The sequence below is a fragment of the Varroa jacobsoni genome, unplaced genomic scaffold (assembly GCF_002532875.2).
Source record: "Varroa jacobsoni isolate VJ856 unplaced genomic scaffold, vjacob_1.0 scaffold_1348, whole genome shotgun sequence".
Classification (NCBI taxonomy): Eukaryota; Metazoa; Arthropoda; class Arachnida; order Mesostigmata; family Varroidae; genus Varroa; species Varroa jacobsoni.
Window position 1 is genome coordinate 80,794 of NW_019214250.1, and position 72,089 is coordinate 152,882.

At 40.2% G+C, this 72,089-nt stretch overlaps 3 protein-coding genes and 2 long non-coding RNA genes across 11 annotated transcripts in view; 2 read left to right on the plus strand and 3 right to left on the minus strand.

The window, feature by feature from the left end:
- The window catches only part of LOC111269056 (uncharacterized), a 77,244-nt gene extending 65,460 nt beyond the window's left edge, over window positions 1-11,784 (plus strand). The window contains exons 7-12 of the mRNA XM_022848376.2: window positions 1,638-1,736; window positions 2,156-2,354; window positions 4,327-4,486; window positions 6,456-7,231; window positions 8,342-9,027; window positions 9,709-11,784. Of these exons, the coding sequence (XP_022704111.2) occupies window positions 1,638-1,736; window positions 2,156-2,354; window positions 4,327-4,486; window positions 6,456-7,231; window positions 8,342-8,640 (1,533 nt within the window). The 3' untranslated portion in view covers window positions 8,641-9,027; window positions 9,709-11,784. The remainder of the gene's footprint in view (window positions 1-1,637; window positions 1,737-2,155; window positions 2,355-4,326; window positions 4,487-6,455; window positions 7,232-8,341; window positions 9,028-9,708) is intronic.
- Window positions 11,785-16,708: 4,924 nt separating this feature from the next.
- LOC111269050 (uncharacterized) lies at window positions 16,709-20,715 on the minus strand. The gene is made up of 2 exons (XM_022848381.2): window positions 20,177-20,715; window positions 16,709-18,753 (listed from the first exon to the last, which is right to left on the minus strand). Exons 1-2 carry the CDS (start codon window positions 20,189-20,191, stop codon window positions 18,313-18,315), a joined length of 456 nt encoding a protein of 151 aa, XP_022704116.1. The 5' UTR covers window positions 20,192-20,715; the 3' UTR covers window positions 16,709-18,312.
- Window positions 20,716-37,626: 16,911 nt separating this feature from the next.
- On the minus strand, window positions 37,627-42,250 carry LOC111269054 (uncharacterized). Its single transcript, XR_002685543.2, has 2 exons — window positions 41,979-42,250; window positions 37,627-40,870 (listed from the first exon to the last, which is right to left on the minus strand). It is a non-coding gene; the product is annotated as an uncharacterized LOC111269054 (long non-coding RNA).
- A 5,268-nt stretch (window positions 42,251-47,518) lies between these two features.
- LOC111269051 (uncharacterized) lies at window positions 47,519-55,368 on the minus strand. Of its 5 annotated transcripts, none has more exons than XR_002685542.1 (4): window positions 55,327-55,368; window positions 54,450-54,566; window positions 48,462-48,648; window positions 47,519-47,937 (listed from the first exon to the last, which is right to left on the minus strand). It is a non-coding gene; the product is annotated as an uncharacterized LOC111269051 (long non-coding RNA). The 5 variants fall into 5 exon arrangements; XR_002685541.2 differs by lacking the exon at window positions 55,327-55,368 and adding an exon at window positions 55,223-55,308; XR_002685539.2 differs by lacking the exon at window positions 55,327-55,368 and adding an exon at window positions 55,223-55,308 and having other exon boundaries at window positions 54,450-54,841.
- A 6,441-nt stretch (window positions 55,369-61,809) lies between these two features.
- Window positions 61,810-72,089, plus strand: part of LOC111269052 (uncharacterized) — a 66,453-nt gene continuing 56,173 nt past the window's right edge. For 2 of the 3 annotated variants that reach the window (XM_022848383.2, XM_022848384.2), the window contains exon 1: window positions 61,810-62,154. The gene's annotated coding sequence lies outside the window, so the exon portion shown is untranslated. Of the gene's footprint in view, window positions 62,155-62,207; window positions 62,402-72,089 lie in introns of those variants that run through there. The other variant, XM_086971930.1, reaches the window with a different exon arrangement.

Sequence of the window (72,089 nt, forward strand, 5' to 3'; positions counted from 1 at the left end):
TATCCCCTTATCGTAATATACGGGGCTTTGTATCGTAGATTACAATGGAGCTCAGTGGACATGCCTGCTGGTCGACGTAGCCTTTAGTGGGCATTTGTCTCTAAATAGGTAGAGCCTTGTGAATAGGTAGAGTCTCCGAAACTTGTGTAGGGTTCGCATGGGTCGGACTTGTCGGATACACTATCGTACAAGGTTGTCTGATGAATGTTCGTCTAAAACGAATTGCAGTTTAGATTATTTTGAACCTGGGCAGTTGAAAGCCCAGGCATGTGGCTTAGTCGCAGACAATAGGATCATTAACACGATGTACTTGCGGGAGCGAACTATGAGACCTGAGTCGTTTTCTTATCTTACATTTTGACAGCTGCTTTAACATCAATTTGGATTACCTCTGTTCGAGGTATCGATCCCTGAACTATTGCATCAGGTACAACGTATTTAGTCACATTCATTGTTGGTCCTGGCCTTTATCCAAATAATCCAGTGTTAACTGCCCCAACTACCTACTCCATCATCGACAAAAGAACCCGCCTTTCATACGTCTCTGTTCTTGGTTTCCCCTTTCATTTCCCTTCATTTCCCCTTTCCAAAACAATGCAATCTATGTAAACTATAGTATGGAGTACTGTGGAAAATTTAAACTCTGCTTTCGGATATTATAAACGGGGGGATATTAAATTCCAGACAGCACCCCTGCACAATTATTTACGGTCATCCCGTAAAAACAGGGTAAAGAGAGCGGGAAACTCGAGCAAGCAGCAAGAGACGAATTAAGAACAGAACATGAACCTCCTCAGAAAGGAGAAAGCAATAAATATCGGGGACCTTTTTTTCTTAACAAGTAATTTAACCGACGGGAATGTTGCTTCAAACTCTCGGCACTTTCCTATAGCCATCCTGCTAACTTAGAATTTCAAATATTTCAGTAACTGAGTGCTTATCCGATGACAGGTTAAGGCGACTAAGTTGAATGAGATATGTCACCAAAGCAAGATCGCGTTACCGGTATTAGAAGGAAGAATATTCTGGTAAAAGTGCCGTCGATGTATGACTAGCTTATATCATAGCTTAAAATTTAAAATGTCAGCGGTATTCAATGCAAACTGATTATATTTTATATATGTCCATTCTGATGTAAGCGAGCCTGTCTAATAGAAATAGGAGCCTAAGTGAAGCAACTTTTAGGCGTAGGAAGGTGCCTATCGCTACGTGTAGACTTGCTAATCGGCGAGTATATTTGCTATTGAACCGGCGAAAGTTTTAACTTCCTATTTAGGGCCATGGTTTTTGTTTTAACGAAAGGCTGAATCAACCAGAGCTTATATTTTAATGATTTATTCCAGATTCTTCAGAGATTTCATTCTGATACAACAATATCGCAATGCCTGAACTAATTTTTCGCCGTTCTTTTTCCAATATCAGTGAATTCCTCCCAGACCTTTAATTTGACTTAACAACTTTTCCGATACAATTGCGCATTGAGATAACTTTCCGTTTAGGGAAAAATCCGCAAGTACTTTGAATTAGCAACTCCGTCATACAGAACTGCCTTATTCATTAGTGGTAAGAGGACAAAGATTTCTAGCTTCGGCAATCTGTTTGCTGAAATAAACAACACATCAATGTTTCTTCTACAGGTTCGTCTTAATCGTTTCAAGGTCCGTCTGACTTCCCGTTACGAGGATCAAACGGCATTGCCTTCGGAGGTTGAACATTTGAACGCGTTTGATTCACAGGTCTGTATGTTACAGCTTAAACAAATAACCACTGAGGCATTTTCCCTTAAAACCTTGTCTGGATGTCACAAACCTGAAGAGGTTTTCGGCACAAGTACCTGCTACAAGGCTGAAGTATCTAACTGGAAAAATTGCCTAAAAAATTATGTGGCCTAGTCCATTCATCAAGTGAATTGTTTTGCCCTCTTATATGCCTGGAGTCAGAAATAATTTTCAAATCAACCATCGTCCGTTGGCAAGTCGATCGCGCCGCACAAAGTTAAATCATATCACATGATGTTGCAATTAGGTCACACACACACATCATGATCAAACGATATACTGATAAAAGTTATTAATATTACAAAGAACTAACAGAAGTAGCAGCCTGATAATTGTACCTGATAGTGAGCGGCGTCGCTACTTTCAACACTTTCCAGGTGAAAGCTCTCGATCTTGATGACCCTCTTCTAAACATTGATCCCGCTCGAATAACCTGGCTGCCTACGACCTTCACGTCGTTGGTGACTCTTCGCGCTGGTCAGCGCAAATCCGTCATTCGAACCCTAACAATAACCACTTCTTTTCCGACGACGATTGAGCCCAGCGAAGTTCTCTCTAATGGCATCAGCGACAATGGTACAAAACTAACGTATCAAAAATTAAATCTAACTCTGTATAGACCATTCGGCAGGAGGTTAAAGCCACATTTGGCCATTTAGCGCCTAGTAATACGACTTCAGGTCATTCTCGCGCACTTTGGATACCTAGAGTCTATATCGATTCCAATAATTTTGACGCCTCAGTCTTTGGGTTTGTTGCTCTTCCTCTTTCTGCGGTAAGACCTCCATGCGAAATTTATGTAATTTCTACTAACATATATATATATATATATATATATTTCTAACGTATAGAGTTCAAGCAGACAGTGTTTTACAGGCTGATGCTTCTATTATAGAATAGTCTTCTACGAGATCCTATAAACATTCCTTAGAAAGTTTTTATTACAGATGAATTTGAAATACCAATAATACAGGGTCTTCGACCATAGAATATTTTACTAGGTAGAGCAACCCATCTGATCCTGATTAATCAGTGTTAGGGCGACTTGCTTTTCCTGAATGATCTTCGATTGCTTCCAGCTTGCTGCAGCTATTCGTGGCTCTACTCCGGCCAGATAAATGATTAGGGGTGTAAGAGTGAAAATTTTTTCCAGACCTACATTCATTACAATCCAAACCTGAATGCCGATCGACTGTTCTGCATGTTCCCCCCGGCGTTGAGCATGGCATTTCCGATGCATGAGTACCTCGCCTGCAGCATTACTTTTTCAACATAACTTAGCACAGCATTTTTCATGCCTTTTCACTTCTTGAAGCATTCATTTGTCTTTACGAGTCAGAAGTCGTTTCAAACGTGTTCAAAGGCAAGACAGCCTTTGATATTACCTTCGTGTCTTTCGTATACCGGGTGGGGCAAAAATAGCCTTACAATGATGAAAGAGTGAAGTATGTAATTAGGAAAACAATGTGTTTACTGCCATTGCGAAGAGAGCCGGGCGAGTCAAAGCGGCACCCGTATCAGCTAGTGCTTTTGTTTTGTGACAGGAGGCCTACTTTCTCTATTTCTAGGCATATATTTTTCCCATTTCAGGCCTCCTTTTACCACATTCGATACAATTCTTTTCTAATTTGGCATCGTGTATTAGGACCTATTTAAAATTATTGTAACCGTACGCTGCTAAAAGTTTGTCGAAATTGCTATTTTCGAATTGTCTAAACTGCTAAGTTTAACGCCCCTTGACTTTGTTCCCCACCCGTCCCAGGATTATCAATACACATCTTCTCGTGTATATTCGTAGATATATCTCTTAATAGTTACGTTGAATTTAAGTCACGAACTACATTCCTGCGTGATATATCGCAGTTATGCTATATAGCGTTCAATGATAAAGCGTTACGCCCAGATTTTGTCCTGAATTTGGCGGCCGAGACTGTTCCTTGGTGTTTCCTAACCACGTTAGTGGCCCGTGGCTTATCCAGCAAAAGGTAGTATCATGTCGTATGGGATCGTGTCTCCCTCGTATCAGTGTTTTCATCAGGTCACCGTACCAAAGCGCTACTGTTATCAGGAAAATGTCCCTACAATGTTTGCAACTCTCATTAAACGACGAGAAATTCTCGACTGTATAATCGATCTGCTTACTTATATAGCACCATGGAACGTAGACAAGTTTAGCCAAAGGGTGAAGGGGAATTGCTGGAAAATTCTCGCTAACTGTACATATCAAACATTTGATCATCGGTGAATGGTACCATATCGTACAGAACAGTCTTAAATGCAAATTGTCCCATGAAAAATATCCCGGTGCAACCGTTTCGCATCGAGACGAGATGTACCGATTAACGTCTGCTATCTGTTTGATTTTTCGTTTTTAGCCGCATGTCCGCTAATTCGTCACAAGCATTACTATTGGCACCTAATTAGAGTAAAAGTCGTGTAAACAACTTGGAAGTAAGCATGCATTACAAGAGAATCTTGATTAATGTCTCCTTTTCGAAAAATTGCTTGTTGTGACCGTCTCATTCGTTTGGGAATGTTTGTATTTCAGCCATTGACCCAACACCGTCTGGGTTGGTTCATTCCCGAATTTACTCAACGGAACAGCACACGTGGCGCACGTCGCTCATCCCGGCTTCTCATGACGGCCTTACCTCGATGCAGACCATCACTGAATCCTTTGTAATCAGAAAATTCGTCACAGCGTACAGGTAAAGCCGAATAGCCAAAAGCCGGATAGGCCTGACCTGAAAGGCTTCATAGCCATTCTAAGGCCGGGCCGGACTTCGGCAGTGGAGCCCTTGTTAAAATGCTATTTGTTGCACGCAATTAAAGGTTCGCTGCTTAGCCTAAGAAAAACGCAAATCTGAAAAAACTTTCGATACAAATATATAGCAGAAGTATACCGCATGTGTAGATAATCATTGACCACGATTATTTTAGATAAATGATAAGACAAACATGTAGTTATAGATATGTCTAATACAACATATAAAGACCTAATCTTCATATTTAACTGAAGATATGTTCATCTATTCATCTAACAAAAGCTACAGTATAATTAAATCGTTTGAAGAAATACGCTTTAATCAAACGATTTAGCAAATAAGGTTCGCTCAGTCGGTTTCAGGACACTTCACCTGAAGCGGACCGCCATAGTTTCCTTTAGCACATCGATATGTTGACCGCTCTCCCAGACATTCAAAATATTTATTCATACACGGGAATTTACATTGTCCATGTCTTTATTTATGTTAAGTACTTCGATTCACTTTCGAGTGCGGCCCCTCCAAGAACGAAGTTTTTTAAATATAAGCAGAATCACCCTAAATCTTTAAAAGATAATTAATACATACGTAAACATTGCATTAATGTTTACGAACTGTGCGTTGCAACTACAAACTATGAAGCTCTATACATGTATATGATAGTGTATGTAGAACATGTGAGAATGCCAAATGGATGATACTTCCTAGTATCCTACCATATATTTCGTTAGATACGTGTAAATTGCATAGTTGGAAGTCCTCACAGTTTACGCAATAGACCTCACCCGAAGTGTAAAGAGACTCTTCATCCGGAAGCTATGGGGAATCTCAAGTCGAGGAGTGGTCAAGGCTATAAAAAACCTATTACTTACCTTTTGTAATAAAAGGAAAACTTTTTTAAACTTATGCAAAAAAGTACTTAGATACCTGCTAGCCCAATGTATAACGCAGAGACCAATTGTTCCAGAACAGACATTTATGGCGACGATAAGTGAACTCGAATAACGAGTTGGAGACATTTTCCGAAAAACCCTATATACATATATATACACAGCACTGAATCAAACACAACAGCTGTACCAACCTGGTCATTCAACCCGATTAAAAATAAAATCGCCGGATATTAAAAGCAACAAGAATCAACACATAAACTTCGAAAGTTAACAATAAAATGGCAAAACCTGGATGACAAGACAAACCCCAAAATACCAGGGACAGCAACAGCAAGGACGACAACAAAAACATTTGCGTATAATCCTTTTTACTAGAAAACAAAACATTAGGCTATATGAAAGGAGATCTGATGTCAGCTAGGATAAGTAAACAACGTTGACACAAAAAATAGTAGAACTCGACAACGTGCTATATAATTTATATACGCATGTCGCCATATTATACTGTCATTGTCTATTAACCTGCTAACAATAACATACTAAATGTATTGAAAGCTGAACGTGTAGTTACCTTTTATGAAGTAAGCTTAATCGAATTGATTAGTTAATTCATTTATACTCAATTGATTTACGTATACGGTTGATTAATGAATAATGTTATTATTCATTGCATTTTGAGGTAACCAGACGTACTTCATAGTCGCCATACGCAACCATTGACCATTTTTAGAAATGCTATACCACTGGCTGATGTATTCAATAGTTGAATAACATAGTTGAATAGTTGAATAACAATGACGTCATACTTACAAAAACAAAAGTTTCATTCGACTGCATATATGATTTAAGTTCATATTTGTTTTTAATTAATTTCTACACTTAACTGAGCCTGAAAATGAAAAATAAAGTATTTCCAATCCAGTGCACGCGTTAACTTGTTCTGCGTTTTGTTGTGGTCGTTCTACCGGAATCCGGGACGTATCGCTATTTCCTTCTGCATGTGGACGTCGTTTATGTAGGACTATGCCCTCCAGCGAGATTACTGACGAGATGACCAACGAAACGTTAAGCTTCCTCGATGAATCGGACGATTCCTACATCAAAACACTGCTGGCTGGCGACATCAACGCTACGGCGACAACTAAAACAGATGAGCCACTTACTTCGAAAAACATTCTCGACGAACTTCAAAACGCTCTCCAGAAGAACCCGCTTGCTGCACTGCTTCTGGGCCTCAACACCCAGCTTCAGCCTTCGCTACAGACCGTAACCCGAAGCAGCACCTACGTGACCACTGACACCCTCTACCACACGAAGGTCGTGAGTTTTTACGATGGTCGGCGAACTCGTTCGAAACGTCTATCGGATTCGATTGGAACGACAGAGCGCACCCTTACGACCGTTACCACCGAAGTGATCACTATTCAGCCAACACAGGCATTCCCATTTCCGTTCCTCCTGCAGCCGACACCAACAGCCAGCTATTCGACTATTACTTCGCTGTACACTACGGTAACTACGGGTACCAGCTACGCGTCCAAGATCTTCACGCTTATTTATAACGCGTTTTCAACGAGGTATCGAACGGTAACATCTAGCTCGACCTATCCGACGACAATGGTGATTACCTCAACTTCGTCGTTCCTAGTTCAGCCCACTTTAGCTTACGGAGGTTATCCAAGTCAAACGTCCCCTGGCTATCAAGCCCAAGTGCCACAACAAGCACAACTCGTACATCAACTGAGCCAGGCCGTTGTGGCTGAACCACAACCTTTGGCTACCGTCCAAGGAAATGGTGCGTTTCCATTGTAGCGAGTATAGGACATTGTAATGATACAAGTTAGTAATGTATTATTTATTCGTATATTTAATTAGTTTTCAGCATATTTGTTATGTGTCATGTATAGTTGGATAATCATTAACAAAACAATTAACGATGAAGTTCATTCTTTTTTTTCATACACTTGTAAACCATTTTCTTAGAAAACTTGCATTGCCAAGCATGCAAATGAATTCTTCTAGCTGTAAAGTGCCCGTAAAAAGCTTCAGCTGGTAAACTGTACATGCACATCAGCGTATAAATTATACCTAATATACAAAATATAGTACATAAGTGGTATTTTCGTCTGCATGTGTTTTTCGTGTTTGCGCGGGCCAGATGAAGCATCGTTGCATGGTAAATATTAGTCTTCCGTAAGCAAACGTTGCCAGGCAATTGCTTCTCCAATACTTCTACGCGATAGATATCTAGGCTGATACTTCACAGTTGTAACTGGCACGTAAAAAAACTCAACACAGGACTCTATGCTCGTACATAAATTACGTTTACACTCGGATCACATTTTACCTCCTGCTTTTCTTCGTGCTATATTATATATATATATATGATATTTCCATATGATATAATGATTATATACAGTAACAATACTACACCAGTTGGCAGTGATCAATAGTGTGGTGATGGCTATAACGGTAGAAACAGCAGCGGTGACCGTTGCTTCTTCTTTGCTCCTGCCTTGTTTATAACTTCTCTTTGTTCCAATTTCTGAGCACTCTTCTATCGTTTACGCACACAAACTCACCACCCCTAAACAAATCTTTGCTCCTAATCCCGTATTTTCCTCATTCTACCCGCTATGATCCTAAATTTGGACCCCAAAAACATTCTTCTTTTCCGTGGTTCCTTGTATGCCCCGACTGGCTGCATGTTCTCCGCGCATCCCGACGCGCATTCGCACGCGATGGCGCTCGACGATGATCTGCCTGGCGCTTGCATCTGCCTGCGGTATACCTGCCTATCTTCCTGGCTGTCTCCTGGCTAATCTCCGACCGACAATGTGTAAATGACCTCTAAACACGAATCGGTCGACCTTACCTGACATATACCTGCTGAATGCGGACACAGCACCTCAACCGACACCTGTGACTACGAACCTCCCTATGGCAATGGTCACCAAGGCAACTGTTTTTGAGCCGGTCTCCTCTGCACCTGCTATACTGGCTGCGGGTCTATCGTCTTCCGAGTCGGTTGAGTCATCCATACCATCAGCTGATTTGACTTCAGGCGCCGATGAGGCGTCAGCGGTTTCATCTTCGGAACAGGTCGCAACGCCCGTTCTAGCCATAGCAGCAAACCTTGCACCTGCCGCTCCACCTGCGCAAGCTGCCGCATCCTCGGCATTACAACCTAACCTAACAGCCTAGAACTAGTACGGACTAGGGAGTTACGTCCCGTTATAGAAAAAGAAGTACACTAAAATGCTGTGAGGGAAGCTGCATGCGTGCCAAGTTCAGCCAAGCCAATCGAACCAATCATGCTTAGGAGAATCCACCTATACCCTCATAGTTGCTCCGTCACACTCATGTACATTCACGCGCGAATACTTCAATCAACAGAATGCTACGACATCATCGTGTTGATCATTGTTATTATTGTTGTTAAAAGTGGTATAATACCGGAAAAGACATCAGCCTCATCAGCAGCAAGCACAGTAGGAAACTATGGCAATGGCTGTAGACCGCGCATAAAAATCAGCCAAGAACAATCTCACCAACAGCAGCAAGCATAAAGAAACCATCAACCGTACAGTTGTGAGTAGGCTTGATCTCGCAGGGACGCCAACACATACTAGTAATATAGGGTAAGGCAAAAATAGGCTTTTAGAAGAGAACTATTTTTATGACCAAGCAGCATCGCAGTTGAAATAGTATCTGAAAAGTTATTTTCGCTTCCGATAGGAGAACTATCTTGTTCATCTCTAGACCCATTCTTAAACCTACTTTTGCCCTGCTCAGTATAACAAATAAAACAGAGAAAGAGAGTGAAAGGGTTTGGGACCATATTTCGAAGAATAATTAACATTAGAAATTAACACGGTATATAAATGGCTGATCGCATCATCATTTCCATTACGCTTCGATAAGCTACGCATTACAGAGCAATCACCAGCACAGCTTTAAATAATGTTTTTTTAGAAGATTCCGTAGATTTCCTAGGAACGTTAAGCTAGCCGGCCGATTTCTCCATACCGATAACCCCAATGTAACTTGCCTAGGGATCCTTAAACTTACATATTGTTGCATTGATTATATTGCATGTCGTCAACATGTTTTGACAGGTACATACTCGAAATTCGTCTGACATATAAATTAGTTCTATACTATTGTATTAGTACTAAATTAATTTACTTCCTTCAATTACTGCAACGGACATTGAAATTCTGTCTTGGATTCTTGGACTAATAAGTGTTTATCTCTATGTGCATATTTCAGTGTGATTGGCTCGAAGTGATTGACCCTGTCCAAGTCTTTGCCATTATTGTATCAGGATAAGACGTTGATTGGGTTTCGTTTTAGTTGCACGAAAATGACCCATTTGTTGAGGCACGTTTCCCGTCAAGTTATTATAGTAATCTATGTTTGTATGACTGGGTGCTTTACAGTATCTTTTATACGTGATGCGCACCTTGTGTATGCCTGACAAAACCAAATAAAACAAGCTGGTCTCGACCAAACCAGCGGCGACGACGGTGGCAGAAAAGCGTTTGAGACCGCCCCTACCTTTCCTGTTATCCTAGCCTAAACCTACAAATCTGTCAACCTACAAACATAATCGAGCAACCATGTTTTTATTTTGTTACCATTGCTGCTGCTATGGGTTTGGCAAAACGGTAAAGTTTGTTCCCGCTCTGAAACGGGAAAGCGTCTGCTATTGTATTTGAACGCTCGTCGTGACCCGCTACCACAGGATGTAAGATATCGAACTGAGATCAATCCATGACAAAGTAAAAGACAGTTTCCTAGCTCGGACGCAGGAAGCTCGCACTTGTTCTTCTTTGTTAAAATTTCGAAATTTGTGTCGTCGACAAATTAGCATCGAGTTATTTATTTATTTTGAAAGTTTTCAGTGTAAAAATGATTTCGTATATAGATTTTGCGTACGGGATTGACTATCAAAGCTTCGGTAGACGCTCGATGCTTCGATGTCGGATGCACTGCCACTGACACACCCATCATTTCTGCAATGGACAGCTCACTGAAGGCCTCATAGCCTTCCCCGTAACGAAGATTAGATGTGAATTACAAGTATCTAAATGCCAATAATTTTGTAAATGGAAAAGCAATTGAAGGTTATAGTTATCACAGCATAGAGTAAAAAGTATAAATATATATATATATATATATATACAAAAATAGAGAATGCCAGAGAAAAGATACGGATGGCCCTGACAGACCATAGTAGATTGATCCTGTTTGCGAAGGCGACATAAATGCAAATATTCTCTGTAATCATTTCCATACGAGCGGGTAACTCTAGGTATACTTGTTGTGTGCCTTCGCATAGGGTAGTTGCCATAATTATATATATATATTTACTGCTGAATATCATATCAATGTGACAGGAAGCATTACAAAGTACATTCTAGTAAAATGATTCACTTTAATCAAGTGCGATTTAAATTAGCGTCTCGAATCTTCAATGTGAAGCAAAAGAAGCTTCAACGTGCATCGCAGCTTTCTGATGACATAAATTTTCGGACGATTATTCCCATGGACAACATAAATGGGCAAGATTATGTTTCAAAAGTTTAAAATCGATGACATCGAAGGTGACACATGGCACAGCTTTATTGTCATCTCGTGTTGTCTACGTGTTTTTCTTGTGTTTATATATATAGGTATGTATAAATATATATATATATATATAGGTATGTATATATATATATATATATATACATTCATGTAAATAACATTGTATATATCAGTAGTAGCACTGCATAAAACTGAAGAGTTTACCGTCGGTGAGAAAAAACGTAACGCTAACGGCTCGTGAAGTCGATTCTCACAGCAGAAACTCCGGGATATGGAAACGGAACATGACGACACGATCATACGCATGCCTCTGACATTTTCAACGTTAAAACATTAACTATCGTATGTAAGTCTTGCATAAATGCATTTTTGGAGTTAACTGTTAAACAAGTACGGCTAATCGAATCATGCAAGGCTATCATATATATATATATATATATATATATATATATATATATGGAGAGAGAGAGAGAGAGAGAGAGAGAGAAAGAGAGAATGCACCTCGATTTATGGTGATTCTAAAGTAGGTAATAAGGAATATAACTTTTTCTCTGTGAGATAATCAGAAGTCATACTTCATTTTAAAGATGACACAGTAAGTGATTAGGCTTTCAAATCGGACGAACAGAGGACCCTAAAGGAGCATGTAGTTGCATTCATCGACTCATTATTCAACCTTATATTCGCCTCATGATGTAAACGTATCGTATGTTATCAATAAAAAAAAGAATATGTTTTATACCTACACATATAAAATGAGCGGTACCTTTTTTTAGAAACTAACTTTATCAACTAATTCAAGATTTATTGTGCGCTGTTGTATGAACATGTCGAGTTTTAAGTTTGGCATTGACGAGCTATGTCCAGAACCCGAACCTGATTGTCCCTAAGTTCAGTAGGTAAACGCGTTACCATTTCACCGACACTCGCAGTATTTTCCACTCAAGTCTCTACTGCTTCAAGTTCTGTTAAGGGCACGCACTATCTACTAACCTTTGTGAAAAGAAAATGGAACCATTAAAACGTATGGTAAGCCAAAAAGAGGAGTACTAATAACAATAGCAGTGCACTCTTAATAGATTGGCTAAAGGCGTATCATAATCTATTACAAATTTAACAGATTGGAACCTATGCTCATGTCTCGCCATATACGAATTACGAATGAGTTCGAGAGCGACTGTTCCAGCAGAATTTAGCCAATAGAATCATTTTGGCTCAACCCTGTACCATAAAATGCCCATAAAATGACATACGAGGTGCATTATAGATCGATCGGAATTTGCGGAAAAATAAAGTTTACCTCGCCAACAAAAGCTGGCATAAACGGTTTGACGGGAATATTCACACCTAAGTAGCAATGCAGCTCTGAGGGGTGGCCTCCCTTTGTAGGTGAAGCACAGCAACTATGGCCAATGTGGGTTGGCTTCACCTAGGGGATACAGACAAGTGCATCGTATTGGTTACTTGCGCTCGCCTTGGTATTTGGCAGCAGTAGATGATAGATGCTTGTGAAATATAATTAGAGACGTTCGCGATTACAAGCGCACAGGGTCTTCAGAGCTGGACCACACAACACTTATAGAAATTCCATTCCATCACTGGCAGCTAGATTTTTAAATTAACTAGGCTCTATTGTATTTTAAAGATGGCTGTTGAGATACATTTATTTTGGCGATTTTTTTCAAGCTCGAAAAAAAATTTTGGTGTCTACGTAGAAAGCCTAGATACCGTCCAACGGTGTTTCGAGCAAGTAACAGGTAAAGGGACCTAATGTAATTACACAGACAGAATAGATGACCAAATTAATAGCTATTGCTTTACGAGCGGCAAGTCCTGTAGTAACCAGTGTTATAGGTGCCCCGATTGACTGCATTAATTCCTAATAATGGCCTGTGAAGTGAGAAAATGCCATTTAATTTGTTGATATTAACCAATATATCGAAATCTAAACACAACGACGGTCTGATTTGCGCCGTCGGAGGCACGGGTAGACGGTTTCAGCATTGAATCCCCGCCTCATGAAATCCGCGTTGAAAATCCGCGTTCAGTCTTCGTGTTTTCCAACGCTTGAGGTCAATCTAGCACAATCAGACACGTCACGATAACGAAACCATTAAGCATAATTGTGAGTAGGGATGCAGCTTATATTGACTTACATTCTAATAGCCACATCTTACAGTGAATGAAAATTGATTTTATAAATTTTTTCTGTTCTTCCTACCTGTTGCGAAATAGTGTAGCAGAAAAATTATAAGATGGTTAGATTCGTGTTCTGGCTCTAGAACAGAGACTCAGATTGTTTCCGGTTAGCAGGAAAAGCGTTTGCTCGGTGGGTCGCCACCTGGCTTCATTCCGTGGCGTTGAACCCCGCAGTATTCCGAGCCTCTTCATTTTGTCTATTAGCGATATGAAAGTATAGAAAACAGGTGGTGAGTATCTCCCCTGGGTACAAAAAGCGTTTCAAGCCGCAAATCGACGGGGTCCTCGTTTAAGAATTCTATACGTTCATAAAATGTACTCAAAATAATGAAATAGAATGAAGTGATTCGCGCCTTAAGGTAACTTCATAAACTTATGAACGGACTTCTCAATACAGCTGCGTTTGGTGTGCTCTCTTTTGCATTCTGGAGCCAGTATATTGGGCAGCTATTCAAACACGCTCTCCGGCTAATCAATTGCATCTTGCGGCCCATCTCCAAAAAGTGCTCCATGAACGACTTTCTGTAGTTACAGGTCCCTGTGCGAATTTTATTGCTCAATATATTTACTCAATAAGAAGTTAGCGGCTTCCGAAAATATGGAACGGACTGCTCTGCGTTGTTCGTGCCGAGGGCATCGAACTCATTACGGCAGTACTAGCTGTAGTCACGTTTTGGAAGCAGCCTAACCTAAAGTTTTAAAGAATCTATAAAAGGTCGGAAATGTTCAGTTGGTATGTAGTCATCATAGAAAACAGCTGCTACATAGAACTTGTTAAAGAATGGTTCAGTCATATCAAACTCTTTTTAGATATTGAAATAGATTACAACAAGCCAGCTAACTAGCTGCACGAGAATCTTGTTATCGAACTGAATTCAGTAAGATAGACCGCCCTCGCTAGTACATTTGGAGGACCATCGTCCTTTGCTCACACGAAGACTTACTAGCTCTTAGCTAGATATTATACACAAAGGGACTGCTTATTTCAAAACGTTTTAGAGTAGGTAGGATATCGAAAACTTTGAGTCTACCAGAATTCTCTCCAGGCTAGACGTGTCCATGTCGAACTTAATGCCTACGTGTAACGCTTTGATTGACCCGATATATTTGAGGGATTAGCCAGACATTCTGCTGACTGAACTCATCGACAAATATTCCACCTTTAGCAATGGTAACTCCGAGCCAAAACAGGAGAACGGTTAACCTATAATATATTATAACCTTCGACCCAATAGGACGCATCCTATAGCAGTATGTTGGTATCGGCGCCGCTAAACGATTTCTGTGAATGAGGACAATATACCCAGGCACTCAGGATAAACGTCAGGTAAGGATAGACTTCGAGAAAGCAATTTCTTTTAATAAGTATCCATGTGCACTAAATAAGCATATGGGATGGAGGTGGAATCACCATTGCTGCGATAATAGTGGTCGACAAACCATGGTAATATGGATTAACGAAACAGAATAACAGAACAGATTATGCGATGCACGTATAACTAATCAACAATTCAATACGCAAATTACAAGCTGCAGTGAGAACGAAAAGCGACCTTTGTATGCATAGGGCAATGCCGGACTAAACAACATTGACTAGGTTGTGAAGTACAGTTTCATCTTCAGTCAATCTACCAACCTATTACAGAGGACAAGCAAGTAACTCCCATCGAGGCTGATTTCTAACGCTAGTACATAACCAATCTCAGTACATAATCTTATATAACCAACTCCAGATGGAATCGTATGGATCTGCATCCATCTTCAGCTTAGTCAAAGCAAGCTTTTAGTCAAAGCGTCGTTAAATTTCTGACGGAAACAGCCTAATGACACCGCACCAGACTTGCAAGCGGAATTACGAAAAACTTGTTGGAAGTAGATGTATGTTAGCTAATAAGATATGGTCGAGAGTAATAATGAATCCTATAAGTAAGTTCCAGAAAATTCTATAATGGGTCACATGTTTTTTGGGCGGCATTACTCTTTCGAGCTTGTTGTATGTCTTAATAACATGCTGTTGGGCATTTTCGCTTGGTCGTTCTCGGAGCTATACAAAGAATACAGGACCTGAAAAACTTAATTTTGCCACTAGAGGTTGAATCTAGTTGTAACAGACTTCGAAAATTGACTGAATGTAACTGCGTGGAAGTAGCTTTCAGTGGACAACTGTTTTGAGTGTAAAATAAAGGAAGCCACTAAGCACATCTTTACTTAGTTTCAATAGGTAGTTAAGAGATTTTTTTTTGCACGTTTTTTAATTTTGTGCCATGACCGAATGAAACTCGTCAGACATGGCTGCACAATTTAGTAATAATCGTGATATAGGATATTCGTATACTAAGTTATTTTTCACATCATACAGAAGTTGCGGGTGTAAAAAACACGTATTTCTATTAATGCTTTTGTGTTCAATAGATATATAGTAGCATCCATGACCCTTTTGCTTCGGGTGTGCCTCTCCCTTTGGGTTACAATATCCAGGTATAAATAAATAAATTGATCAATAGATGTCACAGGTTAATGATAATAAGTCAATATTTATATGAATAATTCTGGAAAAAATATTGTTTTTTTGTATATTTAAACACATAGTGTTATGCACCAGTCAAACTTATGCTATTAGGTATAGTATCTAGGGGAGACTTTAAAGCAAATATGAACCATAGAACGCATAATTTGGTTGAAAAAGCTGCAGGTATTTCATTTATTTTCATGCTCCATTTGTTTTGTGAACTACGATTTGATACCCTTTTTAAGCGGACATTATATAAATTATAGACTGATTTGACGAGGCATCTAAACAAGTCTATATCTGAGCCCGCTTAAAACTTCCGCCACGTGACTTTGACGAATTCCATAAACAAATATAGATATACACGCAGAACAAATCCGCCGTTACATTAACAGTAAATTGTGCGTTTTCGCTTGTTATAATTAATTCCATGGAAGCTTTTTGAAACGCCTTGAATAAGAATCAACGGGTAATTGCGCGGACGACGTTCCGAACATAAGTTATCAGCCAGTGAGGCCCTATTGACACAAAAACCCATTCGCATTGAAATTATAGATAACTATACTTTCCTACATACCTAAACTAGCATTTGTATCACAGTCTGACCATTTACAAGTCCAACTCTTTCAATACAATTGAAAAAAGTGACGTTCAAGATTTTTCCTTAATAGATCCGCTCAAAGTCAGCATAACATGACGCCGATGCTAATTGACGCTCTTGTTATACACGGGCATTTCAAACGAATCACGAATCCAAGTTACCTTAGCCCTCAAAATTGAAGTTTCGAATTTTGCTTGCAGCAATGCAGATTGAACATTGAACAGATTGAGAGATCAATTGAAGTTAGCAGTAAAACCAAGCTAAAGTCTAAATGAAGATAATTTATGACAGCGAAATGTTTAACTGCTATGTGTATCACCTAGTTAGTTGATCGACATAAATAGTCTAGCTACGATTAGAAGAAGCCATCATTGTAGTACACTAATAACGTAACGTAGACATTTATTATTTGTTATATATTGTATGTACAGCTTGGCCGCCAGTCGTCCACGGATGGTAAGCGGCACCATATATGAGTTGTTCTTATTCATTGTCTTTGTACGGCATCGATTTGCTCTTAGGTATATGGGATATATATATATGTATATATATATATATAATGGTGCGTCTAACAACACTGAGGAGGCGCTGGCGGGCACAACAAGTGCCCAACAGCTCAGACAATTACGTTTGTCTGGATACACAGACCGGCAAAACGCATACAGCACGATAAGATAACAGGCTCGGCGAATATAGCATTGGACCGACCACACACTACATTACATGCATACACACAGGCACGCGATAATTCACATACAATTCGGATGATGATTACTTTATATTAGACATCAAAGGTTTGAGGTGATCTTTGATTGGCCATGGCCTTTCAATCAAATCGCTCAATAAGAGCGTTGCTTTGTATGTGCTTGAGAACGCGTAACCCAGTTGAGTTTCTGCCGGATGCGTCATGACAGCGAATTCTTTCCCGCAGTTCCATTGGACACTGGTGTGACATAGCCATTTAAGTTTTACTTGCTTTTTGTGCTTATAAACACTTAAATAACAGACACATTTTTTAACGAGGTTAAACTCGAGACGAATATTTATCAAGTCAATTAAAGTCATAGCAACATTGGCACCAGTTGAAAAATTTAGCGCATATGAAACGTCAGGACGTCACGGCCCAGGTATGTGGCACATGCGCAAAAATATACCAGGAACATGTATGGTATCGATTGGATCTGGGTCTACTTGAAGGTTCAGTTCAATCGAGATGCAGTGCGCAGGTCGCATTCTCAGTTCTCATGGTTCCTACTATTACAATTATTGTTATCGCAAAAGAGCTACGAAATGCTGACTTGTATGATTTCCTATTGATTATAACGTCAAATGTTAGCATCGGAAGTGACCGGACCATGTAAATAAAAAAAAATTAAATGTCAGCGCACTAATAGATATCCGAAATTCGTAAAGTATATACATTTGGCTTTCTCTTTCCCTCTCTTCATCCGTCTCTCTCTAAGTATATATAGATATTACTTGACTATATCCCGCAAAACCGACATTTCTGCGGTAGACCTATCTAGATCCTTTCCAGAAGGACCCTCGCCTTTTCGATCGCCGAATACAAATTAGTATTGAAAAAACTTTTGGAACACATCACGGTCCCTCCTTAGCAGATGCTAACAACGTCGACCGAAACGCTCAACGCGGAAATCCCTTGTTGATGTACGTATATGACACATCATATAGAAATTGCTGCATCTACCTGAAGAAACCATACTCCGTCCGAAATGTGTAATCTTTGCTAGCCGAACTTATTTGTAGGGTTTAACCCCTCAGTTACTTTGACTCCGATCCCATATCTATAAGGTATATCTATAAGAAGAATTTCCAGTTACTTTAGCAAACGTGTTACCACCTCTACGTCAGCTTCTGCCAACACAATCATTATCGATTTCATCACCTCGTCACCAAGTTCATCACTCCGCTGCCTGATCACTATCAGTCGATCATCATCTTTTTTTTACTCTGTCTACCATCCGTGAAGTCCGTGGGCTCGGGGAAGAGCGACGTTGACGCGGGGCAAAAGCTCGTGGATGGGCGGCAAAGCAACGTGACGGAGCAGCGGACCCACGTTAACAACGGGAGAAGGCAGGCTAGCCCAGCCAAACTCATTGTACCCATGTCCGTGACCGTGTCCGATACCGTGACTTGGTTTGCCATGGTGGCCATGACCGTAACTTCTGCCGCCTTCTCCATGGCCATGACTCTCCCATCCGTGTTCGCCATGTTGTTCGTGGTGACCATGCTGAGGTGGAGCCCACAGACCGGCGGCTACAACCGCAGGAGCGATCTGCGAGAGAGCCCCGGCTCCTATAGCTGCAATGGCGGCTCCGGCCCTTACGGCCGACTTCGTGCCGAGACCATTAACCGAGAGGACAGCGCAAGCCGCGAAAGCTATGGTCAGTGTGGTCTGAAATGGGATAAATAAAAAGGTACAAAAAAAAGAGACAGAGGAAGACAGAAAAAGGAACGAAAGGAGAGAGCTAGTTTAGCTGGTAGCAAAACGACGGCGATAGAGGTATCATTGCAGTATATGAAGCGTAAATACTAAAAAATTATTGTGGATATGAGTAGCTATACAATTATTAATTGATTTAAAATTCAGATCTATTCCTTATCAAAGGCAGTGGTTCAAACGAGAGTGGAGCAAAGGCGAGCAGAACCGAGCTAGAGAAGCAGTCCATAGAATTTTTACACGTAGTACAGTTCTCTAAGTTACTCCTATTAATAGTTATCAACTTCGATCTGCCGTAGGAAATTGCATGAGCTGGCATTGAGTTAGACTCATTGTTAGTTCAGTGGTACGAAGAGGGTACATCGGGAGATCAATGCTTCTGCACAAAAGAAACATTTTTCACATTCAGCAAACACCATTTTGTACGGCAGTTTTTTTTTCCATTGGGAACACTGAGATTCACTATTGTTCCGGTTTGAGGCCTCTGTCTATTACTTGGAAGGGCAGGTACAGCAGAAGGACAGGCCAATTGTGTTTCATTATAACGATAGTAAACATTATTGGGCGGTCAGTTGCTCGGCAGCTAATAATTACGTTGATGGCTGGGTCGAGGTTCGACCAACGGACACAAACGCAGCTCAGTGCGGAGTATTTGTCAAAAAAAATACTGTTTGTCTATTAAATAAGCTTCCCTGTTTCGGTCTTGTCAGACAAAGAGCCAGGCTAGTTTTAAGTGAAGTGAATAAAAGTAAATTTCCGCCTAAAAATCCACTACGGCGCTTATGGCATTATGTTGATAAGTAATCTGCCTGCCAATGTAACCTCACTTATGATTTAGCGGCTATAAAGTCCTGTTGTTTTGTGTACATACAAGATAATTCTAATAATTCATCGTACTGTAGTTGTCTGCGGTAATATCTGCTTGTCTTTACTCCATTGCTAACTAGCCATCGAAAACATTGAATAGACAAGGTTCAAATATACAATACATATTAACTGCGTTGTTTTTTGTTCGCTTTTTGAATAACTAAATCAATTGATAATGTGTGACAAATCCGATTCACTGATCTTCGCTTTCGTATCCATGGAACAACACAACACAATCGGGCTCTGGGAACGACCCATCCCATAGTGGATGAAACCTTGCATAAAGGATCACCCGCTAGGTATTAGCTTCACGCAACTGCTAACATCAACACGGCACTGCCCAACGCTTTACAACAAAGTACTACACTTAGCAATCGCGTTCGATATTCTTCACTTTTGTTCTTCGACTTCACGCAGTCCCGCACAATCCAAAAATAAACCAAAGCTAATATGTCTAACAATTTCAATCGATGTAACTTTCAGTGAACACCTCTAATCTCAATTGACACACCTTCATAACATGCATTTTCCTTTGCACACGTGCTCCGCCGGTTAAGAGTACTTTCTAAATCAGCAGATGTTAAACTGGTGCCTGTAGTATCGCCACTACGATGAGGCGTCTTCTGGCCGTCACCAACGTGAAGCTGGCTTTTAAACAATAACCGCGGCATGTTCCTGACGCTGGGTCCGCTACCCAACGTCCATTCAGTGTTGTTGGCCCAGTGGCCCTTGCCTTCGTCGCGTACCACAAGCGTCACAGCCGTTTTTGGGGTAGGGGGTGTGGAAGCCAGAGGGGGCGGTTTGGATGCCGGTCGGGCGCAGCGTTCGAAACTTACTATAACATATTGCAGCGGCAACAGGAGCAGCAGCGTTGTGATTCGGGGCATTTTAGAACGTTAACTGCGTGCGCTAACGGCGTTGTCGGCATTTTGCTGCTGCTGCTGCTGTTGCGACGTTTCACTGTGTCGTTCAACCACCTGGCACAGGCGGATAGCCACGGGGATACTATCCCGCGGCTATGAATAGACTTTGGCTTAAGCGTGATACTACGGGTGTTAGGTAGCCGAAGTCCACCCTAACTTGTATCTGCGACCATCATTGGCAAACGAAAGTCCGTCAAAGTCAATGCGGCGACCAGAGATGTGGATTAGTTAAATGGTAAGCGAAAACGTGCAATACGGCGGCGCGTTGCCAAAGTGACGCCATGCCAGCCTATCTGCTACTATTGCTATTGCAATATTGGTCGTGGACGTGTCAAGTCAATTTTATGCACCGCCGTTAATGATCCAATAATGTTAATGATAGCGTTAACAGACTTGCCCGCCATCCGGTGGGCAAGTCTGGTTTGCTGCTAGAGCAGCAGCTGTGGCCGTCGTCGTAAACATTTGAAAAACTGTCCAGATGCCCTGTACGCAGAGACGCGCATTGCACGTTACTTCTGCTGCTGTTGCTATCGTCAGGAGGCAGGGGTTTTTATTAGACTGACCTTGGGAAACGTTATCAAACGAACACAATGATCGCATCACGGAGCTGCTAATCAAGACCTCATCATCACAACAAGACAACAATAATAACAACAACAATGACAAAGACGATAACAGCAAGACAAAACGGCCATACGGCAAAGTAGTTAGCCATGAACCACGATCACAAACGGTGGTAGATACGGGTGGATAACTTCTACCACTACTGATACACAGATATGCGGTAGTCAATCGTTTGAGCCCTCCATAGCATAATGGTAATTACTCCCGTGATGGATCTAGCAGCGAAATGGTCCGGTCGGCAATCTGTCTTAACGGGCATTACCGTCGAGTAATAACCACTCTTCATGAGACAAACGACCGCAACTACAGATCAATGGGAGCTTTTGTTAACACAAACTGTGCTGAAGACAATGGCAGTCTAGCGATGACCGCAAACAAGAACCCGGTAGTGCCTACGACAAACGATCGTGGCTGATCCAGTCGGATGACGTTATCATCTATTGATCTGCCACTTTTGAGCGCCGCGAACGTCGCTCAGAGCCATACCGAGTTACTGCAGATAGGATAGGAGTTACTGCAGCGAACCAGAGCAGATCCTCCGTATGATGTGCTGGCGGTAGGTACAGTGATAAACGCTGCTATCGTGACTACCTCACGGCTATTCGAGTGTACAAATTGTACTAGCGATCGACGTCGAATAGTTTTTTGGCCAGAGTGACGGTATAGATACCCACCCCGAGGTGGCACACGACGGCGGAATCGGCAATCGATGAATTTATCTATCAGATATTTTCGATATAGCGGCATTTTGAACGTTGGATAGTGTTAAAACAAGACCGCTATGAACATCGGCGGCTGTTTTGGCGGGCTAGACAAGTGCGTAATGACACTAGATGCAGAACGAGCTCGCAAAACAGCTGCTACGAACACCAGTATCGATTTTGATGATAGCGGTTATATCACAGCTGTTATTATTACTATTATAAATAATGTATAGGTTGCACAACAATAATCAGCTATAGGAAAACGCATATGTTAAATGCATATGGAGACTATGCAATTATCTTCAACAGCCATTTCCCCACTGGCCATTACGTAGCAGTTATTGTTCCTCAGCTACAAACCAATGCGCATCTATTGACAACCCTACTCATGCTGTGACTTTACGACACGCTTTACTGATCGACGCCTGCATATGCTCTTCGTGTCATTTCTAACACTGGCACAGGTTAGAAAATACGCACTTGCACCATAGTGCACTTGCACCTTGGTGCCATTGTGTATGGAGCTATGGCTTATTAATGCAACTGAGATTTTCTCAGGATATCTAGCAATAGCAACTGTTTCATTTGCTATAGGTGTGGGTTAACCTAAAAACGCATCCGTTTCAAATCTATGAGCGATACTGTCGAGTATCATAACGCATATGAAAGAGAGAACCCTTTTTGGACCTATATATTTAGACACCATTTTATACTTGCTCGTAGGCTTAAACCGAATAAGAGACATTCGTTGTGCGCGCGTCGACGTTGGCGTTGCTTAAAATTGTGTAGCGTAAAAAGAGGAAAAGGCGGCACTCCGATAACTTATTCTCGTGTTTTCGCTAAATGTTGCGCATGTTTTGCTGAACTTCGAAGTTCAGAAGTTTGAGGCTTACTCAGAACGCAGGTCCAATCTGATTCGGCATAACGTTACATGCCACTGTTGCATGTAATTAACAGAAAGATTATCGTTGGCCTTTATTTAATAAAACACAAAACAATTCTTTGCCACTGACTTTATTACGCTGTTTCGAAAGAAACCTCGTGCTGTCCATTGGCATTTCGGTAGATTAGTACATTCTACAGAATAGAAGAACTGAAAGAAATAGGGTTTCTAGTTACATAAGGAATGTATAAAAACCTATTTCGACATGAACGCCTTAGAATCATTGCAACGGCAATTTGCCTTCAGCTTATCGGATTACGCATATATGTAATAATTGCAGTACCTTTGTTGAAAATGTATTATATTCTATACTACATAATCCAGAGAACATTACGTCGTTCTTGTTTTTTGCTGTCCAACGTAATCAATTTAATGGAAGCAAACGTCTGACACCATCCGGTGTATCATTTATCAATTGATTTGTATATTAGTTGACATCTTAGACTATTTTTATCATTTACGCCGTACCACGGCAACCATTGCGCGATACGCTGAAGATAGAGTTGTTGCAATCCAGCCTTTCCGATTAGTCACCAGTATTTGGCATGGTCATTTATTTCAGAGATTACAATCGACGTGATAAAACCAAAGGCGACAAGGAACAACTGGGACCGATCGGCTTTTCGGGTTATGCGACACGGGTGATACTACAATAGGCAAAAGTGGACCAACCATTTTTCCTTCGATATAGTTCTGTACTGTTATCAGTTGTTGGTACGTGGCTTAATAACTGCAAGAAAGTCGTTACTCTTAAGGGTGATCAATTTTTGTGTTAAACAAAACAGATCGGCCTTTATCGGAAAATTTAACAAAGCAGAATAGTGCGGCCGTTCGTAATTGCCAGTAGTAGTATTATGTGCATGGTGACTCGGTGATCCAGTGTATTGTAATAAGATGTAGTTTTGACGGTTCTGTGACGTTGTGTAATGCCTACCAATGCAGGACCAACGTATCTAAATTGGGTCAATCACACATTACGTAGACAACGACAATTTCGCTGCTATCGTACGATTTCGCATACTTGTCCTAATCTGCAATGAAATCCTCTACGTTCTTCGAAAAGCAGTTGTTATTTACAGCGCTGTCGACTTTCACTTGAGGAATTAACAGAGACTAGAAATCGGTTTATTTCTCACGTAGGAGAGTAAACTTGGTTTTGTTAAAGCTATGAAAAAAGCAAAATACAGACAGATATAATAACAATGCTAGAGATTGTATTTCATAAGCACCTATACATACGGGCAAACATTCGTGATGGGCAACCTGTGGCTGAGTCGCTAAAGTAACTTGCTCAAATAGAGATTAGAACTATTTGTAGAAGTTTACTAAAAATCAAAGAAACTATAGGTAAAATTTCAGGGGCAGAACTTCTATAAAATATACAGCACAGGGACGACCGGACTAGTTCGAAAGCGATTCTAGTTATGTTTTTGAAAAAAGTCATGTCGCTAAGGCAGACACTCACAGCCCACACCCGTTTATATCATTCCAATCTATCCTGCTAACGGAGCAACATTCTGAGTAAAAAAAACAATTCCAAAGGGGCTCTACGTGTTTGAATTGCTATGATTTCTGCAGGTAAGTAAAGTAAGTTCCGAGTTTTACGTTTGGTACTGCTTCCAGGTACTTATTTTAGAAGGCCTACTTCAAATAAATTTCAGGTATAAACCTATCCTAAGTAAGTTAAGTTATGTTAGCCGGCGTAAGCGGTGGCGGATAGCTGTGATGATTGACGCTGAAACGTCGCCCTGTCGCCTTTTTGCTAGCTTTCCATAACTATTTTCATGCACGCAGTGTAATCACCTTCTCCCATACTTCATTTGGAATTCCAATACTAGAGGTACAGTAAAGATCAGGTTTGTCTAACGAGCAATACGCTATTCTGTATTCCGTACATATAATCTGACTGTTTGCCTGATCCACCATTTTCCTGCGCCGACCCGGTCTGGCCGTCAGTCGTTACATGGATTATGCGTTACTACCACTCCATACGCCATAACAACTCTAACGAAACCCGAATTTCGATTTTTTTTAAATAAAATAATCGTGTTTCATTGCAGAAGATTAGATGTCTTAGTTAAACGATTTTCGCTCGAGATCGATAACACAAAGAGGAAAACTAATTATGGAAGTAACGAGTGGTTCAATAAAGCTCAGATGGACTGAGATTAGGACTAGAAGTTAAATTAGCTTCAGGATTCTATAACGACAGGAGACAGCATGCGAGTGTAGTATAACCGTATTTGATGTGATGCTATTTTGAACAAGCAGCATTTTTCACCGGGTCTTTCCACGCCTAGATGTTTTGCCGATTTTCCATAGAGTAGATCAGGTTAATAATACCATTGTCCCCGTGACCGTTTAGTGGGTAACGTGTTTGCATGGTAATCTTAAAAACACGTCTTGGCCTAGGCCTAAATTTGAGTACGGACATGCTTCGTTTCGTGCTGGCAGCCAGCCATTTAGTAGGTGCCTAACAGCGACACCGGATGTAAAACTCGAAAAATTAAACAGGCCATAGGGTTTTATGTGGTTCAACGAGACAAAAATATTGGCCTTGCCTTAGAAATGCTTAAACGCATGTGCAGCTTAGACTTCCATAAGTTCAGTTAAAATTACTCAGAAGTTTTATCTCTGTTTAAAATGTGATGTGACACCCGGCCATTGCTACGACTCTATTACAAGCTAGTACGGACGCAAATTCTGAAGTCAACAGTGTCGAAGATACTGATTTCGGTAAATGAAATAGTAAACATTAACAGATAGAAATTACTTTTGTATTTCTATTTTTAATTTTTCTCAGATAAACGCGATATTTTGGATGACAACTAATGGGAAAAGGCGCGCTGTTCATATGGAGCAGACTCAGGTTCAAAGAACGGTCATTGACCGTCAGAAAGTTACTTTTCAACAGTTTGACACTCGTCAAACGTCCTAGGTTTAAGTTCATGTGACGGATACTCTTTGACTGTGTGCCTGTGTTAGTGGACAGATGTTGAAGCGGTAAGCAAGATTTCAGGGCTGACTTCAATGGCCAAACGATAGGTGGCAACACTTTTGTCGGGCAGGTTTACGATATATTGTTAATCCAATTTGAAAAATTTTGTGCGGTTTTTATAAGTTGTGCATGGGAAGTATAAAACACTAATTTCTCCTTAACACCCCATATATTTTGTTGGTGTCTCCGTTCATATGTAATCAGCCTGAATTTGTTAAAACGTGTAGGTAATTAACTGATTATGAGAAAGATAATTGTAAGTCAAAGTCATGTCGAATACGGTTTTGCTAAACCTAAGGCCTATAATTGTCTAGTTATTATACTGATGACCTATCACAGAATCAGATAGTATGATAAGCTTCTATGAGTTACCGTAATTGGAATTTTTTTTCATTGCAGTCATTTTAACGGAGCAGTGCAAAGTAATCAAACCCAAGTTGCAGATCTTTAAGCTCGTAGTATGAACAGTGCTACAAGATGGGTTAAGGAACGACTCCATGTACAATGCCCATTTACGAAAAAATTAATGGTGAATAGACTCGATTGAGGTAGTTGTCGTATGCGAAAAAACAGCTTGAATTCATTTGTATTTCAATGGGGGAATACATGAAGACGCAAAAATAAGTAGAGAAACTGAAGCCTGCTCCCAGGTACATCCCAATGTTCATACTTCACTCTGCTGTTGGAAAAAGTGTAAGTGTTATTTACGGGGCTTTAGCGAACCATACTGATTTATCTGTATCTAGAATTTTAGTTGATTAATAAATCTATTTCACGTGCTTATTCTGCTTGCCTATTTGTTGCGTTTTTTCCCCATGTAAAAGAGGTAAATTGTTCGTTCTGACAAAAAGATAGTCACATTTTTTCAAAAAACCTAAAAGTTTCTTAAGCCATCTTGATGACTACGGGAAACTCAGCTGACTCCTATTACACGTTGTATTTATAGAATATTCAAAATCAGTTCTTATACTGTGACAAACGGAATTGCATAAGGCAAAATAAAAATAAGAAAAAAAAACAAAAAATAGCTACGATTATTGGCACACGAGTATTTTGATATATAACAGATTTTTCTAACTTTTCTAAAAAATGAATGGAATTTTCGAAAGTGCCGACTCTGGCTATAGTGAGAATACACTAAACACGCGTAGCACTTCCTATAGCTGAACCCCGGATGAACGTGTTTATCTATATATCCTAGCTAAGCGTTTAGTGGGAGTAACTATTTTTGAGTGAACCAGTGAGGGCCATAATTTTTTGCAGGTTTTCTTTTGCACTTGTTGGATGTAAATTTGTTTGAAGTCTTGAACCTTTTTCGCCCTTCTCTTGCCACAGACCAGGCTAAGCTAGAGGCTCTTAGTAAAACCCGACAAATACATATTAAATTTTCCGATAATAGCTATAACAATAATAGCAAGCGACAAAATTCTACTTCGAGCAGAACGCTAGACAGCATATAAGCAACACCTCTGTCGCTTCTTGCGCGGCCGAGGACATCGAAGATAACTGTAGTTCTCTTTTTTGTCAGCGTACATTTTGAAACTACCGCAATTGGATTGACATCCTGCACTCGGCACTGGTGCTGAACCTATATTCCCTGCCCCTCTTTACTGCGTGGCAACGAAGTTGTTTCACACCATTTTCCATACGTAACCGTTGCTTCGTGCCAAACGTGACTGTTCTCCGTGTAGAGCAGACGTAATCCTCCCATTGCGGATATGGCTGCCCCTAATTCTTTTTTCTATCCTACCTTTGACAAAGACTGCTAAGCTTCGGAATGGTTTAATTGAAGCTTCAGCCCCATCATTCCATGTCGCACCACTATTTGAACCCCTTCAGCTTCATAATAATAGTAGTTATAATTAATAATAATATATAAGTAACACAAATGGAAGCGCAGGTCACATATAGCAAGCTAGACCGATCTTCAGGGATTGTGTCAGTCAGCTTATCGTAGTGTCCACTACTGCTAGGACAATGCGTCTACTTTTTTTTTTTTTGAAAATTCGGCCTGTATACGCGTCAGGCAGGTGGCAAGGGGCAACCGAACAGAGTATGCAGCTATTATAGTTCCAAGGGTTTCTTATCTCCATATGATGTCAGGTGTTTTCCCCAGCGACGACGGTGGTCACTGTATATGGCCACGAACATGGTGACACGGCGATTAGTGTCGTAACGTGTCCAATGTAATAGACTGGAGAGGCACGGACCTAGGTACAGACCATATTTTTAAGCGACCTTTTGAAGCGACGGCTCATACAGAAAACACGAGGCACTCTTGACGTCGGCGCATGCTGACCACACCGGTACTGCAAGGCTCTTAGACAAAACATAATGAACAGATATATAAACTGGTTGTGGAGAATACGTATCTAATGAAAGTACGGAGCTGGATCGGACATTGCTGACTTGGATAGGCCGCTTATTTATACATTTAGAGATTTATAAATGATGATAATAATTTTCCGAAATCCTAAACACCAACATATCTCTAATCATCAAGCTCTCTGTGATATTCGTTTTAAACATACCGTATAACTAACGAAACGCCTGCGTCCCTACTGTGACGATAATAGCTACTTGCGTCATAGCAACGGTTAGCCTGTTACGCGAAATACTGAACAAACACTATATATACGTATATAGATCTTAACTTATTAACACCGATTTGCGGCTCGATTCAACTTCAATGGCTGTACCAGTAACTGCGCTGGAGATACGACATCTACTGAATTGTTTTCAATTATTATTATTATTACTAAAATACGATCTGTGTGTGGGGCGAGCCCCGGGGCACTAGATTGGCATAAACAGACCTTTCGTTCCTCATATTTTTCTATCGAACCTAGGGCACACTGCGCTCGGTCGATGTCAACAAATGATTGCTGGTTTTTTTTTTTGTAGCTAGGTCAAGATGATGGAATGAGGATATATGGATTGTAAGATATAAATACATTATCAGAAGCACTTAACGATCAGCGAGACTATTGCGAGGAATTGTTTCGACCGCCGTGACGCAAAATGATCCTCGAGCGGGCGTAGGGCTCCCCAAAAAGAGATCTGCATAGCTAAATATAGCGTCACTCAGAGATTATTATTGTGTCTGGGACCGACAAAAATAAGATATTTCATTAATTAGAATAGTATAATTATTAAAGGAGGAAGACTCATGCTGCTACTAGTCAATATCAAGTTGGCACTTTTATACACAGTATGTAAGGTTATCAGTGGGAGGCAGGGGCCTAAACGAATCTTTTTTTGTTGAATCGTTAATAGAGGGTTGCGATAACTCTCAGGTTGCTGTTCATTTTCTGGATCGCGCTCCTATATCGCGGGTGGAAGATCTTCGTATGAGAAGTCTCACATAAATGTAGTCCAACAATTGTAAAAGTCCAGTATCGTACAATAGTATATCATGTCCGTTTGGATGGGTCTGCCACCAATCAATAGGAGGTCGAACTCACAGCTGGTGTAAAAGCTCGAGGTTAACAACTAGAATCGGCTTCTTTCTTCTTACATGAGATGAGGGTAAAACGTCCAACATGCGGCTCTAATAAACATGTTTTATATTATATGGAAGAAAAAAAACTAACTAAAAAGCTAGCCCGTTCTCTAGAAACTTTGTTGGCTAGCATTCGGACGCCATCCCTATATTTACCTCGAAGATTTCAAACGAAATTTCTCGGCTCTCCTTCCAGATCCATATCAATAACAGATTGACAAGGATATATTTTTCCAAATATTGGGCAAATAACTAGGAATATTATATGTTTGCCAAAGTTACTCTTGTTAAGAATCGGATCAGGTCAAAGCTGGCTTAGCATGGAAACGATAGTCACCGTGATCAATAACAGCAAAAATAACACTTATTTACAATATTTTACTAAAATTGCGATAATTTCTATTATTTTTTTTTTTTCAACTGGAGCCGAATACAAAAGCGAATGGCACACTGTGACAACAAAAATTGCCTGGAGCTATAGCACGACCAAGTTCAACACTCGCTAATATCGCCGAAGTACTAAACTAAAGCCGTTATTGAATACAAGAATAGACATGCAAAAAAACATAGAATTAAGATAAATAAGAGTAGCTATAAAAGCTCCAACGAAAAACAACAGAGTCCTGTCTGTCTATCTGTCAGCTACTGAGGATCTTGTTATCGTTGGTATTTACTTCTACACCAACCTAGCTAATACTGCCAGGGCTAGGTCACAGGCGAGTATAACAGCTGAGATGTCTGCTAACAAAAAAGTCGGAACTGGGTTGATGTGCAAACGCTATTCGATCAGTGTGTAATATCAGATTATCTACGTTTAAGGTTGAATAAGGCTTTCAAGTATATATTGTCGCATCGTAACTGACATCAACATTTGATGGAAAAACAGAGGGACCGTCAAACGTACGAATGCCGGGCAGTGACAGTAGCAGTGACAGGTTGATGGTCAAAGGGAGGAACGCCGACAAGCAAATTTACTGATGCCGAATGCCAAAACGACACCTGCAGAACGAGTGAATTTCTAGGTGATTCTCTATTTATATTTATGGCCCTCCGTAGCATGCCAGAGGCAAATGCTTTGGTGACCGCCATTGTGGTGTTGGCTACTGCTGCGGCAACGAATTTTCGAAAAAATTGGAACTATAAACTAGTCAAATGATTTGAGAAGGAGTGAGATGTCGAAACGTGTTAGGCAGCACCACTTCGGTAGACGATTGCATGCTGAGGTGGGCATCAACAACAACGGTGAGAATAAAATGGGTGGCCGTCGCAAAAGTCAAGTTCAGCCCAAGATAGGCGACTTCAGGCCGATTAAACAATAGAAGCAAACATTTTGCTGTTTCGTTTGTTTACGGTTGCATTATGATGTCAGGCCTACTTCGTTATATATATCACAAGTTGACGCATGCCCTACATATATATATATATATATATACGCGATGCTGATTAGTGACCGTAATCTGGGTCCGGTTTTGAGGGTTTGTTTTCGTATAAGTGGTTTTTGTACGTATCAAACAAAGTACGACAAGCAGACAGAGATTCGTCATTTAAAATGCATAAGTAGTTAGCAAGGGCTCGTATCACGTGTTCATCGAAAACTGTATAATGAAAAGTTCAGATTCTTGAAACAATGGCGGCTTTTAACCCCGGTCGAAAATCTTCGCAGACTTCATTTGGCCGGGACCGATAAATGGTAGCTCATTCAGTACATATATATACACATTATGTAAAATTTTGCTCGTTTGATGGCTTTTTGATGTGCGCGAAGCGTGTCGATTTTGCGATTATAAACGGACGTAGTGGCTATAAATTATAGAAAAATAGTTCGATAAGATGCTGACTTTCAGTGCCAATGTCATGGCGTAACAAAAATGCCTGATCCTTTCAGCCATGACACCTATGCTTAAATAGCATATATACGTACAGCGGCTGAATATCTGTCAGGCCACATAATATAAAAGCAGCTGCCCGCTACTGAAACCTGCAGACTGTCGGCAAGCTCCAATGTTTATATTTACAACGAGATACGTCTATTTATTTGAGCGACAAACTCAAAAACAATCCCATATCTGCTAGAGAGGTACATTGCAAAAATAAATGATATGCCTATTCGTGAGCATGAACAGTTGTAAGAGTTCGATCTTTAAACAAGTACCCATTTTGAAAACGACATCTTTATTCCACTCAAGAAAATCAATAGCACAAATGGAGCCAGTTGGTCTTAATAATATGTTACGCTAAATGTTACTACAGAAAAACCTGCTATTAGAGATACGATACTTTTAAGCCTTACAATAACTTTTTAATGAGCGTAGAGCATTGATCTGAGTAACGTCTTAGGATGTTCAAAATACGGTCTATCCAAGTATCCCCTATATAAGCAACCAACACCGTTTGATTAAAAAAAAAAATCTTTTCAAAATTAACCTAGGGAAAAGTGTTTGAATAAATAAAAGCGCTTCGAATCATTTCAATGCGATCATTTCCATCCCTTCAAGGCTATCTGGTAACACTCAATAATGACAGCGGTTACAGAGTAACCGGAATTAGATCGTGCTCGTATAGTTATATTAGTAATTTTCGCTAAATCATTAAGGTGCCTTATATTTCTCAACAATGACAAATACAAATACCATGCAAATTATTACCGATTTAAATTTTTAGGTTCAGACCAGATTACTGAGTGGAAAAACTAGCATTGGATTCCGTTTGTAGATGATAAAATTTTTGAAAAATTGTTTACAACGAAAGAGTATACACGGCAGAGAACAATTCTGCTTGGATCAAATGCAATCATGAAATAGCTGACTCTATCGGTGAGACGGGGGCATCACCCTTACTTTACTCCTCGCACGCAGGTTGACTGCGATTAAAAAGCTCAAGTTATTTCTGGGACCTCGCAGCTGCACGAAGTTCTACTATATTTTCGTAGACAAACTTTTCGCACATGCATTATTTAATCGCTTTATAGCCAGTTTTACTATAGGAGCCCACAGGACAAGATCATATTTTTCCCTATAACCTCTGACGCAAAAAAATATTACGAGGACAGGAATATAGCCAGTGTATTCGTTGATTATTTACAAGATGAAAACCAAGAATAGATTATATGTTTTCTCATTAGGCTATTTTTCTGATCGAAGACCGAATCGTATTACGGCCGATCTGGCGTTCTGAGAAGATACGCTTCAGATAGTATATATCTTTATGTAATTTTATTTTCATTTCCACGTGGCTATCCATCATCGTATTTTACTACTATTTTATTCTATTTATTCTAATCTGTACACTAATTATAAGCAGTGTGGGTTTGATTTGACCCGTAATAGGTTAACATTTGATCGCAGTCTGGTTTGTGTTAGACTTTGTATAATATTATAGAACTTTAGACATGTAAATAAATAAATGTATTGCATTGTGATACGTCTCTGGAAGCTGATCTAATAAGTATTTCAAGATCTACGTGCGGACCTACTGTCCTAGTTGAACATTTCTCAGACAGCGCACGCCATGTATTCGGCCATGGCTCCAAAAAGACTCGAGCGTTACCCTATCATATTGCTGGCGGTCCCTTTCAGCACGAACCGAAGCGTCTTTCGAGCCTGATCCACACCCCCCATTAATCCTAGTTTCAGTAGCTATACACAGTACCTCTGCAACATATCCAAGGACAAATAGTCTAAACTGTGATCTCGTAAGGCATGTTAGTTCTTTTTTTACACTTGTTACTTTAAGTATGGGTATGATGTATCTGACTGCGCTATAGCTAGAAACAGAAAACAGGGAGCCGCCACCTAAAAAACTGCGTCATTTACTGCCGTCCTTGTTGCTGTTTCCATCTGCCATCGACGTCTTACGTGACACTTCGTGATACTTTTATCCGCAGCTAAGTTATAACGGGACTCTCTGCTTGCCCGCCTGAACAAGTTGATAGGTTGGCTCAATAAGCTTTCTTTAACAGAATGAAATGTAACATCAGCGAATCAAAATAGGGATATATACGGGTGTGTATGAACTCAACGATATAATTAACCGGACAGTACTTTTCAGCGTACGGCATTTGCGACCTAATGAGATGCTGGAATTTTTCTAGCTTGCGGTCGTGTATTACGGTGAAATTATTATATTGGCGTGACTCTTGCTATATTTTCGACATGTTAAAAATGCGTTAATATGCTAAAATAACTAAATATACCAGGGGAGAAAAATCACCACAGAAGAAAAAATTCTAATCGCTAATTGTTTCGGCACAATTTAAGTACATATGAAAGCATCAATTCAAATTGTCACGGTTTCAAAACGCGTGAAACAGTTACGTAATTTTAACTTTTTTTTTTGTGTTCTATGCAAGTAGAAGGCTTATACGATTCAACCCGTACATTAATTATAGGTGAAATCTACTTGACCTGTACTTTGTTCTACTATCACTCTTTGCTCACTTGTCTAATCATAGTTCGTTTCGCGTATCCAGATCAAGCGCTCAATCCCAGATACAGCATTAGTCTCTGTTTCTCCGATCACCGATCGCCAAAGTATAATATGTCCCAGATCCCACCAATGCATTTCCAACGTATGCTTACGGACACCGCAGCATTGACTAATAATACTATTTCCAATCACGCCCAAGCACGTGACTGCCTTTCATTTACTCCATGGACAGTTTCTTTTATCGTCTCCTAAACACGACCCGCTTGATGTGCTTGTCGTTCATAACAGATCACTCAGTTAAGCAGCAGCCTATATATATATATGACTTTCTTCAATCTGCTAAGATACTTTTGTTTTACCTTTTATATCTATTAAACTGCTAACAACAAGCAGTATTTCGCAGCGTTTGTTAGCTTAGTAAACTAGTTAATTTTTACCAAAAACACATTGTCAAGGACATGTGATATAGTTCGCAGCTGTTTCCGTCCGAGTTCAATAACCTTGTCTCAGGACCTTTGCAAGGTCTTTTGTACTAACAGCATAAGATAACACAGCTGTTCAATTCGCATATATTGACCGGTGTCCTATTTGCCGGATTATTTCGTTACGTTAGTGCTGAGGTCCTTACAGCAATTGACTTATCCCTTGAGGCTAGTTTCCGGCAATAACATCAGAAGCAGAAAAGGTGACACTGAAATCTTTATTCATTCAAGCAAAGGATTGCGATCGATGTCAAGGTACCGCCTTTCACGTTCTGCTGTGTAACAATCCCTGACACCTTGACTCGTAGCGTGGTCACATAGAACCACAGCCAAACGAAAAACGTCAGCAGGCTTTTTAATAAACGAAAACGCCCCCACCGTTCATGAACCTTTATCTATTGCAGCGTTACAATTTTTTTCCGCTGTAGACCGAGTGAGCATTGTCATCTATGTACGTGCCGTAGACGAAACAGGTGCAGCATATTGCTTTCAAGGCATCGACGATCGTATGTGAACATGATGGATCCACGTATAAGATGGAAATTGTGGATATCTTTGCGACTGTCGTATGTGGCTTCAGAGCTATATGTCCTATGTACTTATTAATACGTGTGGATATGGGTATAGATCTACCGAGTACCCGCAGTGGGCCCCAATAGGAGTCAATGTTATCATTATTATTGTATGCCGTCAGTACTATCTCAGTCATGCCTGTTGCCTTCGACCACTTCAACTATTGATAGTTCTGCTGCTGCTGCCACAGCAGCGGTAGAAGCTCTGGGCCCCATGGCCTTGTCGCGGTGTACCTAGTGTCATAAACGGCACACACATGCACAAACAAACAAACACACACCCGATACATATAATAAGAAAGAACGAGACGAAGCCAACTAATACCTTTCCAATTTCGGCAACGCATTGTCGTGATACTTGTTGATTGCGTCATTTTTGTTACGTTGCTTGTAACTCGACCACTCTGGCCCGTAGAGCCGCTATTCAACCGAGCCACTTTACATGAGACAGCGATATAGAACGGAGAGAAAGGACGGGTTCTCAAACAAACAGACTGAGACATGTAATTGGACATATTTACTTTTACAGTCACCACTGCGATCTTGATAGCCCGGTCAGTGAAAAAGGACCCGGCTTTTCCTTTGCTGGAACTACAACGACGGTAGATGCGGCACCAAGCAGTTTCAGCGACAGTTGCTTCTGTCATACGGCGTTCGGAACTTCACAACTGGGGTGATCGGGACAGGACAGGACAGCAGCTTCTTTTGGATCTTCTCTTTTTATTCGTCGTCTTCAGAGCTTCTTCAACCATACGTAGCATACGTCAGCCCCATTGACTCGTCGATGCCAAGTGGCCGATTGATTTAATGTCGCCGGCGCAGCGCCTATTAGCTTAAGCTGGACTTACCACCGCAACTGCTAGATCCATTGAAGCGATGGCGGATGTCGACATCCGTTCGAAGCTTTATGCAAAGTGTCCAGGCATTGCTCCCTGGCTGGCTTTGCCCACTTTGAACGAGCAGTTGTTGGTGTCGTAGGAATTACGGTGTGGTCGGGTAGCCACCCATAATCGGGGTGGCATGCTGCTGTTATTGTTGCTAGTTCCGCTGTTCCAGCTCTGCGCATGATCTGTAACCCCAATTGGTCAATACAAAATTTCGTCGTTTTTCATGATGATGACGACGACGGAGGCGATGATGGGAACCAGGGCCATGATCAGACACGCAGACATCAACTAATCGATCACCAACCACTATTGAGTGTTGTCGTTTGTTATCGCTTACGGTTTCGCCTGCATTGAACGATGCGGCACGACACGAGATACTGCGCCGGAGCTAAATGGACGATTGCTTTAGATCGCTAGCACTAAATGTGTTTGTTTCGGCCAGTTCTTATTGCTTCGGCTGCTGCTGGTGGCGCCGTCAACGCCGCCGCCAATAGACGTTTACTCCTTATTTAATGGCTGTTATTATTATTGTCGCTGGGGCAAGCGAACGGGCGATGGGGCGGCGTCCGGCAGCTCGTATTTTGTGCTTCGACTAATTCATACATCCGAAGGAACAACTTGCATATCTACAGGTGAATCCATAAACGTTAACCGTCTTTGTACCCCTAGAGAAAGATATCTGTACGTTTGTCATTTTTTATGGAGGCGTGTCTCTGCGCATATGTGAGAGCGTGTGTGTTTGTGAGAGTATTCAACGATGCGAGCTGCCATTGATATGGTGAGTGTTACAAACCTCGCTGAATTTCCCTCCGGCCCTGTCCTGAATAGATAGATCACTTGGGCGCGCGTCAGTATGGCCAGTCACGTAATAACTCTGATTCGTTGTCGTGAACGTGAACGCAAAAAACTGCTGCTATACATAGCAAACCGTGCGAGACATATGAGTCCCTGTATCAATCCCTGGCTGTTGGTTGAGGGGGAAAAAGGCGTTCTTTTGTCGGCGACAGTAACAAGGCCATTGCCATCGTCAATATCAACATCAACGACAGATAGTTATGTCATTGTGCAGATTAGATGGTCGGATGCTGAGATGACGGACTCACGTAGAAGGGGCAATTAACGAAACTTACAGTCTTCTAATAAACGAGTGGAACATGCCACGTAAGCAGTGATTACAGATATCAACAGCTATCAGAATATAAAAGTCGGTCGAATATATATTGTTCCAAAGAGTTCAAATATTGGCCTACACTAAAGCACAAATAGGCTGCCTGTTCACATTTAGCAGTGCAGCATCTACCTCGTATTCGATTTATCCTACGGAACGATAGATGCTTTTGGCCGTCTTACAAATCGTTCCTCACTATCGGTACTATTACGACCTCTATGGTGCTCACTGATACAATTCAGGGTAATTGTGTAGAAAGCTGAGAAGCTCCCGTGCGCACCCCATTAGTCAGAGTTGAGCAGAATATAGTTCATTGAAATTTTTACGATTTGGCTATATGGCCCTCACGTCTTCGTCCGTTTTAACTTCAATCGTCTGCTACAGCAGGGTCATCTTTCCTTCAGAAGAATCACTGAATGCAAACGTTGTTTGCACAGACTAAAATCTCTACTTGCAATATGTAAATATGCAATTTTTTAAAGTTTACGACCAACTGGGTTAGCCATCCTCAAGCACCGTTCAAATGGTCCTTTCCAGAAAGACACGAAGCGTCTGTCTGCATGACGGCGACTGGCCTCGAGCCCAGACCACCTCATGTTTTTAAGTTTAGCAGACAGGCAAGTTTTCGCCGTGTCGTCACAGGGATAGTACAAACAATATATATAACTTCGAGCAACTTTCTTAACTATGTAACAGCAGCCCAGCTTGGCAAGGCGTCATGGCAGTCTGCTAATGGTTTCGACAGGGCTTTTATTGAAAGTAAGGAATTGGACACACCAACGCAAAAACACAATGTACGCTGGCATGTTTAACAATGACGTTCAAAGGCGATTACGACAGCTTTGGCCGTATCTTAACTCAATGTTGGTGGAAGTTAGGCAGATACAATTAACATATGAAAATGCTTTGTCAATAGGCTACACCTTCTAGTATTGAACGTTAATTTGACAAATTTTGTTTTCTTTTTTGATCGGATAATGTATGCCGAACGTGGTAATAATCGTGCCATCTCTGTTTGTTACGATAAGTTCGTAGATGTTCAATAAAGGATAGAGCTCACCTAAACTTTGCCATACAAACGTTTCCGAAGTTATAACGACCCGCACATAACGGGAATAGCTAGGTCACACGTGGGTTTATCACAGTCTACAGTGTAGTTTATGTCTCAATGTACCAATTAAAAATGGTAAAATTTAGGAGTATTAGGCGTGAGACGGTTGTTAACGTAGCTTGCTAAAAATGCGTCAGCAGCCATTGCCTTCAAACACTATTATTTACATTTCGTTAGTGTACTCGTACAGCGTAACCCTACTAAGTTATGGTAAGTTAAGATAAGTTACTGGTGGTAGCTTTTGTTTAGCTCTGCCGCAGTTCACAGTTTAACCCAATATAGTATTTCATTTAGATCAGCACTATGGAGCACGATCCGAGAATTTTCCCAAAGTAGTTCCTTCTATTCACACAAATTGCCTAGTATTCTATTATCTTGAATATGTTGAAGTTGACAAATAATATGTTTCCTATTGCTCGTTGTCTGTTTTTGCAATGACGTATTCGTGCTTAAATCTATCGATTCGTTAAATCACATATTACACAGACCAGATCAGAATATCCATATAACATCTGGTATTTCTTTGAGAAAAATCGTACCACTCGTCTGCTTTATTAACTAGCAGTTTATGCTGCAGTGCTGGTGTGCTTCTATTGTGTCAGCTAGTGGGAAGAACTTTTATTGAAATGGTACGATTTTACCAAAGAAAATCGATAGTTGTTAGATAGATACAGACCTGTAGATCCATTAGGTCATTTGTTTTTGAGCGTTGCTAAGTTGCAAGTACCGGGACACATACGCACGCATAGACAGAGTCGTGACGCACATGAACACTTCTAATATTTACAGGTACACTGTTAAAGGATGGAGATAGGGGGATGCCGTAGATGTGCGTGTACTGGTTACAACGCCGTGTACAAGAGAACAATGTAGACCTAACGCATGTGACGGACAGAGAAAATAGCTTTCTTGATTTATGCAATTTTCGTTGTATTTGTAAGAGTTGAGATAGCGACCCTCGGTCTCTTTCAGCCACTGTGGGATGACCTGCTATTTAATAAATGTCTTTCGTTTTATTTTTCAATTAAGCATTGGTACAAATACTTAAACTTCAACAACGCGAAGTAAGGTGTCTTCACGCGCAGTTTGCAATCAAGGTTTCGCGTCTGCCTTGTTCACTTGAGGCTTGAGCCCGTTTACCATACGTCCTATAATACATTCTGCTTGTACATCCTACAACTCCAGATAGGCAATTATTAGGCTGTCTTCTTTAGTCCAGACGCATAGGACGCGTTCGCTGTGTACAAGCAGCGTTAGAAAAGAACTGAGATGTGAATGATAGCGTATCGAGTACACAGTGACCGGTCTATGGACTTTGCTAATAAATGTTGTCCTAGGCAGAGTTCTGCAATTCGCCATTATCATCAAAACGGAGGGGATTACGGTGGAAGCTGGGTAGCCTAATAGTTCCTATTATAGGAATAAAACAGGAACAAACTTAATGGCAATACGATCGAAATGATACGAAATATTGCAGATTCGACAATCAATGCCAGAGTTGAGATCTATTCGCACGCTGGAAAGGATCGCATTAGATTTGTTATTATTGCTACCATTCAGATCTCAGTTTGATATCGGTCTATCATACTAACGCTTTAAAAAGCCTTATTTCTCCTTAGCCTAATTCTATGTAGATTTTCATTTGGCACCGTTTCCTGTACGTACCGTATGCAGAGTGCTTTTGTAGCAAAACTAACCAGAACTCTACGAGAAATTGTTCTTTGGAGAAATTATAGGGACTCCACCGAATTGGAAAATTTTTTGGCCTTCTTTAGGATGATTTTATTCGTATAGAAAAATATACGCGAAAGGCGATGGAGAAGTAGCATTTTCCGCACATGATTAACGATCATCGCAGATTTCGAGGACTGGCTGGTAGCTATGCCATTTTTAGGTTCTTGCAGAAAATTACCAGAAAAAACGTCGAATTTCTTCTTTCAAATAATGCGTACTGCCGACGGCATACATATTTATTCGTAGTTATTTACTCATTGTTTTTTTGAAAAGCTGCTGAATAATAAAAACACACTATGGAGAGTATATTTTTTTTAAGGAAGCATCCTCAAATGTAGGACTGCAGGACATGTGGACATCCAGTCATTATATACTAATACACTCAGAACGAGATGAAAGGGATTGTGGAGAATTGTTGATGTTTAGGTAAACGCTGTTTGACAGATATTACGCAGCTTTTCAGCAAGACGATAGCTGAACCTAAAAGATACGGAGTATCACTTAAACCACGCCCCTATACTAATTCAGTTTGGAAAAAACTCGAGGCATTTGTCTAAAAACTCTTGTGTCTCTGGCGGCGCTCAGGGTTTTAAAATGGATTCTTTAACTCTATCAACAACATAACAAAGCTATCAAAATATATCAATTATCTATTTATCCATTCTACGTCTAGCTCGTTAATGATAGGGCACTGCTTCATATCACCTATATAGATTTCACATAGAAAACGTATCAGTTACTTTTTGTGAAGTAGTACAATTATCGAAGATAATCCGAATAAATGAACCTATTCCTGATCATTCTGCTCGACTGTATGTAACGACACGCCTAAACATTCCAGTCTTTCGCTTTAAGTAATAACATCAATAATATCAGTAAAAATATCTGCCACATTTTAAAAACACATAAGGCGTTATTTTTTTCCGAAATTGTTAAGTCTGGCGCAGGATCCGTCTCAAAACCTCGAACGTCTAAAGTTCTTCGAATCTTCCTATGCGTGCGCCATAAATTACCTCTATATTCCGTTTCACGTATCAACGAACTTCTTGCGTGATTTACTTTTCCTTATCGCCTCGAAGTGTAGCTCAATCCATCTCAGTGAATGATCTGCTTCCGGAGGCCAGCCTATTTCCTAAAAAATCAGCTACATAAAGTTTCTTGTAACATTGTGATTTCTTTATAGAAAAAAAAAACAAACAGGACTGACAACTGCAGCAGGTGCCCTGCCGGATATCAAAAGATCGATTACGTTGAAGTATGCATAAGCACACACAAAATAGATCAGTCCAGGTGAAACAATTTTAATATTTATGTAGAGAAATATGTGCGCGAATGGACAGAACTAGTTGTTATACAAGAATTGATATTATCTAACGAGCTTAATTACAAGGGCTAAAATGAGAAGAAATGTCCGTCAAATCATAACGACGTATAACTATTCTATATATTTGATCTATCATGACAAGAAATTTTAGAATATTATTCTATCGAGATCATCAATGGAAGTACAGGTGTTTCGTGGTCTTGTGTCCGTTAGTAGGGATCTATAGACAGCACTTGACTACAAATAATGGTCTACGATTAGGGAATATTGAGCAAAAATTTAATTCAAATACTTTCAAATTAAATTATAGCAATGAATTTCATTATAAGTAAATAGATGTATTTGTTAGAAATATACAATGATTGAAAGTCGGTAAAATGATCACATTCGAAATTATGGGGTTTTTGTTATATGGTCATGGAAAATTCAAAAGCAAAAGCATCGCAAAGTTACGTTGAACAACAATTATTTGAACAATTGTCGTCTGCTAAAGTGAGAGGAGCATAGGGTTTGTGTATCCATTCATGGATCTTCTAGATAGATAGTATGCATATGTGCGATTTTCCAGCCAGTGCCTAGAATTGACTAACTCCATCTATCCCTTCTAGTGCAGCACGTACTTGATATTAGATTGAAAAAGTGATCTCGAAGATTTATTCCCACACAGAGTATAACCGAGAAAGGTAGACATAAATAGGGAAAGACAAACGGAGGTCATCATCGGCGAGGAGGAAACCAGTTCTCCCATATACTGTGTAGTGCATTGGCTTACAATACGTAACTATAAACAATCAGACGACATTAGGGCAAAGTCTAGAAGATTTTATGATATACTGAATGTCGTAATAATTCATTAATTTTTTAGGGGAGTTAGATTAGATCTTCGGAGGCTGCTTTTAGCTATGCATTGGCTTACCTCAATGGAAATATGTCTATCCGTGACTTCCGTACGGAAAGCGGCTCCTAAGACAGCGAATAAAACCGGATTAACATTATCTACCTTGATGGTCTCGGTTGTTTGCTCGGACATTGACTGCTCACTTATTTTTTAAGCCTTGATATCAGTTCCCTTTTCAGCAAGACTAGATGCATAAAACGTTCCGAAACTTGCGTCAAATTTTCTTGTGCAGATCTGTGCCAATAGCACCCTTCAAGCGCATGAAGTCATAAAACGCGTACGCTTCACACTTCAAGGGCTACTTTATGATATGAACGACTTGACACTATCTCTTTTATATCATCAACCAAAACATCATCAATTCTGACCTCTCGAACCCATGTCGTTCGGGCGGTAGCAGCCCCTGTAATATAGGAAACAAACAACTGTTTATTTGTTCAGCTTAGAACGCGTATACAGCGGGTAACACTGGCGTCTGAGCACTGTTGCAACTTATTAGTAATGATAGCTATAATAATTATCCGTTAAATTCTCCCCATCATCCTTACGATAGAGATGTGGTTTGCTTGAGCTGACCCCCGATACTGTCCTACACAGCAGAAACCTCCCCAATCCGTATCGATACGTTCGCTTCACGACGACTATGCGACATCTATTTTTTCGATACTCATCTGTGGCCCAGTTAACCACGCCTTCAGTTCGCAAGGGTAGCCATTATTTGGCTGCTTGTGGTTAGTTATATGTGTGTAATTAGGGTTGCGTTTATATGTTGAAATAATAACAGCAAGAATACAATCATACTTTTTGTCGATTGATACGTTTTTCTTAGACCGTGTGTTATTCGATTACGTCAGCCGGTTAGACGATGGTTGAATATAACTATTTATTGCCATTGTTATTGCCTCTGTTACGCGCTGTGGGGCAAATATCAAATTATCTGTATTGTTTGTTAGGCAACTCGATCGTTGGGGTTTATCTGACGCGACCGGGCTTGTGCGGTTCGCTTGGTTGCTTATCATGCGCCATATTATATGAATTTAGTTGACTCTTGGGCCGTCGTTTTCCCTTATCCCACACATAAAATAAATTATATCTTCGCAGTCCTCAGTGGACTTGCCAGTAAAAGTGTTGTTATCGCGGTGACCATCTGGGGGGCGGAGTTGTAATGTTGATTTAAAAATGACACCAGGCAATATGGCTGGTCAGCTGCCACCGTGCATTTCGCTTTGCGAAAAGGACTTACCAACCTTCTGTGCTGTGTTATTGGAAGTTATCGTGGTACACCTTTCCATGTATACAACGGTTCACCCTAATAAAGAACATTTCTGAAGTAGTACGATATGCAGGCTGGTGTCACTGATACTTATTATATAAGGGCCAGTTCGCGTAAACGCTTCGAAGTCAATAAAAATACCTATCGATCTAGTGGAGGATATATACGCTGTATTTCGCTGAGCGTGTAAACGTACCATGTCTATTCGTTAGACTTAGAGACACGTGATAATCGAGATTCGAAGCCGGGCATAGACACATTTTACTTCATGTTGAGAATATAAAGTATAGTTTAAGCACGCAGAAACGGGCATGAAACTTAAAACGCTAATTTCCAATAAACGTATTGTACTGGTTACGGGTGCTTTACTGGAATGTTCCATTGGCAGAGCTCAGGTGTGTCAATAACTATAATAATAATAACGTAACGTGCGATAGGGGCTGAATTTACCCCTTATGTTATAGTGAATACTGTTCTAGACCATTTCCTTCATTCAACTGCTTCTAATAAACAAAGCAACTAGCTGCTGTTTGAAGAAAAACATGTTGTTATGCCTGTTCTTCTATTCTTTTTTATATGCGCCCATATCTCTGTTTATTACAATTATATATATATATATATATATATATATGCGAAGTGGTCAAGACTAAGTCTATAGATGAAAACCGAAAGGTGAGAAAAAGTAATCCTCTTATTGTGGAAAAAAACTAGCTTTTCAGTTAATGTAGATGCTTCCTCAAGTATACACCTGCTTTTTCGTAACCGCAAGCTTACTTTTGTCTGTTTGTTTATAAAGCGTATGTAAGGATATACTTGGTCGACAACTAGTTGATATTATCAACGCAAGCGAATATGTATGCAGCGGTCGCGCTAGAGTGACGGCAATGAGCAACGTGTCCGTAACGGCTGGCGGTACCGAGTGAAATTACGAAATGAAACTAAAAAGGGCTTACTGCTATCAGACGCGATTTTGCTCCTAATGCAGCTAAACTGAAACGCCCAGGCAGCTTGTGCCGTTACTTGACAGCTTGCCCCCGATAGCTAGAGCGGTTTTTTGCCGCAAGAGCAAAAACCCGACCAGACGGAAAGTTTCGATCGAAAAGAAAAAAAAAGAAAGGCAAAGACTTTAACATTGAAAACTGAAAAACAAAAAATACAGCTCTGAGTGGTGACATGGAGCAGATTCACTGGCCTTTGTGTACTAACAGCAATAAGTGTAGAGGGATTTATTCTTGTGGTAGTTATCATTATGAAAAAGACGACACGATATTTTTCGGGGTTGCCGCATGAAAAGGAAAGGGAAAAAAAAAACGAAAATTATATCGATGCTGTTTACCATAGCTATTTCATAAGGCTAGTTGATGATTTTTTTTAATTGTCTCTTTTGGCCGACCTTGGAGTCCCTAGGCAGCCTCATTACTTCTGGCTTGCCGGAGTCGTATTGGATTGATTCTACGATTACATAGTCTCATCATTTTCTCCTCACTGTGAGTGTTCTTTTTTACGAGAACTATTTCTATAAAAATGTTTCGTGAGAATATTTAAATTCTAAGGCGCAACTTATGTAAAGCTAGAACTATAGATTCGTCTCCGTTATAGTGCGGTGGATAGCTTGTTTGTGTGCTAAAATTAGAAATAGGTAGCGGTTTAGATTTGAATTCGGGCATAGCCAGAATTCATCTCATGGTAGAAGCTGACGTAATATCTAATACGTGGCATACTTACGGGATGTTAAACGCGTCTCTTGAGGCTTAACGTAGTTCATATTCCTTTTCTTACTGAGAGTCACCCGCCTGGGGCAATATTCAACGACGGAACCAGATAGGAAAACACTTGAGACGTTCATTTGAAGTTAGCAGTACTAAGCACGTGCAAAATTAGAATACGCTGATTTATCTTATATTAAATACATTTGATGAGCAACTAAAGGGTATTTTACCGCCGCCTAGAAAAACTAAATAGATTTCCTGTAATAGGATTTCCCAGTGATGTTAGCGTTACTCCTGCCTTTATTGTTGCTAGTGGCCTCCTTTTTTTAAACTTTTTTCATTTTTATCCTTGGTTGGTTTTATACTTGGTTAACTCCTGTACATCGTCTATAGAAATTGTGCGAAGGGTTATGAAGCGCTCGCTTCTGCTAAGCAAATCTGCTTTATTTTCTGTGCGGTACAAGGGTGGCTGGCGGTACGAATATTTACCGAGTACTTGAGTGACCAGATAGCGTTACTAGAACTGGCGTTCGACGAGGTTCAGCCGAAAAGGTTCGTTGAATGAGTGGGAACATTTGCGTGAATATTACGAGGCGTCCTATATATATATATATATATATATATATATATTATATCCATATAATCCTACTCAGAACCGACGAGAGAGGTCCTAGGTGTGGTCCAACCCGTGTGCGTGGGATACGACCAACGGGACTGTTCTAAAGGAAAGGTTATCAACAGTTTCCTTTCGAAGAAGCCAACAGCTCTTTTGTCACTACGGCTCGAACGGAGAAGTGAACGAAAGCTGCTTGTTGAGTTGGACCTTAAACTTAAATTTAGCGTATTTACGTCTAGCGTTCAAAAAACCGCGTGCTACATTTTTGAACTTCGTCTCAGCTGCTAGAGTCTAATTAGCTCTAATAGTTCGAGATATATGTTGCACAAGCTTGACGTTCGCTCCTGGCGGCACACGTAGCAAAGGGGGAGTGCTGTTTCAAGTAGAGTCTTATCAACGCGCAGTCCGCGCAAGTCGCGATTAAGGCAAACACCATAGTAGCAAGGCCCAGCGATGTCAGCACTGTGAAGCTGGAAGCTTGTTGTGCGAACCCGTTAACCCAATGCGAGCCATCGAACGTTCAGTGCATTGACCACAACGACGGTGATCAGGGTGCGACGGAAAAGATGCAAAATTAACGAAAGCAACCTATATTGGACAGATCTGAAAGCACCACGACCAGTTCTGGCAAAAGCAGCCGAGATCTTGGTGTTTCTAACCTGTCATCTGGGCCATCCAGATGCAAATTAAACTGTACACTGGCTGACTGGTGTACTATTTTCCGTACCAGGGGATAGTAATTAGAGGTCGTGAGAACTCGTGCAGTTACGACGTGTGCGAAAAAACCGGGAGCCCTTTTTTCCTTTTCTGTTGACGAATTCACCGCTGAAAGGAGATGGGAACCGACCCTATTGAGCGCAATCACAGCGCGCACTGTTACAACAGTAAGATGTGCTTTTGGACGACGGGAGTCTGATTGTGTGGACCTGTTACCGCTGGCTAGTGTAAGGTGTTCCTAATGGGTATCAGGCGCACGAATCCGTGCAACTCGCTATTCGGTGTTGAAAACAACACCGTCCCAGTTCACAGGCGCAGCAAAGGATCTCGAAAAGGCCCGGACAGCACGACGTTAAGTTACAACTGCTGGACGCTGCTCACTATAAACAGATGTGGAGATAATCATTTTGAGCTGTCAGGGTTCGATATTGCTTGTAGGGCCAAATAAAATCAATGTCAAGAAAAACTATGTTAATTCGCAGTTAAACAAGCTAGCCCATAACGATACGTATGTCTTTCTTCCTGCTCATAGTAAAATCAATTGTACCAATATACAGTAATTGAAATTAGTAATAATAATATGTTTCTACGATATCTAATCCGCGATGATATATGCTGTGAGTTCTATTGGAAACATTGTTTGTCATTTTGTTTTTTAAATAGTTTTATCGTTTTCTTTAATCTTCGAGTATAATAAAGCACTAGACTTTATCATCTTCGTTCAGTTGATTTTGTGGAATTAATCTTACAAACATAACTTAGGCCGCTATGTTGGCAGTAACTGCTAAGCAACTTACTTGAATATTTGCTTTATTTGTAAAGGAAATATTCAATTATCTCTTTATGGTGATGACGACATATACTCTTGAGAACGTTTTAAACTATTCTTCAGTTCTGTTGCAATTAATCACTACTATGGTACTTGTCGTAAACAATGAAAATGGCCTGTCTCAAAAAGAAACTAGGGAACTAGTTCGTGAATAGACAATAATTTTCTACAGGTGCAACGAACGGCTTTTAAGAAGATTTTCGCTAACACTTGTCACACAGACATCGTAATAATAGGATTTCCATGGTCCTTCCTACGGTGAACAGCAATTTAAAAAGTAATCGGCCAAGCCATAATAGGAAGGTCAAATAATAGGAATACGCCGCACAGTCTCTGGGATTCACATGAACTCAATTTCTGCAACGATACTAACTCATTAAATAATAGTTATACTAATAGTATTATACTATATAATGACAAGAACATAAATAAGCTCGGCCTTTATTAGACGCACTGTAAGCGGCTTAAACTAATTTTGTTAGCCCACTTTTATTCTAAGCCATGTTATTGCTTCCCGCTTTAGTCTCGTAGGGCTTTACTGCTACTGAAGCTATGAGGTCCGATCGACCTCGTAGTTACCCAGCTTCTACATGAATCTCTCCGAGGGTGTTCGTGTACTTCTTGTCGTGGAGATACTGTAGCATAGATACTTCCTTTCCACATCAGAAACATTTGCACGGCCATGAAAATTCAAACATGCCACATATCCGTGCCTAGTTCCCGCAGTGCACCTCTCTTGAATTTAAACATTTTACGCAAACTTTGGCCTTCGTTCGTATTTGTCCTGTTTTTCGTATCGATGTTGTTTCCGAGTCAGGATCGAGTCGAAATTCCTATGGCGAAAAAGTTCTATTTATTTCTAGTAATTAATCCACTTCGAAGCTGGTACACGTGGTTGTCGTACTTATTGGCAAGCTTCTATTACGGCATCGTCCGCTCTAGCGAAAAATAAAATGCAATCAGAGGGCTAAAAATGATATCTGTTAAAATGAGAATAGCATTAAAGATTTTTAATTTTCTACTTTTTAATAGAAAATGAATGGTATCGTCGTAATTAGCGCTGTCAACTTGGGACAAACGCCGTGTTTATTCGAATTATTTACACATGTTTGATTAGAATGAACTTCGTAAGGAGTTTTCTATAAATGCGCCCAAAGTTAGTCCTATTTTCAATTGAGTTCATTAACGAACAGCTCTCGTTAACGTTAGAGATGAAACAGCCACACTCGGCTTACGGCCATAGACGACTTGGGCACGTGTGTGCATCTACCTGTACATGTGTGTATGTGATTTAAAACGTGGATGAAAAAGTTTATATCTACAAAGAACTCTGTGACTATTCGTTCTATAAACTCACATGTTAGCGATGGGAGCAAACTAGTATTCCCGGGCAGAGCCATTGGTCGCGAATTATTTTTTAATATATATGTATATATTTAGATTTGGCGCTGCGAAGCTGATGGTTGTCGTCGACTTTGCAAATCGTGCTAACTGTTATAAACACTTCCTTGGAATTCACTCTCGGTGCGGCGGATGATATGTATCTGGCAAGAAAAAAACAAAGAACAGAAAAGAAGTCGATTGTGTTTTTTATTTATCTGGACTGTAACTCTGTAAAATTTTCAGCTCATTTCCGTGTGAACTCTATAATTAAGAAAGTCTCTCCACCGGTATTGTGATAATGCCTCTTCGGTTGTCGGCAAAATTGCGAAAGGGTAATTAATATGGATCGACAACCGGCGGCACCGCTTTCACGACCTACCTAACGAAGACCTGATCTGTAAAAAAAAATCGTCCAGCTATTTTTGTTGCAACCCTATATTATTTTGCACTCCTTTCCAACTCGTACATTTATATAGTCTCTACAGAAGGCATCGGCTAACATTCTACATAAGGTTTCCTAACAAAATCACTTTTCCATTATAGGGTTATGTAATCGCATCGGCCTTCGTACAGCATCAGCATTTCTGGACACTTACCAAATGAATATACCCTGAAGCCTATTCAATTATCCGTGCATTAGGGTAGTAAGCGCTAGATAAATTTCCAATCGAATGCTTAACAAATATAATTATCACTTTCTTAGAGGTTTGAGGTCCAACCCAGTTCAACTACATGAAAGGTCTGAATAATTGCTCAAGTTTAGGAATAAAGTGACATCGCTACCAAAATAAACTTTCTCTTAAGAGCGAAGAAAGCCTAAAATATGTACAGCAAGAACGGATATGGGCTAATTATTTTCAAAAAAATGAATCGATTTTCCGTTAAATGTCAGCAATACCAATTTCTTAAGGTGAGTAACGTGGAAAAATAGTTAGATTTATTATTATTATATAAAAGTAACTATCGACAGATATTCCATGAATTAAAATAATGGTAAGGCAAGTAAACACCTTCATAGTTCTAAATAAAATATGAAAAAAAACTTGTTCTTCCATAACTTTCACAAGTAAGAGCTATACACACATACTACGAATGTAACCACGTGCTAATGAAGTCAATTCCCGCCATAAATTAGTTTTTGTCCGTTACTCTCTCGTGGCAATGAGAACTGTGTTTACACTTTTATATATATATATATAAACGAGTTTGATATAGAAAAACAGTAGTACTTCAAGTACCGTACTATCGTACGGTACGTCGTATCTCGATTTTCGCCAGGCCCCCAGTGTTGCTAGCATCTAGTAGTCTTCGAATCAAATGTAACACTGATTAATGATCGTGCTACGAGTGTCACTGCGCTATTTAGTACTCACAAAAATATTAGGGGTTGCTAGTTAGAATTCCGTCAAGGACGCGGTGCACGCTCTTGTGTGACCAAAATAGTACCACAACTAGTAGATGGTATCATTATATATTAGGATATATTTTCTAGTGAACGTGAATGTTGTATGCGTCCAAATGCAATCCAATTAATAATATAACAGAATAATGGGGTTTCGTTTTGTGAGCGATCAGACAGTAATACAACAGCCTTTATGAAGTGACGATTCTATACCGTGAGGTAAGCGGAAAACGATCTTTTTCGCCTACTCCAAAACAACCCTACACGGGAACCAAGTGGTCCAATTATTCAGCCTAACAATATTTATAGTGATAATACTGACTAAGCAAGTATTTGAAGCAATGACAATCAAGAGGCTCCGTAGTTCCGATAGAGGTCAAAAATTTAGTAACAACAGAAGAGATCTATGAAAAAAAAAATTTGCGCTGATCGACCCATATCTAATGCGCATGCCACCGTTAGCCCATACTGTTCCACTAGAACTCAGCCTTTTAATACGTCATTGTGCACGGTTGATACGGTACACTTTAGTTATTAGGTGCCTTTCTGGTAATTCTGTATCACGAACCTCGTACAAACACCATTAAAAGCTGAGATCAAATCCAAACGATGTTGTAAAGAGGCCATGTTACCGAAAACTATTCCTCATGCACGAATCGTATCGAATTTTTTCGCGGTATCGTCGCAGTGACACCCCGCGTAATCGAATTTTTAGGCTTTATTTCGAAAATTCAGCCACTCATCGACTTTTGTACCACGCCCCTGAATGCCGTATCGGCAATCGAGAAGACCTATTAGTCTCTGTATAGCAATTAGCTTCACCGCAGGCAAACTATTGAGATAGCCTATAATGTCGATAAGCGGAAATGTTTTATGCAATTAAACAATCGTCAGATATGCCTTCTGCGTAAAATGGCATAAAATTTGAAGCAAAGCACGCGTGGGGCTTGATTCATTCATGCCAAAACACCGCCGAAATTACCTATTAATTTCGCCTTAACTTTCGCGCTGCGGTCTTAATTGTTGAGTTTCTTCTAACGACTGAATCATGATGCAAAACGACGACCTCGATTGCAACCATCGGGCCGGATATAAAATCGGTATTTTATTTCCACACTTCGTAGTTGCACCGCGACACCTATGGCTTTCTCGAAAGGGGTTTCCTCAAAAAAATATTTTCACAAGCATTAATCCCTCAGGAAGGACGCGCTACAAGCGCCTGCGGATATAAAAATAAACTTAACCCTAACCGCTTAAAGTCCCAGGACAAACAGCAGCTAGCAAAAAAGCTTGGCTGATTTTAGCGTACAGACGAAAACATCAAGTGGCGAAGACTTATGATCTGTCCTTTTCGGTGAAATTCTCCAACGGATTTTTGCTGTTACTAAACGACAAATACGTTATTGTAAACCAATAATAAGAATAATACACAATATCAATATTACGTTTCAGAGAAGTCTTTCTTAACCTACAACCACAACTGCGACAGCGTTTTCAAATAGTGAAAAAAAATCTACGCGTCATTTTACGGTACGTTTATTTAGGAACTATTTGTCATTCAATCAAAGACTATCTAAAGCATAGAGAACTATAGTGTATTGCTTCTATGGATTATTGGAAATTACCCATTTCTCAATTCGTGCTATTAATTATGCGCGAGATGAACTTTATACTAGATATGTTGATCGTTTAAGTAATAGCGTATCTGCGTAGTACCCCAAAAAAAACTCTTATTGGTGGTGTGGCTCATTTCTACCGCCAGTGCACTTATGATGCCACCCGTATACTTCAGTATTTGGCCTGCCATTTTGAAGCGTAAATATTCTCAAGAAGATTTATTTATTAAAGGCCATTGGCTGTTTAAATCTCAGCCAAAGCTTATTAATTGGTTTTAGGTTCTTGCTGTGAATATTCTCTAGGGCAATGAAAGGCCCTCAGGTGTTTCGGGTTTTACGTCCAGTAAAACGTTGTATTAGGCGCTTCCTCACGACACAAACGAACTGTGTCTATGTTAACCAATGCTTTAAGCGATTCAAAAACAGTAGTTAAAAAATCTCACCGTCAAATACTCTCTAATTTGCGGTGCAAGAAACATTGTAGTTATGAGCATTTAACGGAACATTTAGGAAGGAATCTGTCTTGGGGCGCCCCAAGAGGTGCACAAGATTGCACAAAAGATGTTTTTATCTTGATCAACCTTCACCTATAGTCGTCATCAGTATGTTCCAGACATCAACTTGGATTTACATGCGACTAATATACTACTTAGATCTGACCCTAAGCGATTATATTCATATAATCAATTTTATAAGTGTAGTATACATTCGTGTCGCTAAAAACAATGAAATACACTGTGGATGATAAATCCCCAAGCGTCAAGTATATCAGAATGCTATCTAATCTAATGATAAGTTCTTTTTTTTGCAGAAAAAAGACAACCACGCCTTTTCCTGTTGTTTTGTCCTGTTCCTATTGTTTAACGACAAAATTGTGAAATATCATTAAAAAATGGTAGAAATTTGTGGAACACCTTAGTGTGCATGTTAGGCGTGATAGAGGGGTATAGTAAAAGTAGCCTTATAATCGAATATAACAGAAGTATACAATTGGGAAGGTGCTTTTGTTGCACATTTTTAAAAACGTAGGCTTACAACTAAAGCAGCATCCTGTCAAGCGTAAACCTGCTTTTTTAATCTCCTAGCATATTTTTATTCGCAGGTATACTGTTGCCCCATCCTGTATATGATACATTCGGGAAACGTGCCACCTAAAATTAGATACGATAAAGCTATTATGCGTTGTTAAGTTCATTCTTCTTTGTTAACATCGGATGTGCCACTGATGAACATCTACGATCAGATATCTCTGGGACTTTGAAAACGGGTGATACATTGTATCTTTTGCCAAGTAAAACCGTTAAGAATGCCCTGAAAATACTCTCCAATATAAGCGCCTATACTTAACCTGAAGAGACACAATTTACACACCGCCAGAGAAAAGCCTATTTCATGAAGGCCATTTTGTAAGCACTTGCAAAATGAAGTAAGGTAGTCGGCCTCTTGGCTAGTTTTTAATGTTTAGAATAATGTTCCTCAAAGCAGCTTCGATGGCTTAAGGGAAAATGGTTCGTCAAGTCGTTTTCTCGGCAAGTCGTATGCGTCCAATTATCTATTATTCTTTATTTTTAATATTTCACGAAATAGTTATTTTCAGTACGAAGGTTGCCTCCGTAGAACCTGTTTAGTATATCCTTAAAACCAGATCACACTGGGTGCTTTGAAGGATTCTGCTTTTGACATTTCGAATTTCGCCCAGCCTCAAGCTCTAAACAGGACGATTGAGTTCGCCACCGTCATTAACAGCTGCCCCGTTTTATCTTCGCATTATTCTTTATGGCATTATCTTCGCTACTTTCATAGCTTTGTTTTTTTTTCTTTCTTTCTTGAGGTGCCTTATGCTTAAAGCAATTTCTATTCTTTTGCCTTTAACCTCAATTATCATGCCGTTTTTTGCTCTGTTCATCAAAGGCACTTCCTCTCCTTTCGCCGACAGTAATCTTAAGCTACACTGTGTCATTTAGGTAGCTGTTTCAGCCAACGTGTGTCTTACACGAATCTCCAATTCCTTCGCTGTACGCACCCATACATTTCCCGCAAGGTCGCCCATATATATGATCAAATCCATCTACGTTGGCAAGTATGGTACTCGCAAGACTTCGTCGCATGCCAGACTCAAAAGCAAAGATGGTGAGACACCGCGGTCACGGCAAACTCGTCACGTCACTATACTAGTGCTTAGATAGCTTAAAACGACCCATACGATGTCCTGAATAACATTTTGTCTTTTCAGCTGCTCCAAAATTGTCTTGACTGTGAAGCGAGCTCTAAACATCCAGACTCTTATAGTTATCGATGCTGTCTAAAACGGTATTGACTATCTGAAAACAGAGCGTTTTTCTCGGCGAAGGCCCAGACACTGGCCTCAAGCATAGCCTTGAGGTTTTTTGCTAAGAATCCTAGTTGGCAAATGGGACGGTATGAGCCATTTTTCTGGTGGCAAACACATCCTGTCCAGCTTTTTAGGATCGTGGGAGCACTTTGCCCTACATGATTTTTGTAGCCACCATAGCCTAGGAAACTTTTTAAGCGTGTTTTCATGCCAATTTTAGGAACTTGACATGGCTGTATTCGTTTTTACTGCCTTTTTTTGTTCCCCAACTTGCCGTACCTTATCGATTATCACAAATGGAATATTTTATTCTTCTGTCTCTTCCTCGCAAGGAAAACGATTAAATTCAGTGCGAGTAGAGAACAGGCTTATTATTATTACTATTAGTTCCTTTTTCCCCTGTCAGCTGTGTAAATGCCCTTTCATTACTCGTTGTAATCAGCAGCATGAACCGTATCTAGCGGGAATACTTAACGTAAATTTTTCGTAATTATTCGTTATTTATTTATGAGTAATAATAACAATAAGAAGAACAACAACAACAACAACAGGAACACAATTGCCATGCAAGCTTAAAGCAGGTGAAAAAAAAAACTAGTAACACCAGCCTACCTGATTTAGGTGCACGAAGCCGTTGTCCTAAAGGTACATGTTAGTTCGCAGCATACGAATCCGAATATAAGCTAACTAGTAATCTGCACTCTAGCACAGGAATCCCCTTTCGAACCCCTATATCAGTTCCAAAAAGTTTAAGCTCAGAGGTAATGACAGTTGTACTTCGATGCTGTCAAAACTCTTCAGAAGCTTGCTGCTTGATAATCCGTCGTGTAATTATAACGGCATTTATCATGTATGAGATAATCTCATTGATTGAGTCATAGGACCAACGGGGTATCATCGCATGTGACGGATCACTGCGTTCCTTTAGATAGACCCTCGCTCAGATCGTATAAAAGTTGGCGCAACTGTTGCCGATTCGTGTCACCTACCCAAGCTGAGTTGAACTGCTAAGGATCAGGTTTACACAAAAAGTCATTTGACTTGAAATATATTTCCGCTATAGATAATATATGATTCAACTTATCAAACTTGAATAAGGTCTTGGAAGTTACCACCCCTTAGTTTGGCTTTTAGATGTCATCATATTTGATTACCATGGTATTACTTATGTCATTGACAACCTATGTCATTTCTAATGGGGTTGTCTAGCGAGCTATAACGTAGGCACACGAAAAATGGCAGCAGAAATTTCCACCAAATTATTATTACTGTTATTAATGAACGCACGAATCACAGTTACATTGTACACCAGCTACAAATATGCACCGTCTATCTCATCTACTGAAGTAATTTCCTTTCTACCTAGGTCTTTCTGCAGTACTAACGCATAACTCAATGGAGTATTGCAGGGGCTACTTCAGCAATAAATTCAAGATCGAAAACGAGCATCTTTTTTATTCCCTATTACTTTCTCTGGTCGTCTGCTAACCTCTGCCCTGCGCCATAACAAAGCTGCTCACAAATATTCAGCCGTAAAGATAAACATAGAGGCTAAGACGAATCGTAGAGAAGCTTACTTCTGCTAGATTAGCGGCCACGTCTGTGTGTGGTGTCCTTAGACCTCTCGTTCTTACAAGATTTTACCTAAGACAGCTCGCGCTTTTCTTGTTCCTTTCTTAAAGTCAACCGTCAATCGTGTTGATTTGTATATCCGACTGCTAGTGTTAGAGTAATTATAGCACGAGCACTATAGATGCAGTCTATTATATCTAGATTCCTCTTTTTGTATTCGATCCGTTCGGCCGCAATACAACTTTCTAATCTCTAGCCATTGTGTTTAGGGTATTTGTTCATTTGATGAAATTTCGTTCGTTTTGTACCTGGCGTATCTAAGAAATCGATTTCGGTATTACAGGCTACTAACAACTGATGAATATCGCCAGCTTTCCGCTAATACAGAGTCAAGAAAGGAAATTTCAAATACTGCACGAGGACCCTTGTTCAATAAATAATACACCCGACGAAATCCCATTAGGGACTGTATTAGATAGTTTTGCTGCTCCCAGTTAAACGATGTTTGCGGTCGAATAAAGTACTATTGCTTGCATACGTTCGTCTGCATTGAGTGATTTCGGCAGCTCGGCCAAAGAAAAGTGGCGGCGGCGGTATTGTCCTAAGCACTACCAACTTTTTTTTTCATTTTCAAATCGAGTCATGCGTATAGTGCACTCTTTTTCTGTGATGCACCCGAATGTCTGCGATGGTAATGGCGAGACGCCTGAAATGCATTTTAAAGTAACGTTTCACCGCCCAGGCTTGCTTTGTTGCTTCTTTCGAATGTTGGGCGCGTCCTCTTTTAATCGCAGATGAATAAAGGAAATCATCCCAGAATATTTACAAAGGGTTTGTGAGGCACTGGCCTGACATGAGAGGTTTCGATGCTGGTTTGCCTGGATCAACAGGCCATATTGTATAGGTTCCTGCGCAAAACACCTATGAGAAGATTCAGCGTGACTTTTATCACAAATATTTTCGCTAAAGCTACTTGTTTCATCCTGTTCATTCGTTCCCGTTCCCGTTCCCATTTCCTATGCCGTATTTAAGAAATTAGAACTCCAGTGATTTCATACGCCCGACCAATGCCTATATCCAACATATAATTGCCTCAAAAGTATGTTGCTTCTGACCTTGCTAGAAATCCTTGTAGAACTGTTGTTGTATAATGATCTTTGCAATATACCTGACAAAGGTAAGCGGACTGAACCAGTATCTATAAAGCCGTACTTTACTATTCAAATGAACGAACTTCACAAGGACACGCAATTGAAACTATGCTGTAGTACGTCCAATTAAAACTAAAAACAACCTTTAGCCTTAAGCTAAAGAGGAAGATAGGAAATTCACTACTAAATAGGCTTGCCGGTATATTGTATAGAGTATTAAGGAGGCCGTAAAACCCTATGGATTTAAACGTTATGACGTGTGTTCTGGAGGCCGTTTCTTTTAGGATACTTCAAAAGGAAACGCAATACACTGGGGTCGTGTGACTATCTGATCGCTTTTTATTATATCTCTACAGGGAGCACGCCAGTTGGTCGTTGTTCTGTGAAAAGTAAGGGTTACCATTGTATAACGGTCGAAGGTAAATTAAACAGTGTAGAGCTAGCACGGTTCGACGGTCTAATAATATGAGACTGCACACGAAAGGGCCTACAAGGAATTGACTTATGCATAAAATGTCGTAGTTCGAGGATTGGGAAGGGAAGGAAACGAAGAGTAAATCACTTCCTTCTTTAAAAAAAAATGCCTTCTTAACCACTCGTTTATTGACTCGCTCACGCGTAATTCCTGTGACTATTAGGCCCTCGAAACCTTTTTAAAGCTCTGACCTTCAGTCCAGTGTGCGTCTCCTTGCAGAGAAGGCTATACGTATGTATTTTTCTATGCGAAAGCGATGCGATGGTTCTCCTATTTTCTCGATACTAAATGTTGTATTGCAGAGTGAATTATATTTAATTTACTGATTATTTTTAGCAGTAATAGCAAGCCGAACAAAGAGTATTGTTCGCACTTCATATCGAGGTGACATAATATTTTCTTAATTTAGAAATTCTGTACAAAAAAAAGTGATGTATTTGTATCAAAAATTGTCAATAAGACCCCCTTGTGGCATTGTGCAAACACTTCAAAGTGGGTAATCTTCGGCAGTTCTTAATGGAAAAGCGTGGAAAGACAAACGACCCCTAGACTGCTAGAGGAAACCCGCCGAAGAGTTAGATACTTCACACATGTTATACTGACCAATCTTGAACAATCATTTAAAGGCAAGGAAACTCACAGCAAGTACTGTATATAGAATCCGTACTTCGACCAAATGAAGATCTGTTAACAAATGTGTCAAGGAAGTGTTCGCTTACCACAAGCAGTTGAATGTGCATAGGTAACAAAACGTGGACGCACAGGTTCGATGAAAGCAAAATCGTCCGAGCATCACTACGAAATTAAGCAAGAGGTGAGCTTTTTCGACTATCGGAAAGTTGTGCATTAATCGAGCAAGCAGGGCTGATTCTAAGTCTGTTTTCTGAAGAACTGAGAATTTTAGGATCTTTAAAAATGGCGACACGCGTGCATTGATTCTGGCGGAGATTTTTTCGAAGGGTACACTCTTCGAAAAAATGAGATTTATATTAGGGTTTAAACGATTACGTACATATGGGCGTATGCAATTCATCCAGAGCCTAGCTTTCGGCGCTATTTTTGATTTTGTAAAGTCTGCACCATAGCGCTCGTAAAACGCCCCAGTATATATTTGGTATAATAATCAAGGAAATTAAACAAAGCGTACGACTAGGCAAGACTTCGTTGTAGTGGTAAAACAAACAATTCGTAACGATCGGCGCCGCTATAATTGAATCATCTCTTTTCGTAGAAGCAGAACAAGAATTGGTCTTCCTGACGAACCCGAGGAATACATATGAACGTATTCTTCGAGCTTCCGCTAAGATAACCCAACTACACTACTGCGAACCCAAATAAATGAAATTTGTGTCGGCTTTCCGAATGGAGAGAGACAAGTAATTTCGAAAAAAAAATGTATGTCAGGTACTGGATCGGTAATTAGCGTTTTAACGTTCCGCACAACCATTCATATAATGATTTCAGGTTGTTTTGCTCGTTTTTAACCACCAAAATTGTTTAGATTAAAGCATCTGTAGACAAGGACTCGCTTTACAAAAAGAAGACTATCAGCATTTTTATCTTTGGGTTAAACACCGTTTCCATTAAGGATACTTCAATAGCTGTCTCTTTTTCGGTTTGAAACTTTTTTGCATCTATAAGGAAGTTTGGAAGATCTTTTTTGCAGACTGTCTAGCATACCCCACACGTTTTCTTGAGTGGTCCATAGTAAAATCGTAATTGTAAGACAACCACTAATCTTACGAGGCATTTATCTCTTGATATTATTTAGAATCCCCATAGAGCTATGAATGCGTTCCCTTTAATTACTATTTTCTGGGGTATACTAGCATGATCCGAAGCACTTGTCTTGTATAATTCAGGACCCTCAGACCGAAGTTAGATCATCTCTAACTTAGTCGGGAAATACATTACGCCTATAAGCATAATTATTAATCAATATTATTTTTGAATATGCAATTACAATATAAGTAAGCAGATAAACCAACTCATTCGAATTTGCCAAGGACTCTTTGGTTGTTGTCGTTTTTTGAAGATTACAAATATTTCACCACGAGTTTGCGTTTCAAGGTGAAACCGAATGTTGCGACGCCTTTTAGCAGAGTTAGGGCCGATTAAGAACCCAACTATCGGTCGTCTACTTGTATAGCACTACAAGCGTCGATGACCTTCGTCATGTTGAAACACTTCCTCTGCTGCATGTCTATCTTAAAATGTCTTACATTTAACCGCCAGCCTCTGACAGAATTTCAGCGAGATTGGTAGGCTATTGTTACTGTTTGTCGAACATTTCGATTTAGGATAACTAACTTTCGCGGAAATATCTCTAGATATGAATGTTTACAATGCTAAAGATGTCAATACTAATAAATATGTAGCTATTTATATGATAGTAATGATAAAGCCAAAGTGCCTGGGTCAGCATGCTTTGCCTGTCAGTGTCGAATTTGGTCGCCAGTAAATATACGACTCCGCTAACAGAACTAGAACGCTTTTTCCTCGCTCCTAACGGCATGCCATTAGGTGTTCATTACCTTTAAGAGACCCTGCCGTGTCCTGGAGATAATAATCGCAAGGTATCAACTAATTAGGGGAGACGACCAGTTGGACGCGGGTACTGAATTTGTTATCAAGAGAATTGATGATTATTTTGCTAAACCAGTATAGCCGCATTGCAGAGGCTAAATATATAAAGTAGGTATTTGGTTAACAGTTGTATAGTTATCCACTGCGTTCTCGCAAAGATCTTTTGGGCAAAAACCTAGCTCTGCAGTGAGTCGACGACTTCCAGGGGCTAGGTATGAAAAGCGCGTCATCACGAGGGCGACCGCGCACACTTCATGGCTTTTGTAATAATAAAATCGAAAGAGACTCGAGAATTGAATGTCAAGGGCGCTCCAAGCACATGAGAGTCGGCCAAGAAACAGATAGGTATTCTCTATATTTCACTCTATTTTCGAGCTCTCATTGGCTACGGCTGCAAAAAGGGGTACTGAAAATATATAAAAAAAAATCGAAAATTGCAAATGGAACAACTAATACTTTTTTTTTTTAATTTACACAGTGCATACTGCTTTTTTAGTTCCTGCTTTGTAAGCCAACAAAATATGGCGTTTATTGGTCTGTGACAAAAGTCAAGGCCCAGTATCTATACCACTGAGTCTTTTTCTTCCACTGGGCAATGAAGCCATATTATATTATGTGCATGAATATTAAACGGCGTCGGTAGAGAATCTCATGAAATCCATATATATATATATATATATATATATATATATATATATATATATATATATAGCAGGCTTCTTATTGTATGTTGTTTAGCCTTTTATATATCTTTTTCAGGTAAAATCTCCATTACGCTAGTATTTCTACTTCTTTCTTTTCGAAACTCCCCATCCCCGCTAAATTTATCAGAACACATCCGCCCTAACAAAGATTTAGCCTCACGTCGTCTGCGAAATACTATTTCCATATTTAACACTCTAGATTCTAGTGCTTCCTCATTCTAAGCATGGATGGTTACCACTCTTACCACAAAAGCAATAAACATCTTCGTTTTTTATCGTTACTACTCTACACGTAACTGCAGAAACTTATATTTAAAGGATCTTGGTAGTCGTGGCTTTCTACTTTCGTTCTGTCTAGCTGTCACTTTTCTACTGCAAGAATGGAGGCGTATTTTTTAGAACAATCGGGTTCGTTGGTCCTCATGCTTCTGTTTCTCCTGAAGCTATCTGTAACACCTCGCTAGTGGCCATGACGGGTGAAGGCACAGCCCTGCTGGGATTTTTCGATGTGAATTAATCCTGGCAACTATTGCAGAGCCTGGTTAGCAGATAATGATGCTAAAAAAATTCAGGGGGCTTGATTTCGGCGTCCGAAGGAGAGTACCATAATGTTCCGGGATTACATAAATTATTCGTATGTCATAGTGCATGTAGTGTTCTGAAACCCCTTCGCCAAGAAATGCCAGTATTTTCTCAACTTAAATAGTTCAAACCTCTAAGTTGAGAGAGGGGCGTCGGGGATAACGCTGAATAATAGAACTATTGCAAACGACATTATATGAAACATGAAGATAAGTGTAAACGAGCATGACCAGATCAGAGAAATAATGTCTGCTCTTACAGTTGTTTTATTATATATTATTGCTCTTACACGCGGTATTAATTGTAATATTCTTTCTATCGTTGGTCTCCTTCGAAGGCTCATACAGCCAAAGACACCCTCTAAGAAAGCGCTGATAGATCGACCCCGATCCGTCTGCATTCCGGCATATTCCTTTTTCTAATCCACAAAGCATCGACTCATTATAGTCTTTCTGGCAAAATTATTCACTTTCCTTATGATCAACTCATACCTTGCATCATTTCTTTTTTCTTGGAAATGGGATCAATGAAACAGTGGTATGATTACGTAATGATAACAATGGTAATGATTACGAACGTGGCATTTAGGCAAGGCTGTCCGCTTCTGAGTCGATACTGTGGTCAGCGCTTGTTTCTTGAGAAGCTTCAGATGAAAGCAATATTATCTTCATGCCTCGCCGAAATTTTTCGCCGAATTACTGTAGAAAGTTAGTAGTAGGAAATACCCCTATTATTTCTATTCGAGGTGTGTCTGGTGACTTTGGCTCCTTTGAGTGTGGCATTGGGTTTTCCAGGGCGACACCAAAACATACCTTCACCCATGCCGAGACCATGGCTACCCTTTCCACAAAGCTGTTATCACAGTTTAAAAGGAGCCTGTCTGTTGGCCAGGTCTCAAAGGCAGGACACCGAACTGTCTGGTGTTACTTGCTTTTAGAGCTCGAGAGCCGATGGAGTTCGAGAGCTGTTGGAAGTTTGATGGTGCTATACACCGTGCAATAACGTGCTATTGATCACACAGTAGATTTCATTGAATTATTGCTATATGCTGTCAGTGAAGAAATATTTCGCCGCAGGCCTCTAAAGGTCTTGTTGGCTCCCTTTAGGACTGACGCGCAAGTAGCATTCGAACTAAATTGACCCAGCTGTGATTGCATTTGTTATGCGCGGTGTTCAGACGCATTCGGTGTGCGGTAACAACCGACAGAACGACGACGAAGACCAACAATTATATCTGGAAATAGAAGGTAACGATCTGTAACGTGAAGTGTGCTATAACAGTTATTGTTTACATATTGCTTTCTGTCGATGAATATAGCAAGAGGTGAAGGTGGACTTTCGTATTAAACCAAATCGTGGTACGTAAAAGCTGGATCACTCGCCAGTTACGAATACACAGCGTCGCACACCCAAGCAAACGCTCTGCGGATAGCTGTGGGAGATTATCTGTGCTAAAATTTCCCCGAGAATCGATTACTTTTAATTCCATTTCTGGTAAGCTCAATACATGAGTAAAGTATAAACGGGACGTATTTGGTGACTACTAGTCGAATGTGTGGTTGAAAATCTGCCTTTGGGATATAGTTTGATTTCAATACCAAGCGATATCTGACCGATTAAGGCTATGGCAAGATACAGTGTATTTATAATTGGAATATATGCATTAGAATCAACCTGTATTTTATGATAATTTCTTATGTGACATAAATTGGATTTTGTTAAGCATGAGGTCTGTAGGGGGGAATTGTTAGCTAATTCCTCGATCTAATATTTAGCCATGCAACAAAAGGTAATATCCCATATTTCGAATTCACGAATATATATATAAGGCTGTTTTCTGTAAGACTATATCTGCAATCATCTCATTTCGATAAATTTTTCGTACACGTTATACGCGAGGATTTATCGTATATTCAGTACGCTTTGCTGTTTCTCAGCACGAATACGTCCTCATTTTTTGCTGTGTGCCATTGCTAAGCTACAACGGCTGGCCACTGAAACGTGGCCTCGACGTTTGAGACAGCCAACAGGACTGTTGAGTAACTCACTGAAATCGAAACGTTTCTGATAAACCATGATGAACCCGTTGTCCTGAGTGAAATGATACCCTACTATGCGGTTCTATTCTCTTCGAGCAGTTTCCAATTTTAAACAGAGGCCTGAAGGAGATCCGTGCGCCATATTGATAAAGATGTGAAGAGAGAAGAGCACTTTGAAGCTCGTGAGGCCTGCCGCAGCGGAATTTGCACTCACTCATATGTAAACCTACTGCACTGTAAAAAAGGACACATTACGTAAAGAAAGTTTATTCTCATTTTTCATTCATAATTCACTGCTTTCCTATCCATGCACTATCAAGCATGCTGTGATTGAGCAGGTAATGCTGGATAGCTCGCGGTTACGTGTTTGCCTATGAAGGTTAGAGACACAAAGCGAGGCAAGGTCTTGGCTCGACACCGGACGTTGATACACGGTCTTTTTCGTTGAAAGAGACCACAGCTGTTTGAAGCGGCAATGCTTGTCTATAGTAGAATGGAGCGTAAGACCCAAAACATCTAGATCTGGATAGCTTACACCTATCTGAAGCTGAGTACGTTTACTGCGAACAAGCGAAAGGGAAAGGGTTACAGAAAACCTGGTGGAAAGAGTTTCTCATATAACCCATTTGAAACCAGTTTCCTAGTCGTGAGTACGGTATCACTGGCAGTAAACATTTGAGCGCTGCGCCAAATATTCAGTAAAATTCTAATAAAAGTAATAAGGTGTTCAGACAACGGATGGTATGTGTACAGTGATCTGATCCGTAAAATTATCATTGTCTGTCGATTCCCAAACGAGATGTGTACCACCTTCCTATATTGTACATCATTCACGTCGTTCTGCCGCCGTACAATTGTATACTGACCGGTTTCCACATGGCTCATATAACCGAAATGTTCCCCTATGACTGCCCTTCTGCCCTGCTGACTTGTGACCAGCTTGTAGTAGCAAGACAATCGATTGCCTGATCCACGCCCATATAAAATTATCTTGACGATGGAAACGAAACTACATGTGCCTCATGCCATTGCCAGATATCATCAACATCCACAAAAGAAGTATTAAGCAATTCAATGTTTACTTAGCTTAGGAACAAAGATCGTTTCATTCTAGCTGGTAGTAGTCCAGAAGAAAGTATTCGCCGTAAACATTAGTTTGATTCACGCATTCGGCTTTAGTTAGGGTTATATTATCCACGTAAGTCCATCAACTACTTACAACAGGGGTTGAGATAGATAGTGCTGTGTACCTGTGAGGCTTGCTATAAACGTATTATCTTTGTTGCTATGTGTTTATTATGCTGTCAGTCAGGCCCCAACCTGGTGACACGATGCGACACTGCAAACAACGATGAAGGTAAGTTATAGGGGATCGCAGAGTGCTGTAATGAAGAGTTAGGGCTATTCTAGGGGTTCTTTTGGCGATTTTTTTGGTCTCTTTTGATGAAACGGCGAGCTATTATCGTGCGATATCATCGTGCGAGTCCTGCCTCGTATCTACCTACACACAACAGAACGGACGCGTTCGGAGGGTAGGATCAAACGAGGAATCGTTTGGAGTACAAGGGTCAAGAACGATGTGTTTGGCGTCCAGTGCTCTTGACGTCTGCCCATCGCTTCTGCAGTTTTGAATATCTACTGTATAGTATCGTCTGTAATATATGCCACGTGCGGCAGTTTGCTTGCTGCAAGCGGAATCAATCGGCCCGCATACCCAATTGCTTTCCAAGTGTAAGAGAGATCAGAGACTGTTTCATCTGTAGATATTTACATTGCGTCATGCCTATTGCATCCTTGTCGACCCCCGCGTCATTTCGTTAAAGTTCCCCTGACGCTGCTAAATTTCGCTTTTTGTTATAAAAACAAGCGTCAAAAAACAAACAAAAACGCTGCGATAGCGAATATGTATGCGATCACCAGTCGTTGAGGCTGTGAATCTGACTTTTACATGGAAGAGATCGATCAATAGCAGAACGAACTCTCGCAGCTTTATTAAACCACCTCCGCTCGTTTGAGTAATGGAGTTTATGTAGTGTGCAGCATAATGCAAAAACTCGAGCAGACAGCTTTCTTTAGAACAGAGCATAGTAGTTCCACGCGTTCGATACGGTGAAAAGTTACCGACCTAGTCTATATGTGCCTTTAATAGCATCATTGCTTATAAATTTTATCCTCTAAGAAGCTGTACTGGCCTCGGTAACAGCACAGGATAAAGACAAATAATCAAAGCGTCATTTTGCCGCTTTTCTCTCCTCCAGGTTGTTGCTTTTTCATACTAAACCCGCAGAACGCATGTAAGATACGCGCGATCAATGTTTTTATGCTTCGGCCAGAAGAAAAATATTCGCTGCACAGAGTCAACATACACCATAAAAAACGTAGCGAAAACAAATCTGTCCGATTTGGGTATCCCGAAATGGCCATGGGTACACGCTGCCTGCGTCTGCTGTTACCTCTCGAGAATCTGAAAGTGATGGCACGTGCAAAGCAATCCAAAAGACCAAGAAAAATACATCTTTGCTTGTCTGTGATGCCGTTCAGGGGCTTAAGAAATTTTAAAACTTGTCGCTAGTGGTAGTCTATGGTCTATGTGGTTTTTGAATAATCTGACGTAATAATCAGACAGCGAGCGCGAGAATTGCGAAAGTCTGTCCAAGCAAAAGGGGCGTAAAACGAAAAGATATAAAGCATTTGTCATAGATACGAACTGCAGGTATTTTTACGGTTTCATACTGCTCGCCTTTGTGATGGGAAGCATGTTAGAGACATGCTCGCGGCATGGAGAAACGTCGACGGCAAGAAATGATTGTAGACTTGTGTAGCAATATTAATTATGACGCATGGCTGAGGCACACATGTCTATGAGATGAATGAAAACGGTGTTTTAGCGCTACAGTATCACGTTGGAATTGTCAAGCTTTCATATTGTTTACTCGTATAGAGTACCCAGGCGTACTGCAGTTTCAGTCACCTAGTTACAACCGATGTTGGCTGCAATACAGGTATAAGGTTTTCTTTCTAAAGATTCAGAAAAGATCTTGCTTCTATTTCTCGAGCGCCCGTCACACACAAATATACGGAAAACGTTGTGACATGTGTTTTTGACGTTACATATATCCAGCAATTTTAATCCATAAATAAGTTTCTTGTTAAAATGTTCTCCTTTATTTTAGCACCAACTAAGAGTTAAATCGAAACTTGCCCCGTGGTTTTGCCACGACCACGCAGTAGCCGTCGTCACTCTTCTGGCCGCCTTTTCCAGTACATGAAAGTGTTATTACTTAAAAGAGATAATCAAGGTATCAGGTAATATCTTCAATTCTATTTCCGGGCTGCAGGCTGGTCTGCGTGTAACATCTTTCATATTCGCACTCGTCATCACCCGGAAGTAAGCGTCAGCTATGCTATTCCAGTTTACTCTGGTTTTATATCGTGGTAAATTGAAAACGATGTTGGTGTTTAAGCTATTTCCTGTGGGCGCTCTATGATGCAACACAGGATCTTCCATCTGCTGTCGCTATAGCACAGTATCTAAGCGGAAGTTTCTGCTCTTCTACTCAGAACCTTCACGGTACATAGCGCTTCTTATGCGAAAGCGACTTGCTCAATATAGGCAATACGAGATTCAGCCGCTCTAACTTACTTCAAAAGCTCATTTCTGCGCAGTGTTTCGTCGAGTAAAACTATCGAAGGCAGCTTACAAGAACATCAAAACGTGTAACTATTTATCTGGCAGCACCTTTAATGACTTTATGTTTGTTGGCAACTTTATCTTTGATAACATATTTGCTTGATCGCACTGGCCTGTAGCGTTATAGGCCCGCCACGGCCTCACTAGTGCTATCTCGAACAGTCAGTGCTCCATATCTAGCTATAATAAAGATTATTACGATATTACATGATAATAAGCTCTATTGCGATGAATGTAACTACGAGGGGAACTCACTCGGACGACAGAGTGTCTCTGCTAAGCTATTTTTGCTAAGTTGGTATCAATATTGTGTCGTGTGGTGAGCCAACCTTTTGTTTCTTGTTACGTGAATAACTTTTACCTCTTTTGGTCCTGTAAAGACCATTAAGGGCTCAATCAAGGCCACTAGGCAGAACTGGTGCAGTTTTTATCTCTACATTTTATAGCATCTCTGCGCCGCGTCAAGTTACGTATCATAATAGTAAACTGTGGAAAGCAGCAATACTAATTAGTTTAACCAAAAAGAAAACGCCAGACTTATTTCCGAGAAATAAAGTCTGATATTTTTTGGTTTACATAATGGCCACTCAGGGAAAGTTTACATTGTTATGAAATCTAATCATGCTATAAGATTACTGTTTTAAATGAGATAACGTAGTGATGACGTGTCTACAAACTTTAGGGACCTGCTAGAACGTTTAAATTCGAAACCTGAAAGGCTGATAGGGGCTAGGAGCCGTAATAATGCCTTAACAAATGGTAGTAGGACCGCAGAATCGTTTTCATCGAACACTTCACAGTTGCCTGAACAGCGACATCATAATATTGTACATAGCAACCTTCAATAATTCTAGTGGCTATTTTAGCATTGGTATATTGCTGAATCAGATAATTATTAATATTATTGTTGTCTATTAATGTCCGACTGGTCTATCGAATGGCTGTACAATGCTTAAATCACGCCTCACTTAATACTGAAGTTACGGCTGAAGCGTTGTGCGGTTCAATCCCGTCCTGTCGGAAAGGCCATTCTCTCGAGCTGGCTGTTATTATAGTTCGTAGCTGTGATTTCAAGCAACGTCTTTCGTTCGACGACTATGAGCGTTTGTGTCTGCGCATAACGTATACATGAGGCTTAGATGGTGCGTCGTGAAGTGCTATTCTTGAAGCTCTCGTCCTCGTTGCTTATGGGTTAGCCCACGACACGAATTTTTGCCCCTTCAGCCATTGTTCAAGATGACGAGACACGGCTGAGGGAAGCAATGACTGAGACGGAAGCGCGTCGCGAGCGAAATTGTTTCGGGTCCTCCGATGTACATCGGAGCAGCCGTCGTTTGAAGAAGTTAGCTGCGTTACAGAATAATTGCAGTTCCTAAAACTGTGCTGAAGTAACTCGAAGTAATAATGATGTGTGTATTGAATGCAGCTACTTAGACTTCTCGGGATTTCAAAATGGCCAACTATATCTGGAAACAGTCCGAGATTATCAATAGCTCTGAATAGATATCCATTTCGCTATTAAGTCTAGATGGCTAATAGTGGGTGATCAGCTGTGTTCGGCTTATGCCTCAAAGGGCTGCATAGAAGAAATCCACGTTGCCCATATACCCCCTGCCGGTAACAAACAAGATTTAAAACCTAACAAACATAATATGTAGCAAGTACATACAAACTGATGAACAAATAAAACATGTTCTGAGCAAGCCTTGCAACATAACCCTTAGGTATAACAAGGGTTTTTTAACTTGGACATTTCCAATTCTAGAGAAAATTAAATATATTTCAGAACTACTTTTCCTCTCGGAGGCCATAAGCCTCGGCAAAGCTACTTATGTCTCGCGATGCGCTACTCCATTCAAGCCATTATAAAGAATTTGTTTTTATCTATTGTTTGCTTGTCCTCTTTGCATGAGGTAACGATGTCCACGTATCTGTCTTTCTATCAATTCTTTCTTCAATCTTTCTATCAATTTTTGTGCAGAACTTGCAGGCGTATATGTGTGCGCGTGTAGTATTTAGAACTAGCAAAGGCTGTTACAGCTTAACTGGTTTCCCTCTCCGAGTAGAGTTCAAAACTGGCTGACCCTTCTACGTCCATACCGTACAGTGGCCCAATCGTTTTGTCTGCTTGCTACCTAGATGACTATTTAGTACTTACGACGCCTATGTGGATAACGATAATTTCCAACATTAATTGAATGTTTTGTTTGTTAAGTAACGTGTATCTGAAAATAATAAGAGTAAATTTATAAACAAGTAACTGCCTGACCCTACTACGAATAAGGACGTCTAGCACTTCTACTTGCATTCAAATATTGCGCTTTTCAAGCGGCTTTGTATCATCTTTAATGGGTTTGAAGACTGCAAAGAGGGAAAGCAGACAGAAAATCAATCAATATTCGATCAATTTCGTATGGCCTACAACGACTATCCGATATCAAATTGGTTTCGTACAGATTGTACTCGTATGTGATACGGAAGCCTGTTTTTTTTAGTGCAATGCTGAAAAAATGGAAATATACCTTGATTTATAAAAAAAAAAAAAAAAAAAATGCTTGAATGTTGTCGTCAGATCGTTTAACTAAAGGCTACCCTACCTTCCATGAAAGGCTAAATAAAGTCACTTGCCAATCAAGATGTACGTATGTCCTTAGAATCGCAATCTTACTTAATTTCCCATAATGCATACCACTGATTGCTACTTATTTTTTGTTTATGTATTTGCTTAAAATATATACCTTTACAGGGTACCTGACGTTGCTTTGTTAGTTAGCAAAGGCTGAAAAAAAAAACAAATTGTAAATTCTATTCTAATGAGTATTGTATCGTTAGGCAGCGAACGTCGAAATCAGTCTTTAATCTCTAATACAAAATGGTGCAAGTACGATTTTTTCCTTGGGAATTCCGGTCTTTGGTTATACAGAACGCAACCTGTCAGACGAAGTATCGAACTTCTAGAAGCAACTATCGTATGGCCCAACAGATTATCCATGGTTTCAATTAGCAAATGTTCCTCTCTCAATTAACTTCTAACCATTGGCTACAGTTGTAAGAAAACGGGCATTGATTCCACTGCAGGCCACCAATGAAACCTTTTAGGCTAATGTTGGACGACAATCTAGCAGTCGCAGGTTTAACTGTTCCCTAGCTACGCTTATTGTTCCATTTGGTCGACTGATCTAAAGGCAAATTAGGCATTTAACTAAGTACAATTCCAGGGGCAAATTCATTTACGCTCACAGATACCATGCGTACTTCTGTGACGACCTAAATTCTATACTTTTTCGGATAAGGCGACACTATTGCTTAATACTCATTAACGTTCATACATGTTGCGACAGCCAACGTTTTCTGAAGCCACAAATGGGATCCATGTGTGGCTGCGTTGATATAAAGCTACCTCAGCCGCATCACGTCCTCTGGCTGGGTAGGAAACCCACACACAGTGACCATTTCATAACAACTACCACTATGGGTAAAACTTTATTTGAGAGAAACCACTTACAAATAGCAGGCCCACTTTGTAACACGATGTTCACCTCGTGCATAAGCCATGCTGGATATCACTAATAGGTAGTGAACAAGCAACTTATAGTCAAATATTAAAAAATTATCAAAAAACAACTAAAATTCATGCTATCGCATTAAAAAGTGCACATTTTTTATTTATTTTATTTTATTATATATATTATTCTCACATTTATTGTGTACTATCTTTCAATGGTGTGAGCTTTATTGAATATATGTACATAAGTAATAACTTAGAATAAACTCAATGCAACATATGCTTTGGCGATATGCTATTGCGGTGATTTCCCAGAAGGTCAACTAGTAAAATGCATAACTGCGGTTGGCCAGGCATACAAGGTAAACAACTTTATGAGTTGAGCTTCAACCTAATTCAGCTCGTATGAACCGTGCCAGTGCAAGTTCCCTGGTCCTTTACCAGATAGAAGATCGGTTTCACTTAGCCGGTAGAAAGGGCCCACAACTGACATTAGGCGAATAGTTTGGCCTGTTTTCGCTACGTTTAGCGCACGTCGTGCTGCACTGCACGACGCAACACATTCGCGAAAGATGACATCGCATTATTAGTTGTGACGATAGTTGATTTAATAATGCGTGAAGTTGCAGATAGGGGGCATGCCTGCATCCTACTTTGGCTAAAGACAACACCAAAGAGGCAAAATTTCACAGCAAATAATTGCATCGTGTTGAAGAGCATTAATCTAAGTTAATAATTAGCATTGCATGTGAGTTAACTTTAAGTATTGTCGGTGTATCTCGAATTCTAATGGTCCTCACGGTTGCCTCTAGTTGTACAAGTTACTGCTATTGCTGACTTCCTTAAAGCAAATCATTAATAAGACCTCTATGTAATTATTGTTTTAGTGCCAGTTGAACTTTGACCCGTGACGTACGCACTCACAGACAACTTAAACTCTTTGTTTTGCAAAAAAAAATTGTTTGACGATCTTTTGTTCGGTCATTGAAATTTTGCAAGATCGGACGACAATAGCAGACCGCCAGCGTCAAAAAAACCTTAAATAGGCTGATCAAGCATTGACCGATTTGCTTAATACACAAGCGAAAACACACTGAGTTTGCTTTCAAAGAATTAATTATCAAATATACTTAACCATAGGACACACTCAAAGCTAAACAGTGATTCAGTATCTGGAGCTGGATGATTATTTTGCAAAAAGCCTGCCCAGGCTAGATCAGTACAACAGCGAAAAATGTTTTTACTATCGTAAGGCGGCATTATATAGCGTAGATCAATTTCTTGGCTAATCATATTGGCTAATCATTGAACCTGCTGAACATTTTGCTCACTATGAAAAGCAGGAGGCGGTCGATATCCAGCGTGTTATAACGGTAATGCTAGCGTAGAATCTGTCTATCGCTAAACCTATAGGGTTGGATTTTTGTTTGGGAAATGCAGTGCCATTTACTTTCTACATTTCATACTATTTCTACCATACATCGACATACAACACATAGAGGCAACAATTGCATTCGTCTATTTTAACACATAAATAAACACAATTAGAGGTTACATTTGGTGCTACACAATCAAAATAGCGAAAATATGCCAATCCGGTTATCGTTGGTTTTAGCCAATCGCAAAACGAAGGCCGGTGTCAGATGTACTATCCTATGTAGTCTCGTATATACGGCGTTTATAGAGACCATAGGCGAGCAGTTCAGTAACCACGTTTCCGTGTCCTTGAAGGCCCCGAACCAGCCTCACAGCCCCGAAATCTAATGGGACCGTACCGTCCAGGTGTACCGTTCGCTGCGTCTATGTACAGTAGAAACAGAGAGGATTCTCGGCCGCCTTAAACTGAAAACGTCCGCCCCTCCCGTCGCAATATCTCTGCCTGTACCGCTGCCTGTATTCCTTCTGGTTGCCTATTTGTACCTAGTTGTTCGTTATACTTCTACGTTG